Raw genomic sequence first — 72,089 nt, 5'->3', positions numbered from 1 at the left:
AATCTTTGTTCCAAAATTTTTTTTTTTTTTTGTATTTAAAGTTTTTGACATAAGTACCCCTGCAAATAAATATTTATAATAAAAAAATACTAAAATATTTTCAAAAGACTTGAAATTTGTTGTTCTTACCTTTGTGTTTCCTCGATTGTTTTAAGAAATATTTTAAAAACCTGTTAAATGCTTCTCAGAGATAATACCCTAAATGAATGTTTTAAAGAATATGATTATTAACAACGCAATCGACTAAACTAAAAATAATAAAAAATAGTTAAATAAACAAAGAATAAGAAATGCTATTATAATGAAAATAATTTTCACTGTATTTTGGAAGTTTAGAATAGTCACTCACTTTTTTCTCACTTGGCGAGTAAAATAGATATACGATCACGCCCTTTATTCATTCTGTAAATAAAATAATTTTGTTAACAAAATAGCATTCATTTACGCTGTCTGTTAAATAAATGAAGAAATCAGTATCTGAACCTGTTGTTGTCCATAAAAATATCACTATAACTTATTGTGTCTTAAAAACCTGTACTTGAAAAGAAATTTCCAACCGGTATTAATATTGTATTGATTAAACAACATTGCATCTTATTTTGATAACCTTTTTGATAACAATGAAGCATTAGAGTTGGAGCCTTTGTGAGCTTCGCTGTTATCTAGTAGCCCAGCGCTAGATTCCTTAGTGGCCTTTTAATAGCCCAGCGCTGAGCGTTTGGAGTTGGCGATTATTCATTTTCAATACTTTTACTATACACGTACTAATTTCATATAAGAAAAAATCACTTTGACAGTTTTGTTTATTTCGAATTCATAATAGCTATTATTCCAGATTTTAGTCTTACTAATTAAACTAGGTAGTATGTATTTAATATTACTGATGAAATTGCTAGTATATTAAATTAGTTAGTGAATACACACTATAGTTGGAAATTGTAATGTCAAAGCTTAAATTTAACTTGTTTAATTTAAAATATAATTAAAAGCTACTATTTATCTGATTCCACCCCCTCAGATGACCTTTATTTTGTATTTCAAAAATTAAACGAAATCAACTTCTCCTAAAACAAAATAGGTAAATATTAAACTTCTATTATTATTATTCATTTTTACGCCATTTGAAAGTCCTGATTTTTTATTAAAAATTTATTGTATTGTGCAATTGACCGCATATTAATGGTCTTCTTTAAAATAATTTTAGAAACCAATACACAAACGCTATGGAATAATGAGGATAAACAAAATAAATTATTCCATTTAACTACGTGTACGTATGTAAGTACATATACATACGTACTTCTGCTTAGGCAATAGCCATGCTTGATTAGGTATCCTTGTTTTGCTTCATAATTATTTTATTAGTCAGATCAAACCAGTAATTGTTTTCTAATATTTTTAATTAATTGTAAAAGTACTACGCAGGCAAAATTTTGAAAAATGAGTTTTTCATTTTGCCCTTCATTTCTGTAAATGCAATATAATGTAAAACCAATTTTTATTTTTAATATTGATTTTGTAATGCTAAAATGACTTTTAAACTTATTAATAATATCCCAGCTCAATATATGGACATTTTTAACTTAAAATTTTTGGTGGTGGTTTGTATTTGGTATAGCAGTTTAATATAAAAATAAATTTTATTAAATCATTTTATATTTGATGCTATTATTTTTTTCAAGCCGGAAAAAACTCAAAGATATACGAAAGCCAGTCTGTTTGAGGAACTCCAAAATATAAATTAGAAATTTAATACGCAATTTCTTTATAATTTTTTTTACCTCAACATTTTCACTTTCCATGTTTTTTAAACATCATAGATTGTTAACCTTAATTTAAAAAGTTAAGCAAAAATTAATTCAGACAACAAAAACATAACAAAAAATAAAAATGCTCATAAAAGAAAGTGTTCATATTTTTAGACATAGCTAATTTTCTGATTCGTTTCTAAAATTAAAGCAACAAAAGAAAGGCAAAGTGATCTTTGCAATCGATTATAATCACATATTTGATTATTTGAAAATATTAGAGAGTATTTTTTATTTAAATTATGAAAACATGTAATGCGAAAGTTGAGGAAGAATCAGATTGCGTGATTAATACAATTTATAGAAAACAAATATATACGGGGAAATAAATATAAACATTTAGCCGTTGTAAATTAAACAAAGCAATTAAAATATCTACCCATTTGCAGTTTTTTCTATTATTTTGAAGTAATTTAATTTGTATGATAAACAATATTTCAAATTAAATCAAAACATTACTCTTATCAATTACTTTTATAAGTCTTAATATTTGCTATACTATGCTCATACTTAAATTTTTAATGAAATTTATAGTAAAAACTCAACAAATTTCGTTTATTCCCTAATTCATAATAAAATACACATGTATCAAATCTGTATAATCTAACCAAAGTCCAATAACTTGTGGACTTCCAATAACTTAATGAAAAATGTAATTCTTGAATTTCATCCTTTCATATGTATCATATGTTGCATAATAAAGTTGGGTCAAACCACTGGTTTGTAATGTAGCACTTTTCACTTCAACAAGTGAAAATACTGCTTTTAAAAGCAATCTTATACTACAATATTAAAATTACCTTCATTCATTTCAAGGATTGCATACATTTAGGATAAGCCAAAAACAAAATTGAAAAAGCGTTGACATAATGCAGGAAATTAAGGGTCAATTGCGCAAGTTTACCGATACTACCGTTAACTTTCTGCATTTATAGAAATTTGGAAAAGCTTGCAGTTTCGGAAATACAAATTGCCAAAAATTCAAATTTTACAAATTTCAAGTGGCGATAACTTGAGAGGAAGTTGTGCTGGAAAAAAATTTTCTCTCAACAAAATTTACTATTATAAGTGTCTGAAAGCTGGTAAAATTTTGGACTCCTACATCCAGAAGCCTACAGGAAAAACTTTACAAAAAATTTAGAAAAAATGGATTTTAGATAATGATAAATTTTAACGACCATTTTCTTTTTTTTAAAGTTCAAATATGGTATGTTGCGGTAGCTACTTTTGTACGTTTGGAAGATTTCAAAAATGCTTATGCTTTCGATACAGTAAAGAGATAAAAAACTTTTAGAGGGACGGAAATAGGTAAGAATTTTCTAGTACAGAAATAAGTTCACTTTTTGTCAAAAATATTTTGGAGAAGTGCTGAAAGCTTTTATTCAAAATTGAAATGAATTTTTGCATAAACCTATATTAAAATCTTTAAAGAATGAGGTTGTTTTTGAAGTGGACATTAAATGTTGATACTTTAGTTATGATTGGCAAATGTCAGCAAACTTATTTTTATATCGCATAGTGTAACTTTTGTGCATAATACTCTACAACTGTATAACTAGCGAATTCCCGTACCTATGAACCTACGAGTAGATACGGCAATCTACCTTATAAGTGAATCAAAGCATTAAATTAACAATAACAAAAAATTTATTACGTTGAAATGAAGTTCTGGCAACCAAAAAAGTCACCATTATATTTAGATAATGGAGAAACACTAAATGAAGTAGCTTTAAAAAATTCCCTTTTTTTAAATAAAAGAAAAGTTGAAATGAGAAAGTTAATCGATTCAACAATAAAATCTTTCTTTTTTCCCACTTTTTCTTTAGACTTTTAACCTCTATATCTGCTGTCTCAATAAGATCAAGACATGAAACTCAAATTGAAAAAGTTTAACTTACATCAAAACAAAACACCTATTTAAATAAGAATTATTTTTATAAATTTTTTAATGTTAACTACTCAAATAATCACATAGAAAAATTAAACGTACACATTACAAACCTTTTTTTACCATTATGTTAAAAGATAATCTTAACAATTTTTTACTAATTTGCAAATTTGGCACTTTAAACATTCATAACTAAAATTGTTGAGAAAATAATAAACAATAGATTTGATTTTTAACGACATCCAAAATGTCTTGTTTTTGCTTTTTGTAACATACGAGTATAAAATTAACACTAAAGTACAAGTTTAGACGCAACACCATCTATAGTTAATTTGTGCCACGTTTTCAAAATATTATAGTTAATCATTTGCTTATTAATTTCACTCTTTAATGTTTATTGTCTGTCGAAAACTTCACTACCGTTTAAGATGGACAACAGTTTAGATAATTCTTCTCTTAAATATGTTTTGACGAATTCTTTTTCTCAAAAGCTTCAAATTATAAATTGAAGCAAATTTTAAAAGCTTATTCAAGATGCCAAAATCTCGACCTGACAAAAAAATTAGTGTGAACTCTAATTTTACACTTATATTTTTGTCTGGTAATAGTAAAAATTATTTCTGAATTTCTATTAAAACGATTACCCTTAATCTGAAGATTTTTAAATAAAAATAGAATTTCAATAGTATTTCAAAAATTCAATCATCTTTTTCGCGACGTTTCAACTATAATTCGATTATTCCTAAGGTTTCTTTCAGAAAACAAATTTAGGAAACGAGATTTTATTGGAGATTATAGATATTAGAAAGCTTTCTAACTTACATAATAATATATTTCACCCAGGTCTTCCTCGGTTATTGAATCTTTATATTATATTACTTTTGAAATTGTTACTATAATCTGAGTCTTTTTATGATTTCTTAGTCATTTGAACTAACTGGATTCAAAAATAGATAAACCAGATGAATGCACAGACAAAACAACCTGATAAAATTTACAGAAATCGATAGATATGAAAACTAAATATTAAAATACTAAACTAAATAATATCGAGTATGGAACAACTTTATTTATGAAACAATAGTGAAAAGTCGGTATATTTCAATAAAATTTTAATTTTTTTATCAAAATAACAATTATCAATAAGATAAGTAATAGTTAAGAGTTACACATAGCACTTAAAATTAATTAAAACCTAGAATTGGGACCATTCTGTGAGTTTTTGAACTTTTTATTGAAACCTTCTAAATTTTGAAATTCAATTGGCTTTTTTGCTGCATCCTCAGAATCACTAAAGATTTTCCAAAATGTGTGATCTTTTAAATTATGGCTAGGAAAATGAAAATATCCTGCGTAAAAATTTCATACAAAGTTGAAATCTAAAACAAGTAAAAACACTGAATTACACCGTGGACCTTCACAATCTGAGTATAAAGACTTGTTTTTGAAATATTTAGAATTAGCTTCCATGGCTCGAGCCTGTCAATTTTAAGGGTATATGTGCAACCAATAATTGAACACATAACTGTCAAATCGCACGAACCTGACTTTATTATTTTTCCGAATATTTCAATTTGACTTTTGAAGTTGTCAAGCTAGCCGAACTTATCCAGTCATGCAATAACACTTTGAAAATACATCTGGGCTACAATTGGACACGCGACTGTCCAATCTCATGCAGCTAACTTTATTATATTTTCCAATATATAAAATTAGCTCTTGGAGTTGTATGATAGCTGTCCAAATTAGTGCATTCAATCTATTGAAATTTTTAGAGTACGTGCAAAATATAATTGGAAACATGTATACAAAATTTCATATTAATATCTTTATTAGTTTTTGAAATATTTAACATAATTTTTTTGAATTGTACGGCAGCTACCCGAGCCCGTTGGCCGAATTGGTCCAATAACAATAAGATCCTTGGTACAAAGAAGCAACTATGATTTTTGAAGCCTCAAACAGCTCGTTTTCTTTGAATTTGCTTGATAGTTCAAATGAAAAACTTCTTGTTGCTTGGTTTGACATTAATTAATTTATTTATTAAAAAGCTAACCTTTTAAAACAAAAATTATACTAACGTACTTAAAATTAATTATTTCCCACAGAAATAGACTAGTAAAAATTTTATGCGTTTAGGAAATTCATAATTTTCTAATGTTAACTTACGTATCATATCGGGTTCAATTCTACTTAAGGTAAAATTAACAAACAATAAAGTTGGGTCAAACCAATGGTTTGTATTGTAGCACCTTTCCCTTCAACAAATGGAAATACTGCTTTTAATCAATATAGTCTATGTATACCTACGACACTATTAAAATTATTTTCATTCATGTACGAAACTATTTCTAGGATTGCATACATTTAGGATGAACGATTTATGCAGTCTGAAGTAAAGCAAACATAAATTTCAAGAACGGTTCACATGATGTTCGATTTTAAGTGTTAATTATGTGAGTTAAGAAAAATAATTATATTTTTTAATGACACGAAATTTACCGTTAGCTTTCTGCGTTTATATAGAAATTTGAAAAAGCTTGTGGTTTCGCAAATATAGGGTGCCAAATATTCAAATTTTACAAATTTCGCGAGGTAATAACTTGAGAAGGGGTGGAGATGGGAAAAAATTTTCTTCTAACGAAATAAACTATTTATGAATATCTAAGAGCTGCTAAAATTTCAGACTCCTGCAACGTACGGTGTAGAAGAAAAATGGTATTAAAAATTTGGGGAAAACGGGTTTTAGATAACGGTAAATGTTAACCGACACACGGACAGACGGACGGAGGGACGGACGGACGGACGGACGGACGGACGGACAGACGGACGGACGGACAGAGTGAAACTAATAAGCACTTTTTTTTTTTAAATTTTTTGGAAAAGAGAATTTACAAGACCTGCAGTTTATTTGTTATGTCTATTTTATAACTATAATCACAAAATGGCCTTTGAGATTTACCGTATATCTTAAATCTTGTTTTTTTTTTCTTGAAATTACTTAACTTTTACACCCTTGAAGATAGAAAGCTGAAATTGAATACGTATACATAGATCTTTACTAGAAACTTATTTCCGTAGAACAAAATTTTTACCTATCTCCCCCCCTCTAGAAGTTATACCCCCCCAAAACCATAAAAATGGCCTTTTTAACTATTTGTTACAATGAAACCATAAGCATTTATGAAATTTTGTAAACGCAGAAAGGCAGCGGTTCGCTTTCCCTAGCGCGATATACTATAGTTAAACTTTAGAAAAACAAAATGGCCGTTTAAATTTACCGTTATCTAAGGTATTTTTTTTCCAAATTTTTGATTTCGTTTTTCTTCTAGACCTCAGCCTGTAAAAGCTTAAAATTTTAGGGGCTTTTAGACATTAACAAATAGTTCATTTCGTTAGAAGAAAATTTTTTTCCATCTCCACCCTCTCTCAAGTTATCGCCTCTTGAAATTTGTAAAATTTGAATTTTTGACACCTTATATTTACGAAACCGCAAGCTTTTTCAAATTTCTGTAAACGCAAAAAGCTAACGGTAAATTCCATGACATTAAAAAATATAATTATTTTTCTTAACTCATACAATTAACCCTTAAAATCGAGCATTATGTTAACCCCACTTTATATTAATTTTTGCTTTAGTTCAAAGACTGCATAAATCGTCCATCCTAAATATATGCAATCCTAGAAATAGTATTGTATATCAATGAAAATATTTTTAATAGTGTGGTAGATATACATAGACTGTATTTAAAAGCAGAATTTTCACTTGTTGAAGGGAAAAGTGCTACGATACAAACCATTGGTTTGACCCAACTTTATTTTTGGTAATTTAAATAGATGAGAAAATAATAATGAATATAAAAAAAATATAGAATTCAGAGTATTTGTTGTTCCACAACAGAAGACTTCACTCTTATGCCCGCCTCTAATTGTTTCACCTGAACGTCTTGCATCGAACAAGATGTCTTCTTCTTTTTATACCTATTTAAATAGCTATTCTTGTAAAAACCTATTTACAAGACCAGCAGTTTATTTGTTATGTCTATTTTATAATTATAATCACAAAATGGCCTTTGAGATTTACCGTATATCTTAAATCTTGTTTTTTTTTTCTTGAAATTACTTATCTTCTACGTTTGAAAGTTTAGTAGCTTCCCTAACCATTTTTCTCACCTTCAGAATTTTCTTCCCTCTAAATTGGTAAAATTTTAATTTTAAGCATCTTCTATTTCCGAAAGTGCAAACTTTTCCAAATTTTTATTCAGTGTAACCCAATTAATTCAATCAAATCCGACCATTGTTTTAACGTCTCTTTTAATTTTTTTCTCATCCTAAATGTGTATAGAATAATTTGATATACTTTTATATGTTATCTACCGAAAATAATTAAATAAAAGATTATTTTATTAAAGGTCTTTAACTTGTTCAAGGCGAAACTGCTACTTTATAAGCAATAAGTTTAATCCAAATTTTTTGATGATTAAAAATCCTTGATATAAAATTAATAGACTAGCTTTTATCAGCAATACATTTATAAATTACTCTTCTCTACTTTAATATTAAAATTTTTGTTTATTCTTTCATATCTGCAGGGCAAGTTATTTTTCTACATATTTTTTTGTATATAAGTACTTTTAGCAATAGGAATTCCCAAAAAAAAAACAAAAAAAAAAAACCAATTTGCTTTACGTTCAAAAAGTGGAGAAACCTATGAAAGGGAATTCCAATTCTTTTTGCATAATAAATTATTCACATATGGGTAGTTTGAGAGTTAATATTTTTATACAATCGTCGAAAAAAAAATTTTATTGTTTACCATTGTTTATTATTGAAATGTTATCTTGATTGATTTTTAATCGCAGAGATGAGATTACATAACGAAGACATATTTATCGCTTTCGTAAACTCAAACGATGTCAAACATTTGTCATCATAGCAGTTTTAAGTGTATGTCGAGTGACCAGTACAAGTGAAATCACATAATGCTTAAGAAAATCCGTTTTGGTATTAAAACAAAATAACTTCGTTAATAAAATATTCATTTCTAGGCATTATCGAATGTGCGTGCATCTTTTCCACTCGACAAAAATTTAGCATGATAAATACTAATATCAGAGCATTAGTAATTAAGGCAGTTCCTGAGAAAGCAGTATGGGGAAATTTTGTCATTAATTTTTTCATACCTTTGTTGATTGTAGCTCAGTTGGCACAGTACGCAGGTAACCGCCCGGTATCCAAAAAATGGCAGATCACCCTTCACACAACTGCATTTGTTATGCACAAATTTGTTTTGTTTATTTCTTTAAGAAATTTGTAAAAAAAGGCAGCTTCACGTTGTTATTTTTTATTTTTACTTATAAGTTCATTTAATACTTGCTTATAATTACACAAATTAATAGTTTTCTAGAAGCTCCTAGCTCGAATGACATCAAATTCAAATATGTTCGAAAATATTGAAATAAAATAAAGTCATTAATACCTACATAAATACTTTATTTAATGAAAGAAGAACAGTTTAAAATTAGATTAGGTAATAAGCCGTTAACTCGCAAAATATGAAAAATTACTTTACCAGCCATTATAATTAATCAATGAGTAATAATTTCAAACAAAACAACCAAAATCTTACAACTCTTGTAAATCTTGTTCTAGCATAATGTTCATGAATATTATATAATTTAATATAAATCTATTAATGCTCCGCAAAAATATATCAATATTGAAACCACAAGCATGTCATAAACACACATTCTACACTATTCCTATATAAACTTTACTAAAGATTTCAATATCGTTCTTTGCAAGCTTTATCTACACCAAACAAACATCTGACGTAGTCAGCACATAACCGACCGCATTGTGTATTGTCTAGTTAAGTGAAAATGTGTAACATATAAATATGAATATTATAAAAATGTCTGTTAAATACTTCTTTCCAATTTTCAGTGCGTTAGTAAGCTTTTAGTTAACATAGTTAGAAAATTGTAAATTTAGCTCTTAGCAGAGTTTCGCTTTGTGCTACCCGAATTCCCTGAAATGCTCGCCAGCTAGTTTCGGTAACAACCAGAACTCAAATATCAAATTTCAAGAAATTCCATCAATTCGTTCCATAGATATGGTGAAAAATGTAAAATCGCCCCACAGATCAGTTTTCGAGCCCTAATCTTTCCAAAAAATTTATATGTTCATTGTTTTAATACGAAGAATTTAAATATTAAATTCCAATGAAATCGGTTAATTATTTATCTTTATATACGCAAAGGAAAAAGGAAGAGATATTTAATAACATAAAGAACCTGGAAGGAAGTAAATTCTATTTGAAAGGGGATTACACGAATGAACAAAGAGAAATTCGAAACAACTTAGTAAAGACAAAAAAACAGTTAGAGGCGGAAGGAAAACAAGTTTCAATTAAAAAGAATAACTTGTTTGTGAACGGCAAAAAAATTGAGGTAAACGCGTATACAACCAACTCAGACAATCAGAAAAGATTAAGGTCACCAGAAGAAACGGAAAATATCAAAAAAGACAAATTAAGAAAAAATTCAATAAGAAATGAAGGTGAAACTATTTAGTTAATCTGTGTAACTCATTGATCAAACGGCACGACCAAGGCAAGAAAAAGGACAAGATTATAGTTAAAACTTAAAAAGATATGAGGAAGGCAACGGGAAACCACCTCATAAATATCATCCCTAGTAAATCACCACTTAAAAATAAAAAAAATGGATTCTCGATTGCAACATGGAACGTAAGAAGTTTAATGACACCAGGAAAATTTGAAAATTTAGAAGCAGAAAAAAAACGACTAGAAATAGATATACTGGGAATTAGCGAAACTCACATGAAAGGCAACGGAAGGTATGTAAAAGATGATAATTACTTTTTGTTCTCAGGACTCGATGAAGATCAGGCTCAATTATTTGGAGTTGGAATTCTGATAAACAAAAACTTAAAAGACTCCATAACTTGCGTCATACCAAAGTCCGAAAGGGTAATTTTTAAGCAACTCAGAACAGACAAGACTAACATGAATATAATCCAAGTATATGCTCCCACGGCAGCAAGTAGCGAAGCTGAAATAGAGAAATTTTATGAAGATCTACATGATATAATGAAGAATACAAAAAAGAAAGATTGTACAATAATTCTAGGTGACTTCAATGCAAAAATTGGAAAAGGTGTAGTAGGGAACATAGTTGGCAATTATGGGCTTGGAAAAAGAAACGAAAGAGGTGACATGTTAATAGAATTCTGTACAGAGCACGAGTTAGTTGTTACAAATACATGGTTCCAGCAACCAAATAGAAGGCTGTATACATGGGTTTCGCCAAGGATTAATAGTACAACACTAATCAAAAATCAAATTGACTACATATTGATAAACTCAAGATACAGAAATGCAGTCAAGAATGTCAAAACGTATCCTAGTGCGGACACATATTCTGATCACAACTTGTTAGCAGCAAAAGTTAAGGTGGCGTTAAAAAAAGTAAAGAAAAAATCGAGCATACCAAAACTAAATTTAAACCTACTTGAAGACATAACACAAAAGAATACAATGGCAAACACAATCAACGAAGAACTAAAACCATTAAAGGAAACAATAGAAAATGAAAACAACATTAATAAAGCGTGGGAAGTTTTTAAAGCACCAGTACAACGGGCTGTGGGTTTATTGAGAGCAACAAGTAGCAGGCAACCAAGGAACAAATGGATGACAGGAGAAATAATGAATTTAATGGAAGAGAGAAGGAAATGGAAACTGGTCGACAACATAAAATATAGAAAAATCCACAAAATGATAAAAAAAGAAATTAATTTAGCAAAGTCAAGGTACTGGGAACAAGAGTGCAGAGAAATTGAACAATTCGACGAACGAGGTGACAGTGCTAAACTACATAAAAAGCTTAAATCTGCAATGAAACCAGTGAAAAGGTCTGGTATTGATATACTAAAAGACGAGAATGACAAAATAATCCTAGATCCAGACGAAAGATTATTGATGTGGCAAAAGTATATCAAAGATCTGTTCAGTGACATTCGACCAGAAAAATCAAACATAGAAAATACTGAAGGTCCAGAAATTCTAGTAGATGAAATCAAGGCAATAGTAAATAATGCAAGGAACAAGCTAGCAATGGGTCCGGACCAAATTCCAAATGAAGTGCTAAAAATACTGAATGAGGAAGGCATAAAAATATTGACAAAATTATTCAACAAAATATACAACTCCGGAATCATACCTAGCGAATGGCTAAAATCCACTTTTGTTGCATTGCCCAAAAAACAGAAAACCGTTAAATGCGAGGACTTCAGATTGATAAGCTTAATGTCGCACGTGCTGAAAATTTTCTTAAAAGTTATACATAATCGCATATTCAGGAAGCTCGAGATGGATATGCAGGATACGCAATTTGGTTTTAGGAATGCAGTCGGCACGAGAGAGGCCTTGTTTATGTTAAATACAATCTTTCAAAGAAGCTATGAAATGAATTCAGATGTCCACGCTTGCTTCATCGATTTCGAGAAGGCATTTGATAATATAAAACATGATAAATTGCTCGAGATATTAAGCCAAAAAAACCTTGACGGAAAAGACATAAGAATCATTCAAAATTTGTATTGGCAACAAAGGGTAGAAATAAGAACAGAAGATGGTACATCGGAGGAAATTGAAATAAAAAAAGGAGTTAGACAGGGATGTATCTTGTCACCCCTGTTATTCAATGTATATGCAGAAGCAATATTTAATAACGTGCTGGAACAGAATCAGAATGGAATTATGATTAACGGCGAGAAAATCAACAATATTCGATTTGCTGATGACACTGTCCTGTTAGCTAACAAAATAAATGATCTCCAAAAACTGCTCGATGACCTGAACGCCCAGTGCAGACAATATGGCCTAAAAATCCATACAAAGAAAACAAAATATATGGCAATATCAAAAAAATTTGGAGCAAATACTGAGTTGTTATTAGAAGGGAGAAAACTGGAAAGAGTACAAAGAATTCGGTACCTGGGTGCAATGGTGGACGCTAACACATCAAATCAATGTGAAATACGTTCGAGAATCCAGCAGGCAAAGGCAGCATTTACAAAAATGAAGAAGATATTGTGTAGTAGGAACATCAATCTCAAGGGAAAAATCAGGATTCTTAAGTGCTATGTTTGGTCGGTCCTACTATATGGTGTAGAAACGTGGACTATGAATCAGACAGAACTAAATAAGATTGAGGCTTTCGAGATGTGGTGTTACCGAAGAATTCTGAAAATATCATGGCAGGACAGAGTTAGAAATGCAGAGGTTCTAGAGCGGATGAATTGTTCAAAAACCTTGGTGCAAACCGTAAAAATAAGAAAGTCACATCATGAGAAATAGCAAGTACAGAGTGCTCCAACTGGCATTACGAGGCAAAATCTTAGGAAACAGAAATAGGGGACGAAGGAGGAAATCGTGGACTGACAATCTAACCGAATGGTGCGGATTTCCTCTCACTGTACTCACCAGGAAGGCTAGTTCACGTACGGAATATAAAGAAGTGGTGTCCAACTTTCAAAGCGGAGAGGAATAAGAAGAAGAAGATACGCAAAAATGTATATTTGGTCCGTAGTAAACGTCCAGTTGATGACACCTGATTTCTTCCAATAGTTAGGAGCTTTCGCGGACGGTCAATGAAGCTTATATGTAAAACTTCAGGTAAATCTGTTGAATATTTTCTTTATAATGATCAAAAATGTAAAACAGGCTCGCTAAAAAGTGCAGTTCCCAAGGCCTGATATATCCTAAAAGTTGATCGATCCGTGCCATAGTCGAAATAAACTTACATACAAAATTTCACCAAAATCGGTTCAACTTGAGATATACGCGTGCACACACAGACTGATAGACCGACAGGTTGCTAAAAAGGTTGTTTATTTACACATCCCTGGAGAATTGCGTTCCAACCGAAAAATCGATATGCGAAATTTGTTACCATCACATAACCTACCTATTGTATACACAATGCGGTCGGTAAAAATTAAATAGACCACGATATGAATAAACACGCTGCATGTTGTCTTTCTACATGCAAGTGTTCTGTCCATGTAAAAACTTTAAGCTTGCTTTCACTTCGTCAATGAATAAAATTAAATGTGAATAAAAGAAAATGTGTAATAAAAATGTGTTCTACGTAGTATATGTTGCAAACCTGCAAATCATAAATAGCTGTGGCGAATTTAAACTCCTTATATATTTTCTTCATTAATTTATGTTTTTTACAAAAAGACGAAAATGTTGCAGTAGCAATGTTGAGATTTTAATTCTTTTTTGTTAGAAATATTCTTGATTTTTAACGATTTAATATCATCTGCTTCAATCTTTTCATTTATTCCATGTTTAAACAATGTGATTATATTTTCCTTAACTTTTATTGGAGAAGATTCATAAGGCATACCAACAATATCAAAATTTATTCCGAAGGTCTCTTTGTTCCAAATAATTAGCCTTCGATTCAAGAACAGAAATAGCTTTTGTTCTTTTAATTTTGGCTAAGGCATCTGAGTATACTTGTTGAAGTTTACTGATCTCCTCGTGGGTAGATAATGGTATTTGAAATATTAGTTAGATATAAAGACATGTGCTTGTCCGAACTGATAGATTGTCTCCTTTTTTCTCTTTAATAGCAGTATTTTCTTCATAATAATTACCAGTAGCTAATAAGAGCTTTGTTTGTGTTTGTTTCAATTGCCGGAGAATCCCTTAACATTGATTGCCTGAGAAAACGGATACATTTTACACAATTGTAACTTACTTTATTTTTTCATAAAATTATATTTCTTGCTCTTGTTTTACACAATTCCCATGTTCAAATTTTTTGCAAATTGAATATAGAATTTTTAAATTAATTCTTTTTAATTCAATCAAACCGGTAAGGCACTTCATTATAATAATATAAATTTATAAAAGAAAGTTTATAAATTTGGTATAATGAAAAAAAGTTCTCCAAATCTCCACTGCGTACCCATCAACGATAGAAAGAGAACTCTAATCTCAGTAATACGGTATCAGAATTGACAACACAATACAATTTTTTTTTCGTTCTCTCTTTTATTTTTTTTTATTTTCTTATTTTTATGCGTATTACTTCCCTTTTATCGTAAAAATCTCGTTACAAATTGTCTATTGTAAATTAAAATAAAAATAATTCGTGTTTGTATTGAAAATTTGAAACTTTTTTTTGGGATTGTAAATACTGAATGGCAGTCTACTATAATCAAATTCTACAAAAATGATGTTTTTTGTTTCGAAAAAATTTTATCAAACCTAAAGGATTAATTCAATAATACATCTTATCTCATATGTATCTTAAAAAATACTCAAAACATAACATGAACCATAATTGTATTAACTACGTAATATAAGGCTATTATTTGAAGAAATAATATAATCGCACTGCTGTCACATACTTGGCACAATTAACTCTTCCTATACCTGTACATAATATTTTATCAAAATATTTACACACAATTTTGTTAGGTATCTACATAGCATGTACATATTTCTTGTTAGTTATTATGTAAAAATAAAAAAAAATCCAAAGAAAAATCTATTGGAGAATGCGTAAAATTTTTATTCATTCTTTTAACATATTTTATACTTTACAGTATTTTCTAAGCACTTTTTATTGGACACGTACGAACGAATATTCAAAGAGAATTATAAATTTAACATTCCATTTGTTACATTAAGAAATAGATGCCTGAGATATGCCAAAAGTAATATTTTCGGTCAGCGTCAAGTAATGTTTTTGGTGAGTTGATTTAGCTACATATATATGTTCGTCCGTCTATCCGTCTATCTGTCCGTCCCAGTGATATGTGGATTAATAAAACGCTTTCCCAACTAGGCTTACTGAATTTTTGCAAATTACTAATGGTAGTTATGAACATAAATATATTAACGTAATTAGAACCTTGTTTAAATTGGGTTCGGTTGAAGTAGTTTTTCAAATAGCTCTCTTACAATTCTAGAAATAACTTAATCATACCTTATAGAAACAAGTAAGCATAGATTTACCAAATTTAGCCTAAACAGTTTTAGTAATAGGGTCTTCAAATTCCGAATATACAAACACGGTAATACTTAATCTAATTGGATTTTATCCGAATTTTTTTTTTTTGATTCACTATTTTTATAATATTTTATTTTAATTGATCGTGGCTTCACAATACTCAAACTTCACGTCCAGAAGTTTAGTAACATGACCACTATTCGAAAAACATATTATAGTAAAACCACATGGCTATCACACAACTCTTAAAAAATATTCACACGAGTGTAACACTATCACAGAGTTGACACGGTCAAAACCATATTTTTTCGTTGCAGGATTAGCTTTAATCACGTACTGATTTAATATATTGCAATTTAAATACATAATTAAACTTTACACGTACAACAGTAGAAAACCAACACTAAATAAGAAATCGAAAAAAAAAATAAAAAGCAAGAAACTAAATAGTAAAAAATTAATGAACTGAATTACAAATATTATTCAGAAAACTGAACAAAATGTAAGTTCTAATTTTTGGGTCATACTTTATGGCGCAAATTTTTAATTTATCGAATTCACATTTAGCTAATGCAATTCACGCAGTAATTCCAGTCAGATGTGACTTAAGGCTAAATTTAAACCAAAAACTGTTTAAAAATAAAAAGTATAACAATATTATTACCAACACAACATACCATCATTTAATAATATTTAAATCACATGGAAAAATATTATTACATATTAAAAAATAGGTTCTCATTTTAAATATAAAAAAACAACGTAATTTTGTGCTACACAACTTTTATTCTTATTTCAAATTTATATTATCTAATATATTAACAGTCGCCAATTATTGCCAATAAACTTAAACATAAAGTGTAAAATGTTAAAGAGTTACATTTAACGTAGATAACGAAAAGTCATTTATCTCCTCAAAGTTTCTCAAATACTTGTTGAGATCTTTCACAAAAGGTTCTCAATGCCCTGACTCAATGTTTATATTATTGCAAACACTTTCATACACTTAAACTTGGCTGAATTATGTATATTTAAATTACCTATATATACGAGTAATGATTCACTTACATATGATTATATAATTTACTTATATTTCCAAAAATGAATTAATTGTAAAATATGTTTAAAATAGTTTGAAATTCTATTCATATTCTTTTATATGAAAGTAGTTACAGTGCAACCAAGTTGAAATTAATTTTAAAGTTAAATTAAAGCAAATGTCGTTTAAAAATTATAAAATATTTTTTTATTATGATTAAAAAGGAGTTGAATTAAAAGCATAAAATAAAATTAGTGAATATAATTTTAAGATAAATAAATATATATAAATTAATAATAAAGGCAGTAATAATAAAGAACATTATAAATAAATCTAATCTTTTGTGATTTTTAAATAAAATACCGTGACTTCAATAATGCTTTATAAAACGTTTAAATACGGTATTAATACGATTGTAGTACCATAAATAAATAATTGTGTTTAGCTGTAACATTTTATAAAAAATTTAAATTAAAGAACACATACATATGTATGTATATTTTTTCTCTTTAAACTATAACAAATAATTATTGACTTAAATATTAATTTTAAAAATTAACAATATTATTTAATTATCTAAATTAATTTTCTTATTTATGAGATATTGTCTTCGGTGTATATATGGTCTGCATATACACATATACATAAGTATATTTAATTATTCAATATCAAATTGACAATTTCATTTACATAACATAAAAATAGCATTGGACCAAGAGAGCTTTACTGAACCACACGGTAACACATTTTGCTAAAAACTTTTAATTCTATCCGATTTAATATATTTTGTTTTCTATCCTTCAAACTATTTAAAAACTTTTTGTATTCATTTCATTTTCTTCCCATGATAAGTAAAACACTTCATAAATTTTCCTGCTTTACGGAGACAAAAACTTTTAAAAGCTATGCGAAAAAAAATATTTTTAAGTATTAAAACTTTTTCTGAACCCCCAATGATTAAATTCTATTTATTTAATTAATAATATTGATTTACTCAATAACAATAGCCTCTATAGTTTTCTCTATATGTTGTTGTATGTATACATCGAAATTGGGCAATAATTATTTATATTTTCTGGCTCAATTTTATAAATAGCACACTACAACAGGTTCTATAAACTTGTCATGAAAAGTACAGGTTTTTCAGATGTACTTGCACCTTCTATTACATATTTCTTGGAGTAAATTTCGTTCAGCACCACTCTAATAATAATTAAATTTTTAGATACTTATGCTATTACGTTATTTTAACATATTTAATACAACTTAGGCTGCCTTTTATAGAGTATACTTGCCGCTTATGTTCGTTTATATCAAAATTTCATTAATACTATGCTAAATATAATTACGTTTTCGATAGCTTTCCAAGCTATCGAGCAGAGAAAAATTAGTATTCAGAATTGTGGAACGTAAAATAGGGTCATTGTACATCACAATGTGTTTAGGGAATTGCTAGAATAGAACGAAATTTACTTTAATTTAATAAGCAGCTTAGTAAACTTGCGTAAACTAACAGTCAATGCTGCCAAAACGAATCAGCTCTATCATGAATTCCACTCGTAGAGTTCTACGAATTACGACGTAGATTTTTGAATGATCACAAATTTCTTTTGTCAAAAAACGCAGTTTGCGTTTCTAGCCGATTTAAAGTCAAGTGCTCAAGCTACAATATAGACGAGGTATAGAAATAAAGCAATTTAAGAAAAAAAAATGCGTAATATTTTAACAATAGAAATATAATTATTACCGATACATGCGTGTATGTTCAAGTATATTAATAGGAAATATGTGTTTTAAATTTATAAAGAAATTATGATATGGATATGCCATTTTTGCCACTTTGTACTGGAATGAATTACAGAAATGGTTTTGTGCTTCTTTAAAATGCTTTATATTTTTCCCTATGCGTAATACTTTCCTCTTGAATGTTAAAGTATCATCATCATGTCAGAATTTCCATCATGTCTTACCACCTAGGCCACCTAGGGTCCAATGAGTACTCGGTATAATATATGATATAATATGATGCGGTTTCTATTTTTTATTTTATTTTTCCTTTCTTTTTTCATATTTCTTGTTTCTTTTATTTTGTTGTATAACAAAAATTTATATTTTAATTAATAATATTGTTTTTTTTTTTTATCGAAGCTCAATAAAATCATTTTTCATACTTATAAATTTTATATTGGATTGGCAGCCTCCTTATTTCTAGTTTTTGGTTTCTTCAGTATTGTGTAAATTTTCTCTTCATAAATAATATATGCCTGAAAAAGAGCATATATGTATATATATGCATTTATAAAAATAATATGTAACTTAAAACTATTTATATAAACATACTATTACAAATAAAATCACAGAAGAAATGCATGTACTTCCTAAAACATTGATATAATTGTGTAATTTTCTGGAATAAACTAACAAACATCCTTCCTTTTGAAAGCTAGGTTCTAGTTCAGTACAATTTTTTTCAGAATTTACAAAACCGCAGCATGCCGAAGGATAAGGATGGTTAAAATTCCTCCAAGTTTTTGAATCTTCTAATCCACAACATTTGTGCTAAAAAATATTATTTTATTAATATATCTTAAATATTAAAAAGCTAATGTATATAAAAATATAAATCTTTAATAATGTAAGGTAATATAACAACCCCTACTCACATCTTTAAGAAACTGGTTAAAATGATTAATGTTGTATCCTGCCTTATAAGCTTCAAACAATTCAGTCAATTCTTCCTTCATGGAAAGTTCGTAAGTAAAACTTTGTAAGTACAAAAATAAAGTGAACACACAGAAAAATAGAGTATTCATAAGAAAAGGGAAATATAACTCGAATTTAGGGCCATAACTGCCCACAATTTTACCCCATAATATACAAACAAAATACAAAAAATTTACATAACATATAAAAACTACAAAAAACATGGGAAGATTGGCGTATGGACATAAATCCATTATTAAATAAACTAAATATAACTGCACTATATGAATCTGTAAAAAAGAATGTGAAAAAACTAATTTAGTAAAATAATTTAAAGTAACATGATTAATTTGTTATGAATGATATTTACTGAACAAATTTATTGAAAAAACTAATTTAGTAAAATAATTTAGTAAAGTAAAATGATTAATTTGTTATGAATGATATTTACTGAACAAATTTATTGATAATATTTTAGTAAGAATTATATCTTCATTCTATTTATTTATGTACAACCCTTTTGAAATCTGATATCATTTAATGATATAATTAAAAGATTAATACTTTTCTAATCAGCAAAAATGTAACATTTTTAGCATCACAACTTCAAAAAAAATTATTTTTTGCATTGAAGCAAAAAGTTTATATTATGATTTAACAATGCTACTACACTTATGTGATTGATAATTTAACAATATTATAAACAAATTAGATTAGCACCATTTGTTTTTGAATATTAATATAGCGCAGTTCTTAATATTATATCACGGTAATATATACTCTACTATCACGATATATATACTCATAATTCAAAGAGCACAAAATCGAATTTTGTGAAAAATAATAAATGCCCCTTGGTATGTGCGAACTAGTACTCTCCGTAGAGACCCAAACGTTGCAGCGGTCCAAGAAGAAATAAACCAAACCACAATAAAAACCACAATAAAAAACACAAATGCAGAAGTGAAGATCATGAGAACGCGGAGATGCTGCAACTTCTTGACAATCTGGAAGCGACACGTAGGAGGCTAAAAGAAATTGGGCCTCTTGATTTGATAGCAAATCCTAGCTAAGATAAAATAAAAAGAATAATTCTTTGGGAGACGTCACTGGATATCTACCCAGTGATATAAATTGATTAAAAGTGGTAAAAAAAAATTACTAAATAGGTTGTCATTAGGCTTAGTTGTAATAAATAATTGATAAAAATATATATGTATATATATCGATATACTGCCTTTATGAAAATGCATCAAAAGACAAACCTGCAATGTACATATGTATATTGATATTTATGAATTTTAATATATGTACATTTCTGGTTACGTGGCCTATAAACTAAAAAATGAAATTAAATGCTCGACATCCGTACCGTTTCAATTCTTTTGTTTAATTAAACTAATTTCGAATTTCAATAGTCAAAGAGCGGACTATGTTATCCATTAAATTATTAAAAATATGTAAATTGTGTGAAATGTAAATTGAATAAGGAAATTAAGTGGGAAATAATTAAAGATTTTTTAGTCGATAACAAATTTAAGACATAATAATACATTATATGCATGTAAATTTTATAAATTCAAATAAATTATCATACCATAGAGCGACAAAGGAGAATAGATATAGTTGACCGTGTCAACTCTGCGATAGCCTTGCGAATCAATAGTTTTAAGTTCTGTAAGTACTGAAATTTAAAAAAACTATAACGGTAAGTTATATATGTATTCTGCAACTACCAGAAGGAGCCAAGCAATGAATTTTATTGGAATTTATTTTTTTAGAATATTTAATATAGATATTTTACTGAAATCTTAATCGATATGGCGCTAGTGAAAAAGGTTTATTAAACCAAAAATAAGGTAAAAATATACGTTAAAGTATTTCGTTTTTACCTTTATAAAGGTTTGTTTACATATCCATATTAGTTTTATCTTCAACTTATCGTACATAATTATGAATAGTTTGCAAACTTATTTCCATATACATATGCTGATATCAAATGTACAAGTTAACTTAATAGGTACTTCGCAAAAAAAAATTTTTTTTGTTTCTTGTAAAGTAGCATTTATTAAAATTTAAAAAAAATGAACAAAGTTTGCAAGATTTTTTTTGGAATAGATTTTTCAAAGTTGCTATACAACAAAATTAGAAAAATGTTGGTACCAGGAATTGATTTCTGTGGGGAATTTATGAAAATGGAGCCCTGGTTATTATCTATTCGTAAACTGCGCATAATCACATGTATAACATATTTTTGAGGTATTATTTTTGTTGTAGTATTTTTTTTTATTTTCCACCACAGAAAAACAAAAAAAAAACATGACAGAACCTTTAGAAAAAAAAATACATATACTATCTATGTATTGGACATGGGATAATAAAAAATATAGAATTCATAATAATTGTTGTTACACTTTTTATAAATTACAATTTTTGTGTATTATGAAGCATATTAATTAAATTAATATAGTATACACACGAAAAATATGTAGATATTCATGTATATCTATATGTTAATAGATTATATTATAAGAATACAAATTGTGAGGGAACATCACACATTAGCAAACTTGTTAATATCAAATGTACATTTTCTTAAATTTTAAAAAATACACAAAAATCAACTTAATACTTCGAGAAATTGAATTTTAACTTTTTCTAATTAAAAATTTGAAAAAAGGTGATCTTGTGGGAGGTTTATTATGTTAAAAAGGGTCCTCTATAGCTTCCATAACAATGCGTGTAAATTCTTCAGCTGTGAACTCTCTTTTAGGCTCTCTTTTACTGGCTTACTATGTACATATGTAATTCGAATTTGATTTCACTGTGATTTTCGTCACAGTAAGGGCCCTGCATTGCTGTCAGTCGAGGTTTTCATACTTTTTTAGTTTAGTTTATACAAAGGTATAATACATACAGTATACTCACAAAAAAATTAAAAACACCAAATATTTTATCAAAATTGTCTTCCTTCATCAATTTCTTAAAGCAGTTTTGCATCTTGTACCGGATTTCTCGCTATATCTAAATGCACGTTGATAGCAATATTATGCAGGTATGTACATATATACATACATATGTATGTGTGATATCCTGTATATTTTGCCACTTTAATCTTTATTTTGCGATACAATCGTCAGAGTTTAAATAAAGTTTTTGTATTTAAATAAAACATATTTTTAATTCTAAGAATTTCGTTCAAATGCAATATTTTTCAAGACCGATGATCAAGTTAAAATAAAAATGTTTTGCGAATACTATTTGGTTTTTGTTTCAACTAGTGTTGCCAGATCGTATGAAATTTCCATTTTGGCAAGACTAACTAATTGTTTCTAACCCAAAACCAACAAATTATAGAAGTATTGCTGTCAGAACAGAACCAAAGCAATGAGCGATAACGGAGAACTATATCTGCTGTAAACGAAGAACAAAAGCGGTAAATAGTTTGACTACTATAGAAACAGATAAAATGTAAAAAAAAAGTTAGCGATAAAAAAGAAATTATATGTACTAAACTATAAATATACTTAAACTATATTATACTTATTTATTTGAAATATCTGTAAAAAAAAGTCAAATTTAAACAAAACACATTAATTTGTTTTTCTCTTTGAATAGATTTATTTTATAAATCCAAATGAAATATACATATTTTAATACCACAATATGTCTCTTGAAAATTAACATATTTTTTCAAATACTTTTGTCCTGTGTTAGATTTAGTTGCAATGTACTTGCTGTTGATGACGATGATATTTACAAAACATTTTTTAATGCAAGGCGTTGTTGCAGCGACGTTTCACCAAATTTTTTAGTTTCGAATACAAAATAACTCTAAAACAATATAACTTTTAAGAAATGTTTGTAATATTTCAGTTTTTACTCTCTAAAGAAAATTGTTTATTTTCGTTTGCTTCATCATTAGTTAACTGAGTTTCACATACTTATTCATTCTAAAACAATATACATGTGCATTTAATATATTATATTTCGCACTAATATTCTAATTTGCTTGCACTCAACGATATTTCAATTTATTGTTGCATTCTTTTTATACAATTTCTACTACACAATTTCTTTTTATATTTCGAATCTAAATGTTATGAACATACAGTACTATTTGATAAAATATTTGAAATAAAAACTTCTTCAGTCCCCTTTCTTCACTTTTCGTTCTGTAATCCACTTTCTTTTCATATAATAATTTGAAGGAAAACGGTAAATATACATATATAAAAAAAAAGTTCATAAAATCAAGCACAAACTAATTTTGCTTAGAAAAAAAAGCTACCTCTTGGTAAAATTATGTCATCTGAAGTAATTTTAATTAACAATAAAACAAAAACAAATGTTTTTTTTCCAAAATTAAAAATTTAATAAATTTACGTATTATAAATTAAATTTAACACTATTGAAAAATTATTCGTTTTGTTTATTAAGATAAATAATATTAATATGTAAATCGTATAAAACATCTATTTGTGTTTTTAAATAGGAATAAAAATCTAGATAATTTTGTTCTTATCTCGATTTGTTATATTTTGTTATAACAAAAACCTAATGTCTTTATATCTAACAAGTCCCAATGCTCAGAGAGAAACTTGAAAGCACGACCTTATTTTATATGGGTTTTTTTAAATCGAAGTGGCTATTTTTTGAGAAGAAATATTAAAATAAATTCAGACTTATTATAAAGCAGGTAAAATTTAGAAAATATATTTGAAAAAATCAAAAAAATATATTAATATTTTCATTGATAATTATTTTAAAATTTAAAAAAAAAGCGAAAAAACAACAAGTACAACCTTCGCCTTCAACGTTTTATATGTTACTGAAAGCATTTCATTATTTTAAAGTGAACAGCTTTTTTTTCTCATACGGTAAGTTAACTCAAGATATGGGAAGTAACTGTGATATCAAGTTGAAAATATAATTAATGAAAGATAATTCTTAAATATTGATATAAATACATAGTAAAGAAACAATTTGAAGAGGGAATTAGAAAATAATATCTAAAATACAATCAAATATTATTTGTTAAATACAAATTTTATATAAACTTCAAAATTTTACCTCTATTTTAATTTGACAAAATATTAAAAACTTACTATCATTTATATCAATTACCTAAGAAAAAAAAATATTTAAAACGTTTGGAAAAAACAATCATATATTTTTATGACCGGATTTGAATATTTTTATATTTTTGAAATAAATGGTATTTTACCAAATGACTCAAAAATTCCGACTGTAAAATAACAGGTATTTTAAAATTTTTGTTCTTTATGTAATATTCTTTCCGTTTAAGATAGGTCATACATACACATGCACGGACATTTTATAAATAGATTGCTCTTGTTTACCTGCTAATAAAATATGAAAAAAGAACACAGCAAAATTTTTGAAGCACTCAATATAACATGTTTGAAATAATTTTAAAATAATTATTTAAAAAAAATTTATTGGAAGTAGGTACATACATATTTATTTTTAATAACTTAAAAACTAACTGAAATTATTTGAAACAATTTTATAAGTAACATATAAATAACCGAAATGAGATAATTCAAATTGTTGAAATGTGTCAACCTATATTATTTTTATTAACATTTTTGTTAGCCGACACTACTCAACTTACCTTATTGGGAAATACAAAATGTGCATGAAAAATCATACATCCTTCCTCATTAACATTTGAAACCATACTGAAATATGAATTTGAAATTTTTTCTCATTTTTTCTTTCCTCCTACCTTTCTTTCTTTTTCGTGCAATAGAATTTAAATGGGAAGCTTTTTAAAAAATGTGTATAATATCCTGAGATTTTTTTAAATATTAAACTCTTTTTTACGTAAAAAGAAAGAAAAAAATAATAAAAAATATGACACGATCAGTGGCACTTAAAGAAAAAACCAGCAACGAAGCCAAAAATTCGTAATATTTCGTAAAAAAAATTGAGTATCCAATTGATTATTTATGTTCATCTCAAAATGGATAACTTACCCTATGAGAAAAAAAAGCTGTTCACTTTAAAATAATGAAATGCTTTCAGTAACATATAAAACGTTGAAGGCGATGGTTGTGCTTATTGTTTTTCCGCTTTTTTTTAAATTTTAAAATAATTATCAATGAAAATATTAATATATTTTTTTGATTTTTTCAAATATATTTTCTAAATTTTACCTGCTTTATAATAAGTCTGAATTTATTTTAATATTTCTTCTCAAAAAATAGCCACTTCGATTTAAAAAAACCCATATAAAATAAGGTCGTGCTTTCAAGTTTCTCTCTGAGCATTGGGACTTTTTAGATATAAATAAATTACAAAAAATAATTAAAGCAAATAGCTTTTTTCAAATTATAAATAAACAACAGCTGCCAGCAAATTATTGCCAAAGTATATCTAAGTATTAGTATATCTAAGTATATCAAAGTATTAATAAGTAATTCGACTCTTTGCATCGAACTAATGCAATCACTCACCAAAGTATGCAAAAAATTCCCTTACCTAAAAGAGTTAAGCAGTGTACCTTTTTATTTTCATTTTATACACATAAGAATTTTTGGGAGAGGAAAAGAGCACACAATAGATGTCTACCTGGTTTTTTATAATGTATTTTTAAAAGCGGGAGTTTTTATTTTTTCGTATATAAAGTATAGGAAAAAATATTAAAAATTTTAAAAGCGGGAATTAAATTTCTGTAACTTATTCCAGTACAAGGTGGCAGATATGATGTATCCATATTATAAAACCGAAGCGATTTAAAAACAAAATTTGACTATTAAAATAAAAAAAAATATAATTTACATATTATATGTATATAATTTGGAAAAGACAAATAATATTAACAAAAAATTAAAATTTGTAATAATAATAACAAAAAACTTAAAATTTGTAATTGTCATTACATTTATTGTACTATAATTTTTTTATTTTTATTTCAATTTTGTTTTAAAAATTTAAAACAAATATTTCTTATGAATAAACATACATACACGCGTATCGGAAATAGGCATTTTTTTTATAAATTGCTTAATTTCTATGTCGCATCTTTGGGCTTAAAAGCCCAAAAACGACGTTTAGCTATTAAATTTCAAATTATTAACATTTCAAGTCAAGTAAGCGAATTGAGTGAAGCCGGCTTCAGACCAAGTAACGTTTATATAGACAATAATAATGAATAAGTTTGTACCGTATAACAAAGTATGAAATTTTAAATTTATAACTATTACTTTCATACATTCGAATGCTTTTATCAATCTTTTATGAAATGAAAAATAAAATATTAAAAAAATGTTTTTGTTATCAAAATAAAAATAACACAATTTTTACATAACTTAATTTTATTTTATTTCCGTTCATCGCTTTTGATACACTCGTTTGTTTACAATATTTTGTTTCTTTCTTGCCTATACAACTCTTATTAGCATCAATTTCTAAATAAAAATGGAATATTTTAAGAATTTGAAAGCAAAATGCAAACGAAAGCTAACGGAATGGAACTAGTCGAACTGCTTATTAATAGACATACTTTGATTAGTACTAATTCACTTGTCAAAATCTCTGTGGCATAACTTTCGACGGATTGCAAAATAAAACGCACAACTGTTAGCTTTTATATTATACTAAAAGAAACGAGTTGCGAACGATATTTTAAATTAGAACAGTAGATACGAACTTACCCAAAATTTTTAATGAAGTTTTACACGTTTGATTTATTTTATGTCTTTATTTTTTTAAACTCTTAATAAATAAAGTGTGTTTATGACACATGCAGACTTTTTAAGAAATTTAGCTCTGTAACATTATTGTTAAAAATCCGGCTGAAAAATTGGATAATAATCGAAAAGTTTGCTATTTTGTATTTGGTTTTAATCTGGTATATACATTTTGCGTTTGTTTTATTTAAACAAAAAAAAAATAAACCTTTACGTATCAGATTGATTTTACACCTTTACGTCAAACTTTTGTCACAAACGACGACAGATTTCGATTTCATATCAGATTTTATAAAAGGCTTGTAATATAATTTGTTAAGATTATAATAAAATCTTTAAATAAAAATGTAAACTATAAGAAACTATGGAAATTGTTGACAAGTTCTTGAAAGATTTTAGCAAACAATAAAAGAACCGCACAACTCTTTTCGTCATATAACATGAAGTTGTCAGTCTCACATTGTCTCTGTGATGTCCATGCATTTTTTGTAGTTATAAAAGAAAAATAGAAGTTTGCATAAATTGTTAAAAAATGGAGTAATAATTTAAGATGCAACCTGTAATCTCAGAACAAGGTATGGTTGGAATTGGAAATTCCCTTCACATACGATTTTCATGCCCGAGTGACAGTTTTGGTATTATAGGTTTAATAGTAGAATATATTTCGTGATAACCGCATGTCGCGTGCATCAAGGTCGCCTTTGATGTATCAATTAATAAAGCATAAGCGTTTTCTTTCAATCTGTAATATTGCGTTTTCGCTTAATTTTTTTTGTGACAAAAGGAGGTGACAATCGACAAGTACTAAATTAAACCTAAACGTCAAATTCTTATTTGACATATTCATTATTCACACACGAAAATATTTTTATACAATAGAATTATAAATCTCATTCAAAATAAATTAACAAAATTTCGTTGCTAGAAAGTAAAACACGTTCTATAACCAATTTTGAATCTTTATATATACATATATTTGCCCAATAAGTGCTGTTTTGGCTGAATTGAATTTAGAAACTACTAGTAAGTATATTATATATGCAGGTAGGTAATATAAAACCATGAACTTACAATTCATTGTTAAAAAAATAAAAGAAAGAAAGTTTATTTGTTTTTCAAAATATAGGACATGGCTGTAAAACAAAATAGTGCGGAAAACTCAAATCATGCTTCATCAGCTAAAAAGCAGAAAAGCTCGAAACAAAACCAGCAACCTAAACATGAAAAAATTAATCCCCAGGCTGGAAGTTCGCAAAATTGTAGTATAAACAATGAAGTCAACAAAGAGAATCGGTAATTTTTGCTTTACTATTAGCTTAGTTAAGTTCTAAATCCTTTTTTTTTGAAATGTTACTTTTAAGCTAATCAGTTTATAATTATTTTAACTTTTTATTTGCAGTTATGAAAATGTTAGCAATCATTTAACCATCGAAATGATTCTAATGTGTTTTGAAAAAGTGCATAAAAAACAGGATGATTTGACTTTAAATGAAACTTTGAATTATTGTTCAGATTTTATACGAAAAATGGCAGAATTGCCAGAGCCTCATGATGCATCTGAAATTAAGTTATTTAAAGAGAATATTCAGGGAATTGGCAAGCTGCTTGAAGGCATTGCTTCATACAATCGAGAGCATACTCAAAATTTCTATTTAAAATATTTAAACGTTGTTTGTGAGCTAATAGCTACAGATGGATTTGATCCATGTTATGCTATTGCCATTATTTTTCAGTTATTTCCTGATGATTTCATTTTAAATGCAGTTATATTACCATTAATAACGCGAACTCAGAATGATGAGAGAATTATAAAGAAAAGTGTTCGCATTTTATGCGATTGGTTGAGAAAATGTACATTTTGTTCTAATTTAAACTTGTGGATATTAGCAATATTTAGTGAACTTAAAAAAGATGTAACTAAATATAATTTGCTCATCGAAACATCTCTTTTAGTAATTGAGCCCCTTACAATTGCTTTAATTATACCTATTCTCAGGCCTAAAGTTTATCCAATAGTGTTTGAAATTTTGACTTCATTTAAGGATTCGCCTGTTGTTTTTCATAAAGTAATATAATATTTTTTTTAAAAATCAATTTTTAAAACAATTTTGAAATTTTAGACGGTTACAAGAATGCCTTTAGTACTGAAACAGTTGAAAAAAGAATGTGAAACGACCACAGAAAATCAGCAACAGACAAAAAAAATATTTCATGAACTAGTAGATTTAATGGCAGCCTTAACGGAAAATTTTCCAAATCATCAAGACTTGTATAAACAATTGGTAAATAAATGGAATTTTAAAAAAGTGTTATGTTATGTTTCTGCTTTATTTTAGAATGAAATTATTCTGCAGTGTCAAAAATCATATGAATACAGATCCGCTTTAATTGGTGGGAATTCATTATACCTTAGCGATCCCCAAATGGATTATAATAACGCAGTTATTCTAAATAATCCAAAAGTTGGTTTAGTTAATCTTGGAAACACTTGTTATATGAACAGCGTTTTACAAGCATTGCTTATGACAAAGGAGTAAGCCAAATTATTCTTATATTTTTTAAGATTTTTTTTATTGTAAACGATATCTTTGCAGTTTTTGTCGGGATATATTGCTTTTGAAGTCGAAAACGCAGATTTTGTACAAAATACAACAATTTTTCGCATTACTATTGCATTCATCCCGACCAGAACTGACACCTTCAGTTATATTGCAAGTTGCAAGACCTCCAGGATTTTCTCCAGGGTTTCAGCAAGATAGTTCTGAATTTTTAGGTTATTTCTTGGAAACATTACACGAACAAGAATTGAAGTCTATTAAGGCAGGTGAACAATTATTGAAAAGCCACAATGATAAATTAGGTGAAAACAAATTAGCAATTGCTCAAAACGAGCAGCAGATCAATGGCGCTGTAGCTGAAAACTGTGATGTTGATGTAATAGATAGCGTAGAAATATCAAAAGGAGTAAAGCTAGAAGATAATCTAACTTTGGAAATGGAAATTGATGAAATACCAAATAATAATGAAATTGACGTTTCAAAATCTAAAGATCTTATACTCACCACGATTGACAAAAACTTTACAGGAAAAATTGTTACAACTTATAAATGTTTAGTGTGTGATTTTGAATCAAAAAATATTGATTCATTTAGAGAGTTACAGTTGTCATTTCCTGATCAAAAACATATTGAGGATGGATTTCCACTTACTTCACATTCTTCTGATAATAGTAACAGTTATTCTATTCAAAATTTATTAGGTATAATCATGTTGATTAGTTTAATTAATAACTAATTTAATTAATTTTATTACTATTATTACAATATTACACAGATTTTCACTGTTCGACCGAAAAACTTAATGGAGATAACCAATACTTCTGCGAGAAATGTAAAAAATTGTGTGATGGTGAGCGATCACAAAATTATGTTATACCACCAATTAATTTAATTGTGACACTTAAGCAATTTAAATATGATCAAAAATATAACATGAGAGCAAAACTAATGCATAGAATTCATCTAAATCAAAATTTATCTTTAAATATAATTTCGCAAAACGATAACAACAAAATAGAAACCATTGATTATTGTATGTATGCTGCTGTAGTTCACACTGGTTTTAATATGGATTCTGGACATTATTATACATATGCAAAAGATGCCAAAAATCCAACGAATATAGATCCAAATGGTGAATTAGATCAAATTTGGTTTAAATTTAATGATAATTATGTAACAGAATGTAGTGAAATAGAATTATACAATATAAATCCACCAAATACCCCTTATATATTATTTTATAGAATGAAATCACGAAGTCGATTAGATGGTTGCAAAACTGAAATTAAACCTTCTATTTGCCCATTTTTGGATGAACTACCCTTACCTTTAAAAAATTATGTCAACGAAGATAATGTGGAATACAAAGCTGAAAAGGAACGCTGTACACAACCGGATAAAGTTAGGTTAATATTGCGTTTAGATTATTAATCTTTTATATGCAATTAATAATGTCAATATTAATGACGACTGTAGGAGTAATAATAACTAAATAAGTAGGGGTGGATCATTTTGAAAAATTTATCTGACCATCACGTAATTGTTGGTGATAATGCGCTTGGCAATAACTTCTAACTTAATTTATTCATTTGTGTAAAAATATGAATTTTTAAAAAGAATCGTAAATATACATATATTGTTTTAAACATATTTGATAATTATTAAAGTTTTCCCATTTTTTGTAAAGATGTTACAACAAATTTTCCTTGTACATTAATTTCTTGAGGCTTAAATATATAAATTTAAGTAACATTTATAACTATAGCTTTTATTTTTTAAAAAATTTGATTTAGATATCGTAGATATTGTATGTTTACACATATATTAATGTATGCGTTTATTAGCTTAATTAATAATATTAAATTTATATAACATTGTACCACTCCAAAAGCCCTACAAAATGTACCTAGTTACTTAAATGTAAATTTATTATTTTATATTAATAAATTTTCTATATTAAGTATTTATATCATATACATGTTAATATCATTGTTAATTTTCTGTTCTGAATTATTTGCTTACAAGCAAACAGTTTCTGTGAATTAATTATTTCATAATTATTATTTTTTTAAATTGGCCAATTCAAACAAATGATATTATGTTCCTTGAAGTATTTATGTATGTGTATTAACTAAATTTTAATCAACTAAATTTTAACTTGACATTTTCAATTTTTTAACTTAATTAAATTAAATCCCACCAATTAATTGAGATAATAGATAAAATTTTAACCATTCTCTAAGCAAGCTAAAATATTTTAAGAAAAATGCATTGAATTGGAGCAAACTAAAAAATCAGTTATTTATTTTTTTTTCAAAAGAAATGGGGAAAGTAGACTAAATTTAGATTAGTTATAATTTTGTAAAGAATTTTAAATTTTAATTTTAATATAACATTGAATATTTTCGAAAAACGAAACAGTAAATTAAATAAGTTCACATACGTGTGTGTAATATGCATTTCTTTTAATATAAATATTAAAATCGTATATGATTTCACCGGAACAGATAAGCAAAGATTGTGCTGCACCATAATAGTATTTTGGTTTAATATTGCCAAAATAAACGCTACTTAAACACTATTCTCGTCTTACAAAACACGACTCTTGCCATTCTTCTTGCTATTTGACACAAAATTTAGAAAGATAGCTAGTTCAAACCAAGATTAATTGATAACATTAATAAAATAAATCTTACAAATTATTTAATGAAAGTAATGACTTAAATCAAACTATAATAAAATAAAATAAAAAAAAAGATTTTTTAGTAAATTCTACAGTCTATTGATTTTTTTGCTTCTTCATAAAATATAGTTTTCTAGAAAAATTGAATTGGAATGTTCATACATAAATAACGACTTATAAAACAACATGTACTTAATTTAAAAATTGCAACTTGTTTAACGAATCCTTTAAGTAAAGTTGGAAATAAAAGATTCGTAATAAAGTACCTTATGTAAAAAAATATATTATTTGTTATGCTATTCTTATTTTAAACATTTTATTATATATAGATAGAAACAAATAAAAGTTTGTTGTTATTAAACTAACTTTTTTAACAAAAATTGAAAAAAAAAATTGTTTTATTTAATTTTACAATGTTGTAAATGTACAACACGTGTATAAATAACTAAAGCTAGTGAAAGTTTTCACTCCTTCAGGCAAATATTCTAGCATTAATTAAGTAGTAATAATTAAAGTATAGAAAACATATGTACGTAGTTTGAAGCATATAATATAATTGGATTGTAAGAACCTATTTCAGGAGAAAATAAGAAATCAATTCGGTAAAATTGATACTTTAATAATATATTACGACGTCGGTTGGAGATTTTCGTTAACTCAGACATGCACCGAAAATGCTAAATTAAACCTTAAAACTATTTTCTACAAACTTGAACATCTGCAGAATATTTTACTTTTGCAAATTTCTGATGTAGGTACTCGAGTAACAATATCCAATATTTTTCTATTGTAGTCTTCTTCTAATTCATATTTTTGCAGCAGTTATATAAAAACTAAAAAATCCTCTAGAAATTTCTATAGAAATACATAATCAGGTTCTAATAATTAGGTTCTATGAATATTATTCGATCCTGTGGATATAATTCGGTCCAATGAATATAATTTTGTCCTATGGTTATAATACGCTCATATGGATATAATTCGGTTCTATAGATATATTTCGGTGTTATGGATATAATTTTGTCTTATGAATATGGTTCGGTCCTATGAATATAATTTTGTCCTATGGATTTAGTTCGGTCTATGGGTATGAACCTGTGCTACGGATGTAATATAGATATAGAAGGGTTCTATTGGTATAATTCGATCTCATGAATATAATTCGTTCTTTTGAATATAATTGTGTCCTAGGAATATATTTGGTATCCAACGGATACAATTTGGTCCTGTAGATATTATTCGGTCCTATGGATATAATTCGGTGCTATTGATATATTTCGGTGCTAGGCATATAATTCGGTGGTATTGATATAATTCGCTCCTACAAATATATTTCTTTCCTCTGGATATGATTCTGTCATAATTTGGCCGCATGGATATAAACTAGTCCTATGGATATGGTCAGGTCGTGAAAATATATTTTGATTGTATTGATATATTTTGGTCCTATGGATATACATATATTGGTCGTATGAATATAATTTGGCCCTATGAATATAGTTCAGTCCTATAGATATATTTCTTTTGGTCGTATGAAAATAATTCGGTCCTATATGAATATATTTCGGTCCAATGGATATATTTTGGTTCTATGGATATAATTCCATCTTATAGATATGATTCAATCATAGATATTTTTTGGTCTTATGGATTTAAGGCGGACCGGACCGCTTGTAACGGAATAATTCGAGTATAATTCGGACATAATTTTGGAATTATGGATATAATTCGGTCCTACGGTAATATTTCAATATTTCGGTCATATGTATATATTTTGGTGCCATAGATATAATCCGGTCCTGAAAATGTATTTTGGTCGTATTGATATATTTTGCCACTATGGATATATCTCGGTCGTATGGAAATAATTTAGTCCAATGGATATATTTCGGTTGTATGAGTATAATTTGGTGCTATTGACATATTTCGGCGGTATAGATATAGTTGTCTTATGAATATAATTTGGTGTATAACTCAGATATCTATAGATATAACTCAGTCATATGGATATATGTATTTCGGTCCTGTGATCATGTGAAATTCGGTGCTGTGGATATAATTCCGTCCTATAAATATATTTTGATTTTATGGATATATGTATTAAATAAAGTGCAACCTGCGAAACAAGATTGCAATGATTAATCTATTTCGCATGGTTCTCAAGTTATAAGCATTTATTTAAGTGCAAGAAAATCTGGTACTTTTGTTTTCAATAGTTTGTAGCTCAAGTGCGAGTATCTGCACCTCCTTTCCTATCCATACAATTTTAATACAAGCAAAATTTACCCTAGTATATAAAATATATTTACCCTAGTACAAAATTCCGACAATTTCTATAAAAAAAACTAAAGAAATATTTGCCTATTAAAAACAACGTTAACTCATCTCCATATAACCTTAAGTTAAGCGTCAAATTTAACCATTGAATTAAGACTTCCTTTAAATTTTTGTTTTCGTCCTAAATATATGCAATATCAGCAAGATGCAAAATAAAGATATGATTTAAGTTGTGAAATATTGGTTTCTAAAAAAGTACTTATTTTTACTTGTTCAAGTAAAATGTACTACTTTACAGACCATTGGTTTGGTCCGAAGTAATTTTTTCGAGTCACTTACATTTAGGTCCACTTTTGGTTTACAGAAGTAGTAAATTGACCAAAAGTGGACCTAAGTGTAAGTGACTCGTAATTACACGCCTGAATTACTTTTTTTGAGTGACGCTAATGAGTAATAAATTTTAAAAGAATTTTTTTTTTGAATAGTCACACTCAAAAAAGTACGCTTGTGTAATTACAGAAATTATCTTCTGTATATCGCTACACTATGTACCAAAGAGTTACTCTCAAAATTTTGTAAATTTAAAAAAGTAGCTGAAAAAGCATTTCCGTGTCTTACTTCACGGTATGTAGACTCGAAAAGATCGGTGGAGCAAGAGTTATAGTTAGTTATTTTGACTATTTTTGTTGAATTTGAGTTCATTTATCTTTGTCTCTCAAAATTTTTAACATCTGTAATAAAAAAAGAAAAATTTGAACATTTTCAGTTCCCAAGAAAACTGGTGAGCTCAACTTATAAATGCGAATAACGAACTGAACTCAGCTTAAGAGTCTAATTCATATATTTTTCGGATGTAAGTAGATACGTAGTTGAATTTTTTTTAAATAAACATACATATGGGTGTATGTATAAAGTTCTCTATAAGAAAGAATATGTACTTTAAAATACACAGATGTCAATAAAGTATTGTATGATTTGAATAAATTTAAATGTATTGGTGTGTATGTATGAATATTTAAAACAGATAATACTTGGAAATACATATGTAAATATGTTGATAACAAAACTCTGGAAATGTAATTATTCAAAATATATTTTTTAAATCAAAAAAGGAAAGACTGCAATTCAAAACAATTTCACATAGGTAGGGAAGGGAAAAACAAATATAAAAGAAATCACTATAAATGCGTGGGCGTTAGTGCGCTTGCTCGGAAAATTCATTAAGAAAATAAAATTTTTTTTCTTGTATTTCTGTATAAAATTATTTTGTTGGAATTTTCAAGTTGCTTTCAGTTTATTTTTCTAAAGAAAATTCTCTTAGATTTTTCGTACATCATATATATATATACGTAACGTGAATGCATATTTTATGGTGTTTGTATATTTGTAAAGGTGTTTTCGAAAATGAAGATTTAATTAAGAATCCTTTTCGGAAAGCTTTCACACTCATTTTTTAAGTTTAACAGAATTTCCTACACTGTTTTCTATATTTATATGTTACCCAACATACTTATATTATATATATTATATGAATAGACAGATACATTACGTATTTGTGAAATTACACAGGCTGTCTTGTATTTAAGTGCACTGCTATATAATATGGTGTATAAATAATAGACCTTTATATGGTACAAAAGTTTTGTGTGGAGATTACGTTCATAGTTCAATAGGTTCCGAGTTTCAGAGGCTCACATAAAAATACAGAAATATAAAGCGGCATATATACTTGTATATATGTACATATATTCATGGATATACAGGTTTCAGAGTTAGTCTCGGCTGATTTTTTACTTTTTGTAAAAAAATTTACTTCGTTTCTGTGTTATAAAAGCGCATTACTAAATATGATTTGAAAGCCCCAGAACAAGGACTTTCTTGTGAATATCATCGTTGGTTATAATCTGTTCAGATTTCGGAATTGAAATTTTAACTTTTCATTTATAAAAAATTTTCCTTAATTTTCTAAGTGAAGTAAAATTGTAGCTTTCTCTAATTTTTAAACTAACTGTTTGTATTAAACTTAGAGAAAGCTACTGCTCAGAAATGTACATAGCAACCAATTAAAATTGCGTCTCTTATGTACTTATTTAACTTAGCAATTAAGTTATCTCTACATTAATACGACTCGGAGACATGTGCGTTTAATAAGTTACGTTTAAGGTTTGCTAAAATCGAGTTTAGCACTTTTCCAAAAAAATTTTGTGAACAAGCGCTTGTTAGCTTAACGTCCGTCCATAATAAATAGATGGTTTCGTTAGAAGAAAAATTTTTCCCACCTCCACCCCCTCTCAAGTTATCGTCCATCGAAATTTGTAAAATTTGAATTTTTGGCACCTTATGTTTCCGAAACTGCAAGCTTTTTCAAATTTCTATTAATGCAAAAAGCCAATGGCAAATTTCTTGCCAATAAAAAACATGAGATTCAATTAAATTATTTTTAGTACACAACAAAATTATAGGGAAAAATTGCTCATGCTCTTATGGGATATTACTATATCAATGTTAAATACGTCCTCGTAATAATTTAGGTTGCAACTCCAGTCAGCTATGAATGCTCTATGTACTGGAAGTTGAAAATTATAATTTCGAGTCTTAATTTTGGCAGTATCAATGTAGATTTTCCAGGTTAATTAACTTTTGTATATATACATACTTAAATTTTTAAACACATCTGATCAATGGTGAGCTGAAAGGTCTCGGGTTAAAAGCCCAATCAGGTCACTATAAAAAATTATATTCAATATTATATATAGCTTTATACAAATTACATATAAATTTAAAAAAATTAATATTAACTAATTGCCATATTCCAACAATATCTAACATTAAATAAAGTTGGGTCAAACCAATGGTTTGTATTGTAGCATTTTTCCCTTCAACAAGTGAAAATTCTGCTATTAAATACAGTCTATGTATAGCTATCACACTATTAAAATTATTTTCATTCATACACAAAACTATTCTAGGATTGCATATATTTAGGATGACGCATATATGCAGTCTTTGAAATAAAGCAAAAATTAATATAAAAAGGGGTTAGCATAATGCTCGATTTTAAGGGTTAATTGTGTGAGTTAAGAAAAATAATTATATTTTTTAATTTCACGGAATTTACCGTTAGATTTTTGCGTTTATAAAAATTTGGAAAAGCTTGAGGTTTCGGAAATATAAGGTGCCAAAAATTCAAATTTTACAAATTTTCAGAGGAGATAACTTGAGAGGGGGTGGAGATGGAAAAAAATTTTTTTCTAACAAAATGAACTATTTATTAATATGTAAAAGCTCCTAAAATTTTAAGCTTCTACAGTCTGGGGTCTAGAAGAAAAACGACATCAAAAATTTGGAAAAAAAGGACTTTAAATAACGGTAAATTTGTGCGGCCATTTTGTTTTTCTTAAGTTGAACTATAGTATACCGCGCAAAGGGAAGCAAGCCACTGCCTTTCTGCGTTTGAAAAATTTGAAAAATGCTTATGGTTTCATTGCAACAAATATTTAAAAAAGGCCATTTTTAGGGTTTTGGGGGGGTATAACTTCTAGAGGGGGGGAGATAGGTAAAAATTTTGTTCTACGGAAATAAGTTTCTAGTGAAGATCTATGTACGTATTAAATTTCAGTTTTCTATCTTCAAAGGTGTAGAAGTTTTGTAAACAGACACACGGACAGACGGACGGACGGACGGACAGAGTGAAATTAATAAGCACTTTTTTCAAAAATTTTTTTGGAAAAGTGCTAAAAACACCAGCAAAATAGAGCAATATACATCAATATCATGATAGTCAATAAGAATGTAAAATGGAAAGAAGAAGAATAAGGGGGTTAAAAAGGTAGTAAAGAGCTGAAGTTTTCATTCAACATTTTCCCTATTAAATGAGTATACCTGTATATCCATGAATATATGTACATATATACAAGTATATATGCCGTTTTATATTTCTGTATTTTTATGTGAGTAAAATTTTTGTATTTTTATTTTCCTTCATTATGCTTGCCTTCATGCCTTCAATAATGAAGGAAGGCATTTTCTTTAATGTATACTGCATGCTTTAAAGAGTTTTCAAATTTAAAAACAATATTTACATACGTGTATATTTTACATAAAGTATATTACATATTTAAAAGCAAAGAATTGATCGTATCATTTGTGTGGTACCCGTACGTGTGAAGTTTCAGAATTGCAGTTTGCTTAGCTTGTTGGGATAGGATAACATTTTTTTTTCAAGTTTTCTGGCAGTTCTTGTAAGATCTAATACTCGTTTATGCAAAATTTCAACACAGTAAGCTTTAAAGTTTCCAAGACATGCAGACCAAATTATTTTTGGAGCTATATGGCACTCCTTGCTTTAACCCAATCTAAATTACGGTAACTGAATCCCGGTTCTTACAGTAACTGAACAAGTTTTACGGACAGGCAAACAGACGGACATAAGGATCGACGCACATGGATAAATCGACCCAGAATCAGATGCTAAGTAAGAATATGTATACTGGGTGATTTAGTGTGACATGTACTGTAGGGTTCTCAGCATTCCAATTTAAGGAAAACTTGAATTTTTCCCTTTTTGTTTCGCTCTTTTTAGTCGACCATTTAATAGCCAATTTTTCGAAATTTTAAAAATAATTTTTTCAATAACAATAAATTATGCAATTTGTTAGATATTTTTAGAAAAATTTCGTGCAAAAACGAATATTAAAGTTTGATTGATTTTAATTCAATCACTTGTATGCAACATTTATTTACTTTAACAATTCGGGTGGTTTAAAGTGGTAAAGACAGCGATAACCATTTATTTAAATAATTTTTAATGCTTTGTCTATAAAAGCTAAATATTTGTAAATTTTTAGACTAATTTTAATTTATTAGCTTAATATTACTTTCCAAATAATATTTTTTTCTAAATTAATATGAATTTTTTGGTGGAATTAATATGAATTTTTGGTGGAAAATTTAAGGGAATTGCAGCTACTATGGGTTGTTGTAAATTATTTGTAAAGGTATTTAAATTAATATAAAAAGGTACAGCTTATTTCTGCCAAGCCTAATTTAAATTGCGTTCGTGTAAAAATTATTTCGCTACAAAAATTGTATTCATAAAATACTAACCATACAGTAGCATAGTTACCGCTATAAATAGTCAAAAACTTTAATTTTTGGAAATTAGCTATTACCATTAGCTCTTTCAAAAATCTTTTATTTTAAGGTTTTATTTCGCTTAGCTCGAAGTTCATATAGCTAATAAGTGAAAAATTTCCAAAAATTTTCGTATAGAAACGATTTTCTCTCTATTAACTCTATTCCTAGATTGACGTATTCAGTTCTGCCTTTAACAAACTGCAATTTCCAACTGCATTGTAATTTTAGGAAAACTTGTCTTTAGCAAACTGCAGAACTGAATACGTCAATCATCGAGGGACAGGGTCTTGTGAGTAGATCTACCACTAAACTCAAATCTGGACGGTTTCCATGTTTCCCCTATGTTTTGCCAGGAGTTTCTTGGAAAACGAAAGGTGTGGCCAACCGTTATATAAGAAATTTATTTTAAATTAAAATATTTTTGTTGTATCTAAAAAATTTAAAAGAATTTTTTTTTTCTGATTTTGTAGAGGGAATTGAAAATTTTTTTTTGAAAAAGGTATACAAAATACCTACATACATAGGAAATGGTTCCAATCACAAGTGCAAACAATTAATATTTTTCAATTACAATGCACTAATTTTTTTTGAATATGAATACATAATATAACATTAGATGTTGAATCTTATTTTTTGTTTTCACTATCGAAAATTGTATTTGTAACTACAAAAACTAAGTTTTTGCCACATTATTTTAGAGGGATTTAACAAAATATCATAGAGACATTAACAAAATATCATACAACTTTTGACTATGTTTTACCTTACAATAATAATTATTACAATGCATGAAAAAACTAAAATTGCAATAATATTTACAAAACATTTAGTTTTACAGTTATTTGTTTTGTTCTAAATCTTCTTACATTTAAAAACACTAGTATTTACAGTGGCGAGCAAAAATGATCAAATAATTTAAAAAATTTTTTTATATGTAATTTTCTCTTTATTTTTTTAACAAATTTATTTTTATTATATTACATAATTATTGCTTCAATATTAACCTATTAATTCACACAATAAAAAAAACAATTCATTGAAAACAAAAACAAACAACAATTAAAAACTCTTGGAAGTCCCATTTGATCAATTTTGCACGTTTTTACATGTTTGAAAATTTAATAAGAAAGAACCGTTTTAAACATATCTTATTTCCAAGAATAGCATTATATTACTTCATATACTCAAAAACGTTCGTTCTGAGCAGAAGTTTTATTTATTTTTGTAAAGAAATTTATTAAAAATAATAAAATGAAAAAAATTAGTATGCAAGTAGAAAATAATATAGTTTCCATGATTAAGCAGGGCTATACTGCAAGGAAAATTGCTCAATTATTAAAAGTATCTGTAGGAACTATCTCTAATGTAAGAAAAAAAAAGAAATTAACTGAAAAAAAAATGTACGGGGTCGAAAAAGTCTGTTGTCCGAGGCCGATGCTCGCCAAATGTATCGATTTTTAAAAAATAACAAAGCTAGGACACCAAAAGAAGCAGCTCTTGCGCTAAATAAGAATGTCAGCGAATGGACGGTTCGAAGAGCTTTGCAAAAAATTGGTTTAAGAGCTGGGGTCAAAAAGAAAAAGCCTGCAATTTCTGAGAAAAACAGAAAAGCTCGTTTGAGTTTCTGTCAGAAACACCGAAATTGGGGTGTAGAAGACTGGAAACGCATAATTTGGTCGGACGAAACAAAAGTGAACAGGTTTCAGTCTGACGGAAAAACATATTTTTGGCAACGGTCACATGAAAAAAAACTCCAAAGGCATCAAATTCAAGAAACTATGAAGCATGGTGGTGGGAGTATAATGGTATGGGGTTGTTTTACATGGTGGCACATAGGACCTGTTGTCAAAATTAATCAAATTATGACAAAAGATTTATATTTAGACCTCTTGAAAACCTATTTGCCTAATTTTGTTGAAGAATGTGCTTATCCAATCGATGAAATCATTTTTCAACAGGATAACGATCCTAAACATACGGCCAAAATCGTTCAAGATTGGTTGGGAGCTCAAGATTTTTCGACGTTAAAGTGGCCAGCACAGAGTCCAGATCTCAATCCTATTGAGAATCTTTGGGCCATAGTAAAGAAACGTCTACATCAGTATGAAAAGCCTCCGAACAATATAAAAGAACTATGGGAACGATTTTCAAAGGAATGGCAAAACATTGATGAAGTAGTCATTCAAAATCTCGTTGAAAGTATGCCAAGGAGGATAGAAAGCGTCATTAAAAACAAAGGACTATGGTCCAAGTACTGAAACCGAAAAAATATTAAAATTTACTATGAAATTGATAAACGTGCAAAATTGATCAAATGGGACTTCCAAGAGTTTTTAATTGTTGTTTGTTTTTGTTTTGAATGAATTGTTTTTTTTTATTGTGTGAATTAATAGGTTAATATTGAAGCAATAATTATGTAATATAATAAAAATGAATTTGTTAAAAAAATAAAGAAAAAAATAAATATAAAAATTTTTTTCAAATTATTTGATCATTTCTGCTCGCCACTGTACATACAACAACAAGAAGAATCACACTGTAATGTTTAACAATAAATGTTGCAAATCTACATTAAATTGTATTGCACACAGTATTATGGAATGTCTTTTATTGTAAGTATAAATATACTGCGCGGTTGTATCTCAATTTACTGTACCATTACTTTTTGACAATATTGTAAGCATTGTTGCCTATTACAATATTGTAAACATTGTAGCCTAAATATCTTCATTTCAAAGATTTCATATCTTCACGAACCCTTCAAGATCTTCAACTCAAATTCTGTTGAAGAAAGTGTAAGGCAACAAAAAAAAAAGCTAATAACATGCACAATCATATATCATGGCAGGAGCCGTATGCGCATTTTGTTAATGCGCCAATTCGGTTAATATAGAATAAATTGCAGCGGAGAATACGAGTATCAATAATTTTCTGTCATGAGAGTAGTGTTACCATGCGTTACATATTAAATTGACTTTTTGGTATATTTTTTTTCGCAAACTTTGGAAAATATGGAAAAAAATGTATAAAATTCTAGTTTTGAAAAACTTTAGTAGCATTAAGAAAATTTTAAATTTAAAGATATTTTTGTATGTAAAATTTTAAAAATCTTATTAAGAAATTTCGCTCAAAAAACATGCCTAAAAAATCTTATTCGAAGAAAATTGTTATTTTAAATATGTTAGTTTAATAAAATTAAAATAATTATATATTTAGCGGGATGTTCATTATATTTTTAGAGGGATTTATAAGAAAATTAGAAGTTTTTGCTTTCCTGAAAATCACATATTATGTTATATTGAGATACAATAATTGTACATCCGGAACCGTTAATATAAAAGAATCATATGATTATACGGATCAACTGTACACTTTTTCTAATTCTACATACACACATTCAAACAAGAAAAACAAAATCAAAAAGCTGTACACTCATTACCCAAATAAAGCTTTCAATATTCAATTTATATACATTATAATACGTATACGTCGAAATGTGTATATATAGTGGTATATACATATAAAATTTATATTATTCGAAATATCCTACGTCAACCTAGAACTTTCAAAAAAAAAAAATTGCTTTTTGCTTTTCATTCCTTCTGCAGTCTAATTTAGAACTTCGAATTGTGTAAAAGCATAAAAATACGAAAAATAATTTTTTTTTAAATTTATCCGAATAAAACAAAAACAAAAAAAAATAAAAATGATAATTTAATTAATAATTGTTTGCACGTTTAAAAATTTCAAAGAAATTATCAGTAAAAGTGTTTTAATTTTTTTTTGTTCTTAATTCTGAAATAAAAATATAAAAGATTTTAGTGGTGTTTACATTGTAAGGCTATAAGAAAGATTAAGAGGTAGTGCGGGCGTTTGGAATTCGTAAAACACTAAAACAATTAAAAAGGAAATGAAAAATTCTCAAGTGCGATGATAACGTAAAGGAAAAAATATTGTCGTCGTGGAAAGAAAAACATTTTTTTTTTTGCATTTATTCGACGAGAAAAATAACAAAAAAAATTTTTATTAAATTTTTCAAAGATTTTCTATTTAAATAACATTTTTGCATGTCTTTTTTTGTTTTCTCAAATTCAAACACAGGAATGGATTTTTGCAATACACTCCTAATAACATAATTAAAGGGGCCCTTAAAATTAGAGTTTTTTCACTGCAAATTTTGTTATCTTTTTTTATGGATAATTTATTTGAAGTTATAGATAGACTCAAGAAAATTTTTCTTTAATCTATAGAAATAGTATCAATCCCCGTATAAGAGCAGATACTTTGTCTTAATTTGCAAGGCGATTTCGAATTAAAAATGAAAAAAAAAAAATATTCTGAACATGATTGTATCAATACGATTATAACAAAGTGTATTTTAAATATTTTTCAAAATTATTTAAAATATTTAACAAAAAAAATGGGATCAAAAGACAAGCCTATATTTTTTCTATTTTTATTACTAAAAATTCGAAATAAAACAAGAACAAAGCGAAGCAAAAATATTTTTTGCTATTGATTTTAAAATAAATTTCATTATCATTTTTTTTTTTTTTCAATTGATTTGAGTCAGTCTTTGATATACCACAAAAAAAAAAAAAACTCATTCATGGATATTTGAACTTCCATTCAGATTATTGATTTTTCTTCTATTTTCTTGTGTTCTTTCACCAAAAAGGATATTTTCTTTTTTTTTCTATTAATTCAGAAACAGAAAATAATAAAAACAAAAAGAAAAAAATTTCTAACCTTTTGAATTTGTTTTTGTGTCGGTATTCGTTTGAATACGAGTATATATAAATTTAAAAAATTTATACATATATTTGTATACGTTCTTTATCTGCATATACATATATATAAATATATATTATATATGAACATTAACGTATACATGTTTTAGTATATGTGTATACGCATTTTTATCTACAAATTATATCGATGGTGAAATGTAAAGTTATGCTAAGTAACAAATTTTTTAAATGAGTTTGCGAAATCGATGCGACTCAAATAGGCTAACTGCAAAGTTGAACTAGCAAAAAAAATGCTAAGTGTTTTTTTAGAAAGTTTATAATACAAAAACTGATGTAATGGTAAAACACAAATATGCAAAGTACATCAGTTGCTATTACAACAATGTTGCAAAGTACAACAATTTTAAACTATCAACCATTTTATGCTATGTGCAAGATCTTTTGTTCAAAATTTCAAATTTTATTTTAAAAAACTTATTTCAAATAAAAAACTAATTTTAGAAAAAACAGAGAATAAAAATTAAATTATATAATACTAATCTAATTAACTGCCTTCTTTTCGAAAATTTGCTAAATTTCAAAGCACTCTCCTGCAAAACTTTAAATTTGCTACTTAGCATATTTTTGCGCTTCAACAACGATATCTGATGTGTGTGCATTAAAGTGTGCATTATTTGATTTTCTTTCCTTCTGATTAACTCAATTATTGAACATTGTTTTTTTTTTTATATTTTGATGCTATTTATGTTTCCATATATGTATTATTTTAATATATAAGATTAAAAAATTAAATAATTTAAATATTTTTTTTTCTCAAATATTTAATAGTCTCGCCATAATATGTACTCGTAATATTGAAATTTTTGAATAAAACGTGGTTCATAATTCAATAATAATGAAAATAATTTGTAATTTAAAGTTTAAATTGCATTAAAAGAAAATATAATACACAATTTTTGTTTATCACAATTGCTCATATACATTTATATATATATGTATATCTTAAAAAACTATACTTACAATTATAGAGCGCATTGCAATCAAGTATATACATACGCATATTTATACATAATATAAATATGTTTTACATGTTATCATCAAATTTCTAAAAGTGAACAAGAGGAAGTGAAAGAAATGCAAGAACAATTTAAGTTAAAAATGTCTATATAAATTGCATATACATAAAGTATTAACAATATAAAATTATTATATATGTATTTATTGAAATCATGTTATTAAAACAAAAACATGGAGTCGATTTTAAATTTGTGCTTTTAAAATGCAGAAATTTCTTTAAATAATTCTTAATTTTTGTTAAATAAATTAATATACTTAATATAATGTGTAAAATAAAATGTGAAAATTATGTTTGTGTACATGTTAATTATTATAATGTGAAATTTAATAATTAAATTTAATTAATTAGAACATAAAATATCAACATAAAACGATAACTATAGTAAATACACATACATTTAGAACAAGCGAAAGAAAGTCAGAAAAGGAGTGAAAAATAAAGAGAAAACTAGAAGTAGAAAGAGAAAATAAAATAAAATTCAAAATGTTCAGAATCAATCTCTTTATTACATATTTACTCTTAGGTTATGGATGCTTCATTAATCCTATTTCCGGGAACACATACCCTGGTAATATTTATTATTATATTTTATATTTTTTTTTTTTACATTATATATTTTCAATATTAAAATGGAAATATACTTAAACAAAAATTTGAATTTCAAGATTTTTCAAATTTCAAAAATCTAAACATAGTTTTCTTGTTGAAAAGTGCCATACCCATATTTATTAATAATGGTCATATTTATAAATAATAGGAGAATTAGAGCTCGATTTATTATTTTTATTGTTTAAAACTCAACCGCCTTCTCGCCTAAGTCTTTAGTAAGGACGTGCACCTGTGAATATAATTTCAATTTTATCAATTTAGTCATGTTTTTTTGCTATATCTTTGTGTCTGTAAGTTTTTTAAAATATTTTTATGATATTATCTTGATTTAGTTTTGAATTATAATGTCGAAATTTCTCACAAAAAAATTATTATTAACTTATGAGTTCACTGATCATTGATAAAACTGAAAAATTTTGTGATTAATTTTTTTTATATAAAATTATTCCATATAAAAAAGTAATTTAGTTAAAATAAATTGCATGCGGTGGTACTGTTGTATTGCCACACAATTTCAAAGATAGATATATCTCAGAAAATATGTATTAAGGTTATTCCGTAAATCAACGTATATGAACTGTTTATAAACTAAAACTGTAACAGCAAGAAACGAGTCGGAATAGCATAAATCCCGATTGTAACCTATCACCAACTGTAATCGCAAACCTTAACCTTTTCCTTATAATTATAACCTCTATGTTTCACAATAGAAAGAAAATATTCTACTATCAATATACATTTAAATACAAAACTGATACGCTATTAAAGGATTTTACTGCAAAGCCTTGATTTTGTTTTATGACAGACGTTAAGTGTGATATTTTTTATGCAATTAAACTTTTTAAAAACTTTTAAAACTCAAACAACAACTCCAATAACTTTTATGGACTTAATATAAGGTAGAAATAATATACAACAGTGAAAAGGTATAAAAAACTGTTCCATGTAAGTTCCCAATTTATTCGCACAATTTTTCTAACAGATGTTAATGAATAAGAAAAGTATTTCACAAATCTTTATCAGAGAACAAATTAAATTTTAGTTTTTCATTTTTTACATTTATTTTAAATTTACATTTGATTAGGGGACCTTTTAAATAAAAATTTCTTATAAATTATGAATAGTTAGCAATACCCCGTATTATAATATTATGTGTGCTCACTAATTTAATTATTACAAATTTTTACGTGTATAACTTTAAAGAGTTTAAGTTTTTATGTATACGTAAAGTTAAAATTTCAGTGTATAACTAAATTAAATTAAGTATGGTATGTAAATGTATCACCATTGAATGATACTATTGACAACGTGTCAACACCAATATATTTCGATATCATATTTTTAGTTGAGAAATCGCAGTTTTGAAAATAAAATTATACACATTATAGTTACATACAAGCATCTAGCTATGTGTCCTTATGTATTTTTACTCAAAAGCACACAAAAGGAATGTACATGTGTGTAAAAAGAAAAGTATTTTGAAAATGTTTAATTAAAGTCAGCATTTTTGTTTTTTACAAATTTAGACGTCATCCTTTGCTTAAGTACAAAAATATAAAATGTTTGCAAATTAAAGGTTATAGTTTTTAACACTGTATTAATATTTAATTTCAGCAGAAGTGTTCAAGAAAAATTAAATGTGACTTTTTCTATGAATATTTTTGAGTAACACAAATTTCACCTTTAATACGTAAAATATATTTTTGTATTTTCGTCTCCTTTGATAACCCATATGGTTATACCAAAATTTTGTTTCACGTTTAAGATTTCCACCCCAAGGGTTTTCGTGAGATAAAGAGTGGCGTGTTAACAAACTTCTTCTTAAACCTTCTGAAATCTATTAAAAATCAGTTAAAAAAAAGTCTGTTAGTGTGTATTGAATTTATGTTTAACATGATTTTGTTTTCTGAATTTCTTTTCCGGTTTAAAAAATCTTCTGGAGCCAAAGTTGTACATTTCGCCAAGATCATCCCGGCAATACACTGTATGTTCTAAAAATACCTTGAAACAACATTTGACGTTTTAATTCTATTATAAACACTACAATTTCAAATCGACAAGTTTTTTAAATAAATTTTTTAAAACTATTATGGTTAAGACCGATAACACAAAATTTTGCTTTCATTTTTATGTAGGTCTCCGAAATTATAGTTTTATTATTAATAAAATCTTAGTAAATTTCAAAAAAATAAAATTGGGTCAAATCAATTTATTTGTAATGTAGCACTTTTACCTTCAACAATTGAAAATATTGCTTTTAAAAACAATTGATTTAACTACCTTAATCGATTATTAAAATTACTTTCATTCATACACGAATATATTTCAAAGATTGCGTACATTTAGGATAAGCACTGTATGCAATTTTTGCAATAAAACAAAAAAAAATTTAAAGAGGTGTTTACACAATTGCATGAGTTACGAAAAATAATTATATTTTATAATGACATGGAATTCACCGTTAGCTTTTTGCGTTAATAGAAATATGAAAAAGTTTGCAGTTTCGGAAATATAAGGTGCCAAAAATTCAAATCTTACAAATTTGGAGTGGCGATAACTCGAAAGGAGGTCGAAGTAGAAAAATATTTTCTTCCAACGAAATGAACTGTTTATTAGTATCTGAAAGCTGTAAAATTTAAACTCCCACGTGTAGCGTTCTAGAAGAAAAATTATGTCGAAAATTTGGAAAAAGCGGATTTTAGAAAGTGGTAAATTTAACAGCCAGCCACAACATTTCAGCTTTTGCAAAATTTTAAAAATCCTTATGCTACAGTTAATAGATAAAAAATGACACTTTTATGGTTTAGAGGGGAACAACATTTAAAGGAGGGGGATATAAGTAAAAACTTTCTCTTATAATTTGAAAAATTTAGGTTAAAATACCATTTTGCATCAAACCTATTTCAAAATTTAACGTGTCTGTGTGTTATTAATTTTAAAAAAAATTTTAACATAACGTAATCCAAAAACCCCTTACAGTATGCAATTTTGATAATCTTATTTAAGACGAAAAGTCGATTTCTTGTTTTAATTAAAAAAGCATTATTTTATATAAAGTATAGATAAAAATATCCATAATTTCGAAAGTTGTAGACATCTTAAATGAGGTTCGGTTGGTTCCATTTTCTTTATATAACATGAATATAATGTACCTGTCAAAAAATTTTAATGAAAAAAAATTGCTAATCGATTTATAAGAATGTTCAATAAACCTAATTCTTGATTGATTAAAATATATACAAAAATATTTCATGAGAAATTGTTATTTTTGAAACTAAATTTATAAACTTTAACAATTCCATAAGTATACTTATGTTAGAAGAAAAAAATGATTACTATTATCAAAATAATTACTGAAAGAACATAAAAAAGAGTCACAAAATCAAATTAATAGGGTGAGGAATAAAACAGGAGAACTTAAAGAGCTCGATAAAATCTATTGTAAATATTATACCGACATTTACCAAAATATAAAGTAAATTACCATATACTTTTAACTCGCAACGTAAAGTTAATTGATAAATTAAAATCTGCTGGTTATTTCGCTTGATTTTCAATATACTTACAAGAACAAATAAGTGCAGCTTGTGGCATAGTTGTACTCTACTTAGTAAAAACTAAATTAATTTGAGATATTTTCATGAGATTTACTTAAAATAATTTAAAATTTTATACGATATAACCTTAATCCTTTAAGTCGAAAACATTGTTACCTTTTATACAATGTTTAATTATTTTTATTCGAATGTTCAAAATCTCAATTCATTTTAATATGAAAAATTATTTAAATATAAATAATGCATTTTACAATTATGTGAAATAAACAATGTATAATTTTCTATTACGTTAGAAAATGCTTACATAAAAGCAATTCTACATAATATGTTTATATTATAAAATATAATTCTAGGAATTCTGTTCAGGACAGCATTTATATAATATTCACATATATATACATATAATACATAATATAATTTCTTTATTTTTAATATTGAATAATTTATTTAATTTACAATAAAAATTTCATGAATTTGAGCATAGTTAGAGAATTAACGTATATTGTACATATTATATATGTATTAATATATATGGACTTGTATGTGCGTGCAGCGAATTTCCTTATTTGTGTTCGTGTGTATGTAAAAAAGACCCATTCTTTAATAAAAGAAGAATGAGTTCGTTTTTTTTTTTTTGGTTTTTTAATATAAAAATAAAATTGCATTGACGTCAAAAATTCTAAGAATAGCCTTTTTTTTTAAGATATAAATTCAAAATTATATTATTTACTTGTGTTTATATGTATGTGTATAGTTAAATGTTGCGGACATGTATATGCGGACACGTTTGAGAATCTCTTTAAATTAAAAATACATCTATAAATATCTATATGTATTCATGTATGTGAACTTTTATATTTTAGTAATAAAGAGCCTGGACATTCCTATCTTCATACACTCTCATTTTTCAATTGTGATATTTAATTTACAGAAATTTTTTTGAAAATTTGATTTTTTTAATTTAAATAAAACATAAATTTTTTAATTGAATTTATGTAAGTACGCGCATTTTTTAATCTTCAAAATTGTTTGAAATTATACTTGTATACTTAGTAAATTCTCTTCTTCTCTCTTAATGTCTACAAATTTTCTGATTAAATAAAATACAAACATATATACATAAATACATACATACAGACTCATATCGAATATTGCAGAGTTATTCTGTTTACATAATATAAGAAAGAATCAAAGAAAATTAAAATTTGCGTCGCATTCGCATTTTTCTTTGTTTTTTTACATACATACATACGCAACTGCATATTGCACATATGGATTTTTATAATATGTATGTATGTATATATATACCTATTTTGTTTTTGATACCCGACGGCAGGTTTTATTCAAGGATTTTATTTTATAATAAAAATAATTGTTTAACGAAATAGAAACTAGAAAAGTAAAAAATTTGAATTTTTTTTAAATCCTATTACTTTTTTTTAAAAAAAATCAGTACACTTTTATTTAGAATAAAAAGAAAATTAAAATTAATTTGACAATGGAATATTACACATATTATGTATGTACATAGTTTTGACCTTCAATTAACTAGCAATGCATTTATAGCAGATTCTCTATATAGCCACATTATTCTTTCTTGAATGTTTTACGGTAAATTATTGATATAGCTGGCTACCGTGATCATATATGTACGCAATACAAAATATTGGATACATTCAGGATGAGAATGAAATTTTGCAAAAGAAGCATTGATGTAATTGTCGAATTCGACGGCTAAAATAAAAAAACATATTATAGTTTTTTGCTTTTATATATATTTAGAAAAGCTAGCAATTTTTGGTAAATTTCAGTTTTTTTTCTCTACTGAATTTTGTTATCGAATTTTCTTTACTGGATTTACACTAAAGATTTGGTTAAGCAACTATTTCTGAAGGAGATTCTAATCAAATAAAATTTCAATTTTACAACAAACAGCACAAATATTTGTGCAAATAATATAAATTTATATGAAAAATATGTAAGTATTGCTATTAATCATTAATGACCGCCCAATAGTTTCATTACTAAAACTTTGATTTTTGGCACAATTGAAAATTGCGTTAAGTTCCCTTTTCCATTTTCCATTATTTTGTCATGTAAAACAGTTTTGTTTACTGAAAATGTTGAAAATTTTTCTTTTAATCTTTAATAAATATCAAACATTAAAATTATTGTACAACGATATCGGTGCCATATTGGACAAATAAAAAAAAAAATTAACAAATTGGGATAAATCAAATATCGTTTGAAAATAAAAAATTTTTTTGTTAAGAACTATTTCCAATTTCAGCTAGAATTTATTTACTGTTGATGAAAATAACAAGTTTTTGGAAATCTAAAATGGAGAATATTGAGTGAATGAACTTTGAAAAAAAATATTGTGTAAGTAAATTAGGTTGACAAAATTCTAAAACTAAAATATTGTAATATAAAGATAAAAAGGTTTATGAAAATTGCTCTATTGAATTCAAGTCATAGTAATTATGGACGGGTTTTAAGGCCATAAATGGAATGTGCTCATGCGATCTTGTTATATAAAATTTTTATTGAAAATTACAAACATTTCAAGAGGAACTATCAAAAGAAATATAAAAATTTAGAGTCCAGAAATTTGAATTTCACTCCCGTCTCTTAAATTTCTTGGTTTCTCATTGTAAATTCAATTTTTTTAAGCAAAGTTTAAAAATTTCTATAGAAAATCATTATACGAGTAGTTATGAAATAGTCGCATGTAGAAATAAATTTGAATCAAACCAAAATTTTATAAAGTAGCCATTTTTCATTTAAGAAATGAAAACAATTGGAAGGAAGTATAAGAAAGTAAAAACTTTTTTAAAAAGCAATCATGTAGCTATTTGAATAAAAATGTTGCATACTTTTAGGGAAAAAAGCAAAAATTAGTTGCCATAATGGCCGAAACTTGACCGTTCGAGAAATTTTGAAATGCTCGCAGTTGTTGCAATGCCATTACGCAACAGAAAAATTTTTTGGTGAAAGATACAATAAATTGTAAACTGTTGTTAGAATAAATAGATTGCTATTTATAAGAAATATTTAATTTCAGCTCTCTATCTCAAAGGTTGTAAAGATTTAGTATGCAGACGGAAGGAAAAACGAACAGACGGCTACTTTTTTTTCAATTTCGTTGGTAGATTATTAAAAAGTAAAAATATTTTTTATATATATTTTTTTAAACATTACTTTGTACACAATCTTCATTTCGTTGAAATGTGACATAAATGTTAAGATAATTTCTTTTATACATACATGAATGTATTTATACAATAAAAATTCATTCAAAAATCATTATGAAAAATTTAATAAAAATTATTAAATTAAAATCTCAAATGCATTTTATTATCTCGATAAATCACATTAAAAATATGAAATAATTAAATTTATTTTGTAAAATCTTGAATTGTATTTTCATTTAATTTTTTTATATATGTATATGTTTATGTATTTTATTTGTTTGTGTCGTACTTATACAACCTAGACAAAATTAAAGCTAAAGAATACAAAGAATTTTTGCATACAAACTCATTACGCTTATTAAGGTTATTACTTTTCGAATTTTTTATTCATAATGTCCAAAAAAATGGAGTTTTGATTTACTATCAGGTAGAGATTTCAATACTTGTGGAAATTATAAGTTTTTGGACAATCTTATAAGTACTAAAAAAAAATTTCTGAATTTCAATTACTATTTAAATAAAATTGATAACAGGGGCATGAATTTAAAAAAAGAATCACTCGTGATTGTAAATTCGGCTATTGTACTCGCCAAGTGAGAAAAAAACAACCTACTGTTTAACATTCTAATTAGTACGCATTACTTAATTTTATTAAGCTTAACTTAGTGCTATTTAGCAACTTGTAGTTAAGGGGACTGCAAAATAAATATACCTATACATTTTTCCCATTTTATGATATCACAAATCAAATCTTAAATTAAATGTCAAATAAAACCATGTATCCTATAGTTTCATTCATAAGACTTTTACAAATTTTATTCGTTTTATTATTCATCCTACACTTTTTCGTTACACTTACATTGATTTCTTTAATAGAAAATCGATTTTGCCTCTTGAATATTTTTGAATTTTATTTATTGCCTTCTCGTAAAACCATTTTTATTTTATCTAGCTATTTATTAACAATAATTTTTTTTTCTAAAACTTTGTAACGTTTCTATATATTATGTACTTAAAATGAAGAACCATTGAAGCGAAGTAAAAAAAAAGTAAAATTAATTCGAATTAAACGCGAAAGAAATGTAAAGCGATGGCTGATTCATTAAACTGATGAAAATTTCCTTTTTTAAAAACAAAAAAACATTTCTACTTCAAATATTTCATTTGAGTACAGCTGGTTCTAAATAACTATCTAAATACCTTTATCATGAAAAAATTGCATACTTAACAGATTAGTACAAAAATTAAAAGAAATTTAAACATAAAAGTCGAATTTGACTATCAATTTTGTGAGTTAAGATACGCTAGGTTAGGCTAGACTGACGCGTAAACTCCAAACGCTGCATTTAGACCAGTGGGTATTTTTGTTACGTGAATTTTCTGTTGAACATTTCCCGTTACCATTACCATTAGTTTAGAAATTATGACGTTTCGAAAAAATTAAAAGAAGAAAATTGAAAATTTGTTAGTTAAGAGCATCAATAACAAGTAACATTTCACATATAGGGATTTTAAAGAAATTTTCCACTTACCACTTACCCAAGTTTTTCTACTTTTGACTTCCCTTCGGAAAAAGATAGAAGTTTCAAATAAACAGTTTTGGAAAGAGTCCTTTACTAGGCTTAAGACATCGCTTAGGTCATCTTTTTATCAAAATATATGCCCTATACACTTTATACTTTTCTTGTTATTCATTTATAATTTACAAGTAAATACAAGCAGTGTAATTTTCACTCTCAGAAGACATATAATATTTTAAGATCCATTATACATAATTGCCATAAATATACTCGTATTGTATATTGTACATACCTAATTGCTCATCTATGTGATGGATGAATAATGATAAGGTATAATTGATTGTAATCAGAAAAAAATCTAAATTACGACGATAATAAAAGTTATATAAATTTTATAAAAAAAAAATATATAATAAAATTTATAAAGCAATACACCTACGAAAATTTACCAAAAAAAAAATCTTTGTAATACATAATATACATAAATTTAAAACGTGTACATAATAGAGAAAAAAAAGGTCGGCCTTATATAAAAAATTACAAAACGAAAAATATGTTTTTCTTTATCTTTGTTTTTCAATTTATTTTTATAACGTAATTCTAATTCCCTATATTCACCCCTAAAAACTCATGTTATTTACTTGCTTTTCAATTCTAATACTGCAATAATACAATAATATTAAAGTAAAACAGATAACTGCCATTCGTAACTAAAATTTTGATATTGATTGTTTTTGTGAATGCAATAGTGTTGCCAATTCTGTGGGATCCAGAAATAGCTTAATATTTTTAAAAATAGCATCTGTAAAAAACTTCATAAATTAAGGGCTAACTGGAAATTTTATAAATATGTTTTAGCTAAAAATAAACTTGTTAGGAATTAAAAATAACCCATCAAAATTGTCCCTAAAAATCTTAAAAATTAAATTTTATAACTTAAATTATAATATAAAAATAGGAAAAAAAAAATTATTTATTAAATTATGTCAAAAAACATGACTTACTATCAATACATCGAATTAATTAGCAAGCAAATTTTCTTCTAAACGGAAAACAGGAGAATTTCATATTTACCGATAACATAACTTCTTCCAACTTATTTCTACCGCTTCTTCACATAATCCGTCACTAAAATTACAAAAATGTGAAAAGTCGTCTTCTTATTTGTTTTAACTTAGAAATATTATCAAAATTCTGTGAATCCATATAGGGTTTGAATCAAAACTGTGCTGATATGAAATTTTCATCACTTATTTTATTTATACTTAAATAAAATTTCTATCAAAATTCACATTCCTCTTTAATATTCTTCCTAAGTTTATGAAACTAGACAAAGTAACAAGATAAGAGTAATAATTTCAACGACATATAATTTCGTTAATGTTTTTTTTTACCTAATTACTGTCTTATTATTTCCATTCAATTCTTGAAAGCCTAAAACATTCTAGTTTTGTAAAATTTTAAATTGATTCGATGAAATAAGAATTTTTAACAAACCATTGCTTTCAGGAGTTTGGTTTTAACAATTTTTTTGTGCAACACCTTTTTTCACAACTATGTTGCTTATATTTATTCTTGCATAGTATATCTATTTTATTATTACCATATACTTAAATGATCATACATAAAATTATTCTTGTAAAGCAGTACAAAACCACAAATATTTTGAAACAATCATTGAATATTTGTTTTAGGTTAACGATTTTCATGAAACTTTTTTATTAAATAGCCTTCTTTAAAAATTTATTTTAATTAATTGCTAAGTTTGAAATTTTGAAAATTTAAACTGACGGAACATAAAGATTACGGTTTAAATCAACTAGTCATTAAAACAAAATAAACAAATTTCTAAAAAAATACAAGAGACAATCAATCAATTTTACGCCAAACATGCTAAGAAAACACAAAAAATAATATGAAATTTCGGTTATCGAAGGTAAAACTCTAAATCTTATAATATATACTTACAAATATTGAATAAATGTACTTGCTTATATTATGTACATTGCATTAAGGATTCTATTTTTAATTTTAAATATTTTCTAATTATCAAAAAAAAATAGATTTTTCGCTTTAAACCTATATATACTTCCGGGTTATTCAATATCGTGCTTAACACAAATTTTATTTAAAATTTTCTAATAAAAGTAACATAAATAACATTATACATTAATATGTAAATACATGTATGTACGTATCTATGTATGCAATGAATATAAGCAAAAGACTGTATATACTATAATATATTTGATTGCCTTAATGGCAACACTATTATATTTTACGATATTTTGCATTAAATATAATATTAGCCTACATCAAATTCTCTGTCTCTGTCTCTCTCTCTCTGTCTCATTTTCTTTATTTATCCCTTTCTTTTTCTCTATAGTTCAATTATGTAAAACTAATGTATAGAAAATTCAACAGGTTTCGAAAAATAGAGCGCACACCTACACCATAAAAAGAAAAAAACTAAATCTATATGTAAATAACCACATACATATGTACAAATATTTATTATAAATGTATTCATGTGTTTATAATCACATTATATTATGTGCGACCCTTAATCGACAATAGCAACAACAACAACAGCAAATGTGTATAAAAATAAAAATAACAAAGAAAAACAGTTGTCATTTTGATAAGCAAAGCTCTTTGACTCTCAATTCTATTTTCCTTTTTAATATTCGTCTTTTTTTATAACGGCGAAGCGCATAATAATGAAAATTCTATTTTTATCAAAAAAAAAAATTTTTTTTCTTTTTTTTTCATTACAATCTTTTGTTTTTGACATTTTCTTACATAGATAGACCTATGGAAAATTGTTGAATAACGTTTGTACTTGTAATGCCATGCCATCATATAAACGTAGCCTGAAAGAAAGAAAACTAAGAGAGTTTAGACCACGTCGTCAAACAAAATAGATTTTTTCTTTGGCTTTTTTTTTGTTTCTTCCATTTATTTTCATTCCTATGTATTCATTTTTTATGTAACCACAAAATCATAGTAGTAGAAGTAATTACAGCAGCAGTATTTTACGGTAGATATATATGAAATAGTACGTACATACAGATGAACACACATTTATACCCATTACAAGTTATGAGATTAAGTAACAAATTGTAATAGAATATTAATATACAAACATGATTTCGTTTATAGTATTGGAATAAAAGTTTTGTGTTCTTATAAATTATGATTAAAAGAGAGAAAAAAAGTAAAAGTCGTGTTGTATAGCACATAAATATAATGTATATATCCTTGAATGCCAACTCAATTCATTTTTGGTATTTCAGAACGTCAAATACCATGACCATAGACTATACAAATTACTTTTTACATTTTTAATAAAAATTCTATTAGGTACATAAATTTTATAAATTCATACAAACACATAATGTAAGTAAGTATATGTATTTGCATAAAACTTGTACATTTAGGTATTATATAGGTTTCCTACACATAATAAACATAAATGTATATGATCACAAGCTTTTTAATATCATCAAAGGAAATGACTATGCCTAATTAACCGCAAATTTCAAATTTTTTTTTGCCTTAACGACTTAAAGTCAAAAATATTAAAAAAGGAATATTAAAATTCAGATAATGTTTATTATTATAACTTATGTGCCCGTGACATCGAAAATCTACCGTTAAAAAAATCCTGGGTTATTTTTTTAAACATTTCCGATCATGTTAAGCACAATGTCTTCAAAATAGTTATGAGAAAATTAATTTTTCGCATTAACAGCATGAAACACGGGGTGAAATCAAAGAGTAAACATAAAATGTAACATTGTGTTAGCATCTCTGTAGAAACACGGCAATACTATGTTGTAATGCTTAAGTGTTGAGATGGTACAGTGTTTTACGACATTTTTTTTCTATAAAATTAATTTTGTCTATTTGGTTTAAACTGGTGAATGATAGAATTTGATTTTTAATATAGTTATTTTTTTGAATAATAAAGTTGGGTCAAACCAATGGTTTGTAATATAGCACTTTTCCCTTCAACAAATGAAAATACTGCTTTTAAAAATAATCTATGTACATATATCTATACACTACACAATTAAAATTACTTTCATTCATATACGAAACTATTTCAAGAATTGCATACATTCAGGATGAGCAATTTATACAGTCAAATTAAACAAGCGTTAATATAATGCTTGATTTTGAGAGCTAATTGCGTGAGTTAAGAAAAATTATTATAATTTTTAATAACGTGGAATCAACCGTTAGCTTTCTGTTTGCGGTTCCAGAAATATAAGGTGCCAAAAATTTAGATTTTACAAATTTCGAGAGGCGATGGAGGTGGGAAAAAAAAAATGTTTTCTAACAAAATGAATTATGTATTTATTAATTTCTAAAAGCTGTAAAAATTTTAGACTTTTACAATCTGTGGTCTAAAAAAAAAACGACATCAAAAATTATAAGGATTTTAGGAAAAAAGGATTTTAGATAACGGTAAATTTTAGCGGCCATTTTGTTTTTGTAAAATTCAAATATAGTATGCCATGGTAGAAGAAGCCATCTCACTATATTTCAACGTTTGCAAAATTTGAGAAATTTTTAGAGTTTTGGGAAGGTATAACTTTTAGAGGGAGGGGGGCGAGACTTCTAGTAAAGATCTACTTACATAGACAATTTCAGCTTTCTATCTTCAAGGATATAGAAGTTTTGCAAACATGCTCATGACCGGGCAGAGTGAAACCAATAAGCACTTTTTTCAAAAATTTTTTTTGGAAAAGTGCTTAAAAAACAATAAAAGCTACATGGAATTTAGTTTTGCGAATATTAACTAAACATGTTAAGTTAATGTAGAAAAATTGATTATGCTGCTTACGTCAGGTGACCTCGGAATTACTCTTTGATTATGTTGCTATATATACAATTAAAATGTCAAAATTCATAGAGAACACATATATATATATATAAATAAGACTACAAATGAGGTGGAATTTCCGTAATAAATTTTAACCCTTGGTGGTAAAATATTCTAAAATTCTTTGTTATCGATGACGACTTTTTTTGACATCGCTTTGGCTCTACTTTAACTGTTGAACTGATAGCTTGGTTTGTGAACATTACTTCCAATCGTATTGTAAACTGAATTACGATGTTTTAAAGTAATGTTCATGCCATAGTTTATCGCGAAAATACATTAAACTACTTTACAAATTTCATATATGCTGCTAATTGAAGCTAGTTAACAACCTATTAAATTTGGAAATAAATTTGACTCAATTTTATTATTATTCGGCAAAATGTTAATTATAATCTAAAACTATACAATATTCTTGTAAAAATTATAACAAAATGTTAATTATTTGAGATAATATTTTTGGTATACATATGTATACATATGTATGTATATGTATAAATATTATATGTATATAGGTGAGTTAGTTTTGTATAACAAAATTCATTTAGACAAAAAATTTAATTTACCAGGTAATAATTGTATTTCTGTAATAAAAATTTTTAATTTTAATTGTATGAGATGATCTACTTCCATCTATAGAACTTAATACAAGTATATATATGTACAAACACAAATAACGTTTTACAATTTCTATTGTTTCTATTAATTTTATCGCTTTGTTTTAACAATTTGGTTTTTAATGATATGATCGTAAATTTTTGTGTTTAGACGAAGTAAAACAAATCAAATTATTTATTAAAAAAATATAAGATTAAAGTCACCAAAGTTGAGTTCGAATAAATTTTTAACATAAAGGCTTTATACGTGTTTGTTTAAATTAATTAAACCTTAAATAAATATTTATTTTTGGTATAATTTAAATTTTTATATTATTTGGTAATTAAATTTTGATTGAAAATTATTTTCATTTACAAAATGGTTTTTATTTTTTCATTGTATAAGAATTTATCGTATAACGCTTAATAATTTCCGTAATTAAGCTCAATATACAATGAACATCGTACATACAAATTAATTAAGCTTTGTTTTAAAACAGAGCTCAATAAAACTCTAATGAAAAATATTTCTTCGATGCTCAACAACACACATTGCATTGTAAAAAAGTCTGATATGGTGGCACATAACCTACCGCAAGGTGTAATATCTAGTTTGACGAAAGTGTTGCACAAGATTTTGGAAATGCCTAAATTTGACGCTTATTAGAGGTTCACTTTATGCTTTTAGAATATTTTGAAAACATCGTCAGTTAATAACTGGCTACGGGTAGCAAACAAAACTCAAATAATAAATTTCAAAAGATATCGTTATATAACTCTTTAGATATGGTAAAAAAAGTAAAAGCGGTCCCCAAATTGGTTACCGAGCTCTGATATTCCTAAAAAAATTATAAGTACATTGTTTTAACTTCCGGAATTCGACAATTAAATTTCAAAGAAATTGGTTGGCTATTTCTCTTTGTATTCGAAAAAATGTAAATATGACCTGCAGCAAAAGTACTTACACCAATTCTTCTTCCAAAACTTAGGTGGTTTCTCGTACTGTCAAACGAAATTTTTGAATAAAATTTCAAGTTAACCTCTAGAATATTTTCTTAAAAATGATAAAAAAATGGCGTAAGGGACCCATAAAAATATTCAGCTCCCGAGGCCCGACATATCTTTAAAGTTAATCAATCCGTGACTTAGCCAAAATAAAATATTGTATAAAATTTTACCAAAATCGGTAGTTTATTTTGCAGTTTATTTGCGTAACATTTCCATCGAAAAATCGACGTCCGAAATTTGGTACCACCCCTTACTGTATGCAATACGGTCGTGAAAAAGTTTTTTGGCTGCAAGAATCAACTATGAATTACGATACGTTATCTAATTTTTAATTTAATTATAAATTTGAGTTGTCTATAAAATAGCCTATCTTTATTATCTAACTATAAAAATGTTTTAGAAAATTGAGTTCTATATTTCATTTCATGTATGTATTCAAATTAAAAGGCATAAATAATTTTTTTTATCCTTTTAAAATCTATTAAAGTTAAAATGTTAGCTTTTCTTTCAAAAACCAAATGAAAATTTGTAAAGCCCTATATTTAATTATCTGAAACCTCAACATTTTGATAAATACTCGTTTTAGGGATTTTTCCAAAACTATTTTGCAAAAAATGCTGTTTAGTTTAACTCTCCCCGTCCGTTTGTCTGTGTGTCTGTTTTGCAAAACTTTTACACTTTCATAGCCCCGCAAGTTAATAAAACAGGAATTTTTTGACTTTAAAAATACATTTTTTATTGTAACGAGACAAAAAAAAAATTTTTTTATTCTGGAAATGCAAACGCAATTTAGCATCGTTGAACTTTAAAATTGAATGTTATATTTCCAAAACTACAAGCTTTTCCAAACTATATTAACCCTTGAATTTAACATTATGCTAACACTTCTTTATTTTTTTTTGTCTTGCTCTAAATGTATGCAATTATTTAAAATATTTTGATATAAGAATGCAAATTGTTTAAATAATGTAATAGACTGATTTGTTGAAGTAAAAAGTGCTACTTTACAAACTCTTGATTTGAACCAACTTTATTTTGTATTCTTTGCAAAAATCCGGCGCAAGGTAGCGTGAATCTATTATGATTGTTCATGCCATGGAAAAAATTGTGCTGTTGCAGAAGTTTAGCATTATTTGTATAACTTGATAGAAGTTTAGCATTTATTTGTATAACTTGATACGCTTTTTGTAGATTTTTTACAGATTCGCTTTTTTTTTTATAAAAAATTTGTCTAACTCGTCGTATATGCTTATAAGGGTTATTTTTCTCGAACATTGTTTTTCTTTCCTTTGTTCTTAATTGGTTTTTATTCATTTAATTATTTCCAGCTTGCAATTTTCTCTTTAATGATTTCTGGTTGAATTTTAATGTTTTGACATATACACAAGCATTAAGTCAAACCATAAAAAAGTATATACATACTTATTTTGTAGAAATTGCGTAAAGGAGTAAGAAAATTTAAATGCAGACTTTTATAATAAACAAAAAATTTTCTTTTTAAATGAAATGTGTTATTAAAAATACAAAATGTAAATTACGAAAGCTCTTCAAAACTTAATTTTGTACATGCATATAAATATATCAACATATTTGCTCCTTGTTATTAAATCGATTATACACATATGTAGTTTCATTTACTGCAAATGAAACAATTTCAATTTGTGGTATTTCGGTTTTTGAATTCTATAGTTGTTTCCAGGTTTAGAATTTTTGCAGATTTCTACTAAAATTCGTTTTATTTGTATGTTTAGTACAATTGAAAGATTTGGTTGATTTTTAAATATTGTAATTTTTGTAATAATAAAAGTGAGTAGGAACTTCGTGGAAAATGATTTTTCTGCTCTTGATTTGGTTATTCTTCATTTCGTATTGAATTTACCTAATGCATACATTTTTTTGAATAAATTAAAATAATAGTAAAATTTATATTGCTCTTTTAATTCAGAAATAGTTAAGAACAATAAAATTATAGCCAAAAGTAAAAATTATTGTATATGTGCGTATTGAATAATAATTTCACATTTTTTAGACAAAAAAATCGCCTTTTTAATTATTTTGTTCAAAATAAGCGAATTGCGTTATTCGTTTTTAGCACTTTTCCAAAAAGTTTTTGAAAAAAAGGGCTTATTAGTTTCACTCTGTCCGTCCGCCCGTCCGTGGACATTTTTTAGTTTACAAAACTTCTACACCCTTAAATATAGAACGCTGAAATTATACGTACATAGATCTTTACTAGAAACTTTTTTCCGTATAGAACAAAAGTTTTACCTGTCTCACCCTCTCTAAAGGTTATACCCCCCAAAAAAAACCCTAAAAATAGTCTTATCTAACTATTTGCAATACTTCAAACAAAAAATATTTTCGAATATTCGACAAATCTATATTTAATGATAGAATTTATTTGACAATTATTTGTTTTCTATATTTAGTACGAAGACTCTACAAAAATTTTGTAAAATCGAAAAGCTTCCCAAAACCCAAAAATAATAATTTTTTTATCATACGTTTACATAAAAATTAACTAAATTTTATTATTTATTTACTTATAAAATTATTTACAAAATGAATTATGAAAAATAAATAAGTTTCCGTAATAAATTCCGGTTGTTTACATCTAACCACATAATGTATTATGTATGTTTGAATGTATGCATGTACATATGTAAGTTTTTTGCATGTTTATTTATTTTACTTAAAATTTTTCTTGTTGCGGTTTTTTTCATATTGTTTTCCTTTTCACTTCTTATTAAAATATTTAATCAATATTAAAACGGTATGCCACGAAACATTTACGTTTTAGTAAAAAAAAATATTTTTGTTATTTATTAATATTTTATTCAATGCATGTGCACGTACATAAGTTTGCATATACATATGAAAAAATAACAAGACCTTGCAATTTTACTTAAAATTTGTAAAGACTAGACAAAAAATAAATTATTGTAAGAAAGGGGATGGAAAATATTTTTGGGTTTAAGTAAAATGTAATTTTCTTGAAATGTGAAGTTTTTTATTTTTAGCACTTTTCCAAAACAAAAATTTGAAAAAAGTGCTTATTAGAACACCAGCACAACTGAGCATTGAAAAGACAAAATGGCTGTTAAAATTAAACGTTTCCTAAGGCACGTTTTTCTCATATTTTTTATATCACTCTTCTTTTATAAGTCTGAAATTTTAGTAGCTTTTGACCGTATAATTTGTTTGGTTAGAAGAAAATTTTTTCTCACTTGCACCCTTTTGCAAGTTGTCGCTTCTCGTAATTTGAAAATTTTAATTTTCTATGAAAAATTTATATAAAAAGGAAGAGTAGACTGGATAGTAGGTCATCAAGAAGTATAATTATTTATCTTAACGCACTAGCCATGATAACACTATTTTAAATTTTTTTCTTCTCCTCATCCTAATTATAAGCAGCAATTATATATTTCATATATCTTGGTATATGAACAAAAGTACATAAATAACGCCATACGGCATAGACTCTAAGACAGCATTTTTGTTGTTCAAGTAAAAAGTGCTACTTTACAAACCATTGTTTAGATCCCACTTTATTTATTATGTAAAATCGAAATTGCGGCCAAACCGCGATGCAGAATAATAATTGCGAAATCAATAAATTTTTTTTTGAAAGTATTTAAATTCAGTAGTTTTATTTCGAATAAGCGTGCTAGAGTTTTCATTTTATTTTTATTGCGCATATTATTTACCGTTATTTTAATTGAAATAGAAAAATTAGTTTAACTTTTCATAAAATTGTAAATTGGATCGATGCATCTTTATTCATACAACAAAAGTTAAGTACGTACGTATTATAAGAAGCACATTGAAAGAAAATCTCCAATAATTCAATTTAATAGGTTTAAATTAGGTATATTTCGCTAATCCCGGATTATCTATTCAGAGTTTAATTAGCAACGTTGCAAAAGAGTAAATCAGAGACGGTGCTTATAAAATGCAAGTTGTATAGAAAAATTTATAAACTTTAATACAATAGACATATTTTTTTAAGGAAATTTTTTTTATTATGTTGAATTTAATTATTATTTGAATACACACATATGTACATATATTTAATGTATAATGGTGTAAATATTACATTTTAAAATAATGGAATTTGTTCCTTTTCAGTTATAATTCTAAATATTATGGCGCTTATCGTCATGCTAAAATATACTCTCATAATCAAACTGTATATATTTAAACAAAATCTGCGTACCTCACTTGTTAGGGTAATTAGAATCCTGTTTAATCAATTCAATTTCTTTTAAGAATAAAAATATTTCATAGCTATTATGTTATCATAGCAAATTATGTTTTTGATTTTATTAATAGATTTAAATTTCAATTTTTATCCAAGGTTTAAGACGGCGTCCACCACAATTAACTTCTGTCGAGGAAACAAATATTTTAACACAAATCGTTGAAGATTTAGCAAGACGACGTTTTCAACAAAAATTAGTACAAGATCAATTCTATAATCATTTAAGTCAACACAATCAAAATGGACCAAATCCAAATACAATTCTTGATGAAGACTATAATTCAGCACCTGGACAAAGTTTCACATATGAATTTCCAGAAGCGAATCACGAAATCGAACCAACTGGTAAAATTGAATTTGCAGTAAATCCCTCCGATCCTCGTTACTATGAAGGTCACAACAAAAATCAAATTTCATTAAATGATGATCCATTAAGTAGTGGTAGCTTAGCTGCTACAAAAAATTTATTAAATTCTTATGATTCTGTTATAACAAATCCTAATAACAATTTTAATATTAATAAAGAAGTTAATGGAAAAGGGATATTTGCTAATAATAATAATAAAAGTGTAAAAGATATTCTGTTTAATAAAGTTAAGCCACCAATGGATTTTACCTCAAAAACAACTCAATCTTTGCAATCATTATTATTACCAAAACCATTTCGAGGACGTGATGATATTGCAAAACTTGTACAGAAATTACAGCAAGAGGGTAAAGCAAATACTGTTATTAATGGCAATCCAAATTCATTACTAAGTAGTGGTCAGAGAACTCAAGAAGTAGTTGTTAAAGAAAGAGTTGGGGATAATGACGTCAGTATGTATATGGTTGCCTTATTATCAGGAATTACAGCAGCTGTTTTAGTTGGTTTTATGGCTTTGGGAATCGCGTGGATAACGTAAATAACTTGAATAAAATATATTTGTGAATAAAAATTAAATTATATCAATTTTTTTATTGTATACAGATTACAAAGAAGAACAAAAGCGGCTGCTGATGTTGATTATCCTGCGTATGGAGTAACTGGTCCTAATAAAGATTTATCACCTTCTGGTGATAAACGGTTAGCACAAAGTGCACAGTTATACCATTATCAACATCAGAAACAACAAATTATTGGTATGGAAAATCGGCAACCGCCAGAACAAACAACAGGGCAGTCAGATGTTGAAAGTGATGATGATAATGATGAAGGAGATTATACAGTATATGAATGTCCCGGATTGGCATCGGTAAAGTATATATTATAATAATGATGTTAAATTTACAGTCAATTTTTAACATATAATGTATTTTTTTATTTTTTTTACATTATAGACAGGCGAAATGGAAGTAAAAAATCCTTTATTCATAGATGAGACACCAGTTTCGACACCATTGAGTACTACTGCAACAACAGGAACTATAACAACTGCAACTACAACATCGACCGCTGCAACAAATACTACAGATTCACCAAAACATACACAAAAATTACAAAATAAACCGCAATCACAACAATTACAATCTGTAAAACAACAACCGCAAGGTAGTAATATATCATCTTCATCCTCGTCATCATCACCATCATCGTCAATACAACAGCAACAAAAAATCTCTCCAAGATCACAATCACCAAATTCAGTAAATAAATCACCGAAAACTGCAACTAAAAAAGAAAAACAACCACCACCAACACCACAAAGAAAATATAAAACAGGAAATTCAACAACAACGTCAACACCCTCTCAACAACAAACATCATCTACAGCCAATGGACAACAAGATCAGGTGGAAAATAATCCTAAATAAATTTATAAAAATATAATTAAGCAAAAAGAGTGAGTCTATTCATAAAGTTGAAATCAACACAAATAATGTAAAGGAGAATGAATGCATTGAATTTTATCAAAAATTAAATAAATAAAAATATTTAACATCTTGTAATTAATATACATAACTACATAAATATGAGCAAAGAGAAACTATATTTATAAAATATTTATTGTAATTATACTTCCAAAAGAAAAAACAAAAAAAATATAAAAAAATTAAATAAAAATTAAATAAATAAATTGAAATATTACAAAAAAGGGGCTAAACTTTTCACTATAAATATAAAACGAAAAAAGGTATGTCCTTTCTTAATGCTTATTCTAGTAGCTAGAACTTTTTTTCAAAAACTTTAACCATATGAACTCTATTGCAAAATTTTACATAATTTAAACGTATTTATATACATACACAAGTAAATATTGGCAGATATTGTATATATATTAAATTCAAATCAAAAATTGTTGTATTTTGAAACGGGACTAATCCTCTATACTCAGTAAACTAAAAATCTTTTATAATTAAGTTCTTCAATTGATTCAAAATATTTTAATTGTGATTTTTAAGAGGCGTGTTAAATTTTTTTGGCATGAGTCAAATATAAGAGTAGAATTTTAGTTTATTTCTAAAGCTCTATGGTAATCATGATATTCCTAAAAAATTATTATGAAAAACCATAGTTTGCTAATATTTTTCCTTTTACGGGCAATTTATGTAAATATTTCAAGGTACATAAAAAATGTTGCATGTACTTCAATTAAAAATCTTAATAATTTAATTGATTCAGATTTCTATTTTTATTTACCATGATTTAGAATTGCCATGATAGAGTAGCTTGATATTTGATTAAGTAAAAATTTAAATTTTATTTATTATAAGAGGATTCCACAATTTCAATAATTTTAAACTGCTACAATGTAATAAAATTAAGTAACAACAAAAAAATTTAATCAATATAAAATGGCTTCGTTCACCTAAATGTATGCAATATTAACAACCATTATATTATATTGCATAAAATTGTTTTATTTAAAAAGTTTAATTGAAGTTTTACTTTACAAAGGCTAAAGTAAATATTTTTTTAAAAATAAAATAACTATATATATATCGTTTACAAAATTCAATAAATTATTTTAATTCTGAAAAATTTCTATTCACATATTTTTTGAAATTTCCTATATTTTAATTTTGGAGTGGAGAAAATAAAAATTAAATAAAAGCTAGCTAGAATTTGGTTTTATAAAAAAATTTTTCTTAAATTTTGAATTTAATATATATAAATATATAATATGTTATATAGAGATTATGTATGTAAATTAATAAATCAACAAATTTCAATTCAAGAGCTTTAAAATATATTATAAATATATATATTTTAGTATATAATATGGCACATATATATTGTATAATAATAAATTAAATTAATTTTTTTAAATACATATGTATATATATTCTGAAATTAATAAACAAAATAAATTTATTGTTGTGTACAATATACAACGTATAACAATTCATATATACATATGAACAATTCATATATACGTATATGAATATATGAATTGTTATACGTTGTATGTTGTATACGTTTTATATATATATACATATATATGTATATGCAAATATGTATGTAAGTTCTATAAGAACAAATGTTTTTTTATTTTAAAATATTACAAATATTTAAGTAATCACATACATATACACCTATTATATATGCATACAATATTAATACGTGGCAATTTTTCTAATAAATTATAACCAAAAAATTATGTCAATTTTTCAATTAAAAGAAAATTTACAGTTATTATAAAAAATTATATATAAATATAAAAGAACTATATATATTATATATATATATAAAATATATATATATATATATATATAATATATATATATAGATATTTATATATATGTATATATATATATTAGTATATATATATCATAATATATATATTTCATATATATATGTATGTAGATATATTTATATATACTGTTATATCTTTTGTTGTGTATATGTGTATTTGAGTATGTAAAAATGTGTATGTTGTATACTATATATTTTTTCTTATGATAAATATAAAATTGCTAAAATCAATTTTCAGAAACCTAAACAGCGGCAGCTATATATCGTTTTAAACATTTAAGACGCTATTTCAACCCCATATATATTTATATAAATACACATATATACACATTTATATACTGTATATACATATATATATACTTAAATAATTTGATATTTTATACTTTAGCCTGTGAATTATAGTATGGAAACATGATAAATACATATAGAAACAAAAAACCATTTAATTCCATTTTAAAATTTAAAGTCATCAAACATACCGTATATATGTATGTATAAAGACCTAATTTTGAAATGAGGCGTTATATTTTTCATATAAAATTTAAGTTTGTGTTTGTGAATAAAAGTGAATGAGAAGTACGTACATATAATATTAATATTAAATTTTAATAATATTTTTATTTTCTTTCTGTAAAAAATTTTTGAAAAAAATCAAAAAATCAACATGCTTACGTTAAAATGATAAGAAAATCGTCATTACATTGTGTGTATACATTAATATTGCTACAGTCTTTAGATCGGAACATTTAATATCTCTATTTCTTGATTTTTTCTAAATAGTAACTAACATAATTTACGTTAATGTACTATAATATTATTTTTTTTAAGAAATTTTATTGAAATAATTAAAGTTATTTAAAATAGAGCTAAATCTGAATGTATTTCTTTAAAACTTATTTTGTCAGCCTATAAAAGTAAAGTATAAGGTGTTTTTTGAATTGCAAAGCTTTAAAAGTTTTACATTAAATTTGTATATGCAGCTTTAAAAGCTTTGCAGTTTTAACCTTAAGAACTTCATTTTTAAAAACACTCATCCTAATATGATCATGACATAAGAACCTTATTACCTACTCGAATAAAATTCTCTATTTTGTCGTTATTGATAATGATAACTGAACTTGAGAAACAGGAAAAAGCAATGAATAATTTTGCTGCTTCAGACATTTTGGGATTTAATTAGTAGTTAGGTTTAATTGTGTTTAATATTATGATGTTAAGTTATCGTACAGTAGAATAGAACTTTTATATATGCTGGTTTAAACGTAACAGCCATAATTGCCAAATAAATATCTTTATTTGTCAAATAAATAATTAGGTCTGCGCAAATTAAAATTTTCCCATAAAAAACAATGTTTTCGATTTTTTCATATAGTCTCAAAAAAATTAGAATAGGTATAGAATATGTACTTCGAAAAAGTTTCACTTAAATTTAAAAGAAACGTCAATATAAAATTAATATAATTATTTATTATTTGACATCAATATGATATATGAGTTAATTGAAAGAGAAATGATCAAGTGATATATTTCTTTCCATTTTCTATTGCTACATTTCTCATTGAAAGTTATATCATATTACTGAACGCTTTTCATAGAATATTATAAATGATTAACTTTCATTATAATGTATTATAATCAATTACCTATCTTGGGCAACCCTATCATGTGACAGGAAGTCAAATTACTGTCAAATAATTATCTGTTAAACAATTCATTTAATTTACCTACCTACAAGTTATAGGCTGATGTTACAGGTGTGGAATCACTATATTTGTCACCTTCCAACGATATTCGCTTTATTTTCAAATATTGTAGTAAAAATTATAGTTAAATTATTAATTGAACAAAAACACCCAATTACCATACTAAAATGCTGAGCAAAAAATACAAGGTTTAACATATTATAATAAATATATAATTAATTGTGTATTTTAATTTCAGTATATATGCCGTTATAAATTGAAATAAGAAAAAACGCACGACACTACGTACTCGTATTAAGTATGTATATTGAAACTAATAATATTGACTGATTTATAATATTTTCAAGCTTTACTTTTAAAATTTTTTTGTATATAATACAAATTATATGAAATACATACTAATATTACATACATGTTAATATAATTACTATACATGTTAATATAAACTATATGAAAATAAATAACATATATTTTTAAAATGATCTACTTGCATAAAAATTACACATATATTAAAAAAGAATATATAGTTACAATATACTTATATAAATTTTTTTCCGTCTTAAACAATTTTTTAAAAAATTTAAATATTTTTAACAAAATATATGTATATATACTTAAAGTAAAACAATATAAATTAATACATATAGATATATATGTATGTAACAATGTAATTCAGTGTCTTGATCAATTTTTAAATTAAAATTATTAATATTTATATATAAAAAAACATAAGATATATATATGTAAGCGTACATAATATATAACTATAAATAACGTTATGTACGTATATACAAACATACAAGAAATGTACATACTATAAATAAATAGTTATGAATTGTATAATGGAAAATTTATTATAAATATAATAAAATAAAATAAATACTATAAATATGTATATGATATTATTATACAATTACAAAATACAAAAAATATGTAAATAATGAACTTAATTTATGTCCGTACATAAAAATCTTCATAAATTTATTAATAAACTTACTAATAGTAAACAAGAATGCAAATATTAAATCAAAGATTCATGAACATAATTTTATTCAAATTCTTCATTTCGCTATCAAATTTGAAGACCAGCAATTTAAAAATAATTTACGAGTTTTTATGTTAATTAAGTGAATGGTTTATTTTGAATGTGACCTGTGTTCACTTGCAATTATATTGTCCAATTCAATAATTGGAATTGAAATTTATGTTGTTGCATAAGCAAATAAACATTTACTTGAATTTTTGGTCACTTTAAATTTAAAAGAAACCACTTTTAACCCAAGTTTAATGTTTTGTTAATAATGAACCTCCATGTTTCATATTATCCAGATTTCATATTTATATATCGGTACAACTATATGTTATACACAACT

The 72,089-nt window shown here is 26.3% G+C and overlaps 3 protein-coding genes across 14 annotated transcripts; 2 read left to right on the top strand and 1 right to left on the bottom strand.

Annotated features, from left to right (window-relative positions):
• Window positions 1–18,514: 18,514 nt before the first annotated feature.
• Window positions 18,515–22,825, bottom strand: LOC129610972 (uncharacterized). 3 transcript variants are annotated; one of them, XM_055523835.1, is made up of 5 exons: window positions 22,426–22,815; window positions 19,458–19,787; window positions 19,135–19,353; window positions 18,966–19,058; window positions 18,515–18,874 (listed from the first exon to the last, which is right to left on the bottom strand). In XM_055523835.1, the coding sequence occupies exons 1-4, from the start codon at window positions 22,495–22,497 to the stop codon at window positions 18,975–18,977; spliced, it is 705 nt and encodes a 234-aa protein (XP_055379810.1). In that variant the 5' UTR covers window positions 22,498–22,815; the 3' UTR covers window positions 18,515–18,874; window positions 18,966–18,974. The 3 variants fall into 3 exon arrangements, with proteins under 3 accessions (XP_055379810.1, XP_055379809.1, XP_055379811.1); XM_055523834.1 differs by having other exon boundaries at window positions 18,515–19,058; window positions 22,426–22,814; XM_055523836.1 differs by lacking the exon at window positions 19,458–19,787 and having other exon boundaries at window positions 18,515–19,058; window positions 22,426–22,825.
• Window positions 22,826–28,066: 5,241 nt separating this feature from the next.
• Window positions 28,067–31,426, top strand: LOC129610849 (ubiquitin carboxyl-terminal hydrolase 38). Of its 6 annotated transcripts, none has more exons than XM_055523605.1 (7): window positions 28,067–28,238; window positions 28,342–28,508; window positions 28,615–29,281; window positions 29,336–29,497; window positions 29,552–29,748; window positions 29,810–30,474; window positions 30,549–31,426. In XM_055523605.1, the coding sequence occupies exons 2-7, from the start codon at window positions 28,345–28,347 to the stop codon at window positions 31,205–31,207; spliced, it is 2,514 nt and encodes an 837-aa protein (XP_055379580.1). In that variant the 5' UTR covers window positions 28,067–28,238; window positions 28,342–28,344; the 3' UTR covers window positions 31,208–31,426. The 6 variants fall into 6 exon arrangements, with proteins under 6 accessions (XP_055379580.1, XP_055379584.1, XP_055379582.1 ...); XM_055523609.1 differs by having other exon boundaries at window positions 28,319–28,508; XM_055523607.1 differs by having other exon boundaries at window positions 28,315–28,508.
• A 12,075-nt stretch (window positions 31,427–43,501) lies between these two features.
• LOC129610830 (uncharacterized) lies at window positions 43,502–68,188 on the top strand. 5 transcript variants are annotated; one of them, XM_055523585.1, is made up of 5 exons: window positions 43,502–43,707; window positions 45,652–46,269; window positions 65,434–66,238; window positions 66,308–66,572; window positions 66,658–68,188. In XM_055523585.1, the coding sequence occupies exons 2-5, from the start codon at window positions 46,185–46,187 to the stop codon at window positions 67,129–67,131; spliced, it is 1,629 nt and encodes a 542-aa protein (XP_055379560.1). In that variant the 5' UTR covers window positions 43,502–43,707; window positions 45,652–46,184; the 3' UTR covers window positions 67,132–68,188. The 5 variants fall into 5 exon arrangements, with proteins under 5 accessions (XP_055379560.1, XP_055379559.1, XP_055379557.1 ...); XM_055523584.1 differs by having other exon boundaries at window positions 43,502–43,732; XM_055523582.1 differs by having other exon boundaries at window positions 43,502–43,797.
• The last annotated feature ends 3,901 nt before the right edge of the window (window positions 68,189–72,089 follow it).

The sequence above is a fragment of the Condylostylus longicornis genome, unplaced genomic scaffold (genome assembly GCF_029603195.1).
Source record: "Condylostylus longicornis isolate FDR11 unplaced genomic scaffold, ASM2960319v2 ptg000048l, whole genome shotgun sequence".
In the NCBI taxonomy this organism is placed as follows: Eukaryota; Metazoa; Arthropoda; class Insecta; order Diptera; family Dolichopodidae; genus Condylostylus; species Condylostylus longicornis.
This window is presented reverse-complemented; position numbering and strand designations above follow the sequence as displayed.

Bases quoted from the DNA above. Each gene is read 5' to 3' on its own strand.
- LOC129610972 (XM_055523835.1), bottom strand. From the start codon at position 22,497: ATGCAAAACTGCTTTAAGAAATTGATGAAGGAAGACAATTTTGATAAA. The intron at 19,354-19,457 runs GTGAGTAGGGGT...AATATTTTTTAG, and splicing joins TTAACCAGTTTCTTAAAGAT to CACAAATGTTGTGGATTAGA. The intron at 19,059-19,134 runs GTATGTTTATAT...GCTCTTTTTCAG, and splicing joins CTGTGATTTTATTTGTAATA to GCATATATTATTTATGAAGA.
- LOC129610849 (XM_055523604.1), top strand. The intron at 29,282-29,335 runs GTAATATAATAT...TTGAAATTTTAG, and splicing joins CGCCTGTTGTTTTTCATAAA to ACGGTTACAAGAATGCCTTT. The intron at 29,749-29,809 runs GTAAGCCAAATT...ATATCTTTGCAG, and splicing joins GCATTGCTTATGACAAAGGA to TTTTTGTCGGGATATATTGC.
- LOC129610830 (XM_055523585.1), top strand. From the start codon at position 46,185: ATGTTCAGAATCAATCTCTTTATTACATATTTACTCTTAGGTTATGGA. The intron at 46,270-65,433 runs GTAATATTTATT...TTTTTATCCAAG, and splicing joins TTCCGGGAACACATACCCTG to GTTTAAGACGGCGTCCACCA. The intron at 66,239-66,307 runs GTAAATAACTTG...TATTGTATACAG, and splicing joins TTGGGAATCGCGTGGATAAC to ATTACAAAGAAGAACAAAAG.